Source organism: Ursus arctos, unplaced genomic scaffold (assembly GCF_023065955.2).
Source record: "Ursus arctos isolate Adak ecotype North America unplaced genomic scaffold, UrsArc2.0 scaffold_1, whole genome shotgun sequence".
Taxonomy (NCBI): Eukaryota; Metazoa; Chordata; class Mammalia; order Carnivora; family Ursidae; genus Ursus; species Ursus arctos.
The window spans coordinates 55,749,436-55,817,852 of NW_026622763.1; the positions used below are offsets into that span (position 1 = coordinate 55,749,436).

The 68,417-nt window shown below is 41.1% G+C and overlaps 1 long non-coding RNA gene across 1 annotated transcript; it reads right to left on the reverse strand.

Annotated features, from left to right (window-relative positions):
- Positions 1-28,551: 28,551 nt before the first annotated feature.
- LOC113248959 (uncharacterized) lies at positions 28,552-59,646 on the reverse strand. Its single transcript, XR_008961537.1, has 8 exons — positions 56,635-59,646; positions 52,679-52,901; positions 50,612-50,808; positions 48,679-48,917; positions 45,227-45,359; positions 36,781-36,842; positions 29,318-29,477; positions 28,552-29,156 (listed from the first exon to the last, which is right to left on the reverse strand). It is a non-coding gene; the product is annotated as an uncharacterized LOC113248959 (long non-coding RNA).
- Between the last annotated feature and the right edge of the window lie 8,771 nt (positions 59,647-68,417).

The window sequence follows — 68,417 nt, forward strand, 5'->3', positions numbered from 1 at the left end:
TTATATGTTGGTGCCTAAAAATGTAGGTCCATTTACCTTTGCGTTTTTAATCACTGTCTCCCTTACATCATAATCAGGCACTTGTAGAAGAATGAAAACAATGTATGTTTGAATCCAGTCCCAGGATCTTAACCAATCTAATCTAATTTTCTGCAGTCTGATGACATTAAAGGGAGTAAAAGAAGAAGGGAGATGGGTACACACACCCACACACACACATATCCGCACACATCCAGAGACAAATTTCGATTCAAAATATTGGAAGACCCACATCCCAAATAAACCCCAGAGGAGGAACAAGCTGGAGATGTCCCCTATTTCCCAGTTTCCTTGGAACAGAGTCCTCTGTGAGCGGCGTGGGGCAGCTCTAAGGGACCATCTCTCCTGTGTGTGGTGGGCAGTGCCTCACAAAGATCAGCGGTGTAAGATAAGCAAACTGGTCCCTTCAAACACACTTTCCCTTAGTAAAAGCGCTTCCTTCCCTGCCTCCTAACCCCTTACCAGCTCGTGCTCTCTCCCTCAGTCCACTGTAAGCTTCCTGATTCCTTAAGATGGGGTTAGGTTTCCTTTGTGTATGCCCCATAGCACATACCGCTCTGGACTATAATTGCCTAATCATTTGTCTATAATTTCCCTAAAATATAAGCTCCTATAACATAGGAACGCCAACTTCTTAGGTTTTGCACCCCCAGCACTCTGTTCATTGCCTGGCATATAACAGGAACAAATTACTGGTTGAATGAATGACTGAACAAATGAACACACTTAGACCAGTTATCCAGAGGAAGGAAAGGAAGGCAAGCAGAGGAAACGAAGACTATGGATCTAGACATTAATGTCTCCCAATTCTGGGTTACTGGTTCCCATCCAAACTCAGTAGGTGATTTATAAAAACTGGTATCAATAAATTCCTATTTGGTAGAGGGTATTCATACCACTTTTAGAGGCCAATATCTAAAGCCAGAGGAAATGAAAAATCACTGTTGTCCATTTTAATTATCAATATTGTCCAAGACATAAAGGGTTGGTTGGACAGTACAGGCTAATAATCATCTTTCCTCTAGAGGCAGCCACAGCAACTCTTGGCAATTACAATCCACAAAAACCCAAACAAAAAATGTCCCTGAGGATGTTCATTTTACATCACCTTTTGTCTTTCATTAAGAGGCCCAGGGAAGGGGCGCCTGGGTGGCTCAGTCAGTTGAGAGGCTGATTCTTGGTTTCGGCTCAAGTCATGATCTGAGGGGCCTGGAACTGAGCCACACGTTGGGCTCTGCACTCAGCGGGGAGTCTTCTTGGGATTCTCATTCTCCCTCCCCCTCCGCCCCTTCCCCTCCACACTCCTGCGGGTGTTCTCTCGAGTGCTCTCTCTCTAAAAATAAATAAATAAATCTTAAAAAAAAAAAAAAAAAAAAAGGCAGCCCAGATAAGGACAAAGATGAGGAAGATGACCTAGCAAGACCAATGATAACCACCTTCCTCCTTTGCCAGCAGACCCCATATCTAAAAATTAGAAATTTATAAAGGTAAGACTTTGCAACATAATCTTAGAGTTGTTTTAAGAAATAGAAGGAAAAAACAACAAAAACTGCCATATGGATCATGAGACATTACAAGCTACCAATAAGATCTTGGTCAAGGGAAGCTGAAGGAAGAGATCCAGTGGGGGTGGTAGATCCAGCCGCTCCACACCAATGAGATGAGCTAGCACATCTCAATGCACGAGCTGCCACAGCACATGGAGCCCCGCACCAACCTTCAGAGTATGGTAAGTATGGCTGATGCTTCACTTCTGCCTTCCAAGTCTCCCGCAGAACGTCTCTTATGACCTACACTAACCCAGAATCATACGAGGAAAAGATTTCTGGGAAACATGATACAGCTTAGGTAAGTGGGCACAGGTCCAAAGCCACTACACCTGACCCGTAAGACCTGGCATGATCTAGCCCCCACCTACTTCTCCATTCTTGTCTGAGTGAATTTCTCCCCTATTTTATTCTTTAAAGGTCACTCCCCCAGAAAGATTCCCTTGACCAAGATCTTCTTTAAAAACACTTAGTGCCCTTTTAATTGCTTGTTCGAACTCTAACTTTACCATTGACTACAAGCTCCAAGAGGACGGAGACCATGTGTACAGTGTACACCACTATATCCTAGCCCCGAGCAGATGCCTAGTACACAGAAGGCACTAAATAAAGACCTCATGAAGGAAAATTGCTTGGTGTATCAATGGACTGTGAAAGAGCTGGAAAAGTCACCTAACTGGGCCAGGAAGAAAAAAACATGTTTATTGGCTAGCATTAGCATTCTCTGCCCACAGATCTCCTTCTATCTGCCCTTGTCCTAACTACCCCCGTGCTAAGTCAGGCTTCATGCTGCAGATGGAATGGGAAAAAAAAACTGATCACATTACTCTCCAGCTGCAAACCTTTCAGTGGCCACCACTGCTCTTAGGATAAACACCCAAGTCCTTCTCATGGTGTATCAGTCAGTATATGATCAAACAAGAAGAACCACCATGATAAAGAAAGGGATTTATTAGAGGGTGCAGACTTCACACAGTTGCGGGAGCTGATGGAGCAGTCTATGTTAGCCACTGCCTCTGCTTCTAGTTCTGAGCCTGAAGTTATCGTAGATCAATGGACCTCTTCTAAGGTAGAATTCCAATTAGGTCACATACTATGGATACTTATCCACTTTATTTCCAAAGAATCTCTAAAGTAGGAAAAACAGCCACTTGAATGAGAATTCATTCCAAAGTCTGACATCCATTTTCATTGTACCTCAACCTAAATCTTTAATGCCTTTAAAACTACCCAATGAAGTTCCTATATAAGAGATGTAGGCCACTAAATTATTATATATTAGCATCAAAGAAGATAAGTAATTCTCTCTTTTGGAGATTTATTAGAAATAGTACACAGCTAACATTTCTACACTATATTAGAACCACCTGCCCAAAAGCAGGGAGATGCTTCTATGACCCTTTAGGGAAATCCCCGTTCAATGAGCCTATCAAAGTTATTTTACTAGCACAGCTGTGTAAGATTAATCATCTTTGTGAATTCTTAATTGCTGTGGTCAGACAACCCCCAGAGAGTAATCATACACCGTGGCAGAATTCACACTTTTTCATTCTTCCGTGATAAAGGAGAAAGAAGGAAGAAGCAGTAGTTCACTACCATTTGCTCATTAATTCATTCAAGGAATAATTATGGGTGTTTCCTGCAGGGTAAGTGCTAGGGATACAAAGATGGCTAAAGGAACTCAGAGTCTAGTGGGGAGAAAGGCAAGTAAACAGACAAGGTTGGTATTTCTTTAGATGTATTCACAGCTAGCAGCTTCTATTTTAAAAGAAATAAATGACCAAAATATCATAACAAGTACTCAGGAGATATAAGCTATATGTCAGGCACCGACATGAGCACGTTATACCAACTGACACATTGACTCCCAATAACAACTCTATAGGGTAGGTATTCTTATTATTCCCCATTTTCACAGATAAGAAACCTGAACCACAGAGACCAAAAAACTTGCCTAGGGCCACGCAGCAGGTCTCCAGAGCCCACTGATTTACCACAATACCACTCTGCCTCAACCTATCTTCCTACTCCCTTCCATAATCCCTCCATGACTATCAGACCTAATGATTACAAATCAAGTTATCAGAAGTTCAAGGATTAATTTTCAAAATATAATGAATTATTAGCATTTTAATAAAAATGGCATTTAAAATCTATAGAGGGGTCAAATTTGTAAACTCTTTCATTTGTGAATATAAACACCTACATAGTCTCAAAAGATGAATACAAATTATTCCCCAGAAGGAATTCCAGCCTTTGGCCATATCCAATCTTTGTCTATGTCAGTGCTTCTCCCTTTACCTAAGGCTGAGCGATGAAGGAATCTTCCATTACCCACCACTACAAGTCACCACACTTTGCAAGGGATGAGGAACAAAGGGCTATCCAACAACTACACACTAAAATAGTTTCCACTCTTCTTCAATCCTGGGATTTCCTCTAGCAGCATCTGCTGAGACACAGACTGACCTTAGCTCTGTCCTAAGTGGAAGTGGGAACAGAGCATATACAGAAAATGTGGTTCTTTTCATTCTATCAGGAGATGTAAAGAGGCATTTTAAAAAATCATTCCTTGGGCACCTGGGTGGCTCAGTTGGTTGAGTGTCTGCCTTCAGCTCAGGTCATGATCCCAGGGTCCTGGGATCGAGCCCCACATCAGGCTGTCTGCTCAGTGGGGAGCCTGCTTCTCCCTCTCCCTCTCCTCCCGCTCCCCCTACTTGTGCTCGCTCTCTGTCAGGTAAATAAATAAAACCTTTTAAAAAAATCATTTATTTGATTTCACACTGAAATGGATCAGGATCAGCATCTAGATTCCTCTTACAGTGGTTCCACTGCAGTATCTAGTATATTCCCTCATCTGTCCAGCTCCAGTTGGTCCACACTAGATCCTATGGAAGCCCACTGGGGCAGCTGGAAAGGCTTCTCAGAAAATGCTGAGCTTGAAGACCATGACATGGTAAATCCACTGGAGAATCCAAGCAGTTTCCTGACTGGAGGATAGAGTAGCGGGTAAAAGAAAGGGTGGGGGTGAGGTGGGGCAGTCCTAGAGATGAGCCTAAAGACATAACCAGGAGCTAGATCACTGACAGTGTAGAGACTTGACTTTAGAGGCTACGGAGAACTGACAGAGAGGACCAACCAGAGAAGACCTCTCTGGCAATGGCAGTATAGAAGACAGAAAAAAAAACCCTTTTCCTAGAACTTGTGTGGTGATCTAGCATTGGAGAAAGAGCCCTGTCTACTCAGTGGAGGTTCCACAGCGCCCCTAATAATAATAGATCAAAATAAAAGATAAGAAGGGTCTTTTTTTTTTTTTTTTGCCTTTTCTTTGGCAATGATCATAGAATATACAGAAGCCTAAGTCAGGTTCAAATGTTGACAGCAAAACTCAGTGGGATTCACAACTTCCAAAAGAGACTGTCTGGGGAAAGACTGATGAGAAGCTGAGATCTGGCCATGAGAACTGAAGAGTCTTTCTAAACTTTTTTATAAAGGGATAGATAATCGTCTTGAAAGGGAGCCCAACTGATGACAAGAAAGCAATCAGAAATGCTTAAACAACCTATACTGGGGACTGACTCTAAAATATGGGTAAGAGGACACAGAAACGTTCAGGAGCACAGTCTACCTCTCTCCATGGCGGCATGCTCAGAGGTACTGTGGGAGTAGAGTGCCCGGATCTAGAGCAGCTTATGACCCTTTGTCTCATAACATTTGATCAGAGAAGTTTTTATGATACTTTCCAGTACATAATAGTTAAATTGAACAAATATTATGACCACAATAAAACACATTCTTATCACTGGAACATAAATCAGTAATTGCTACATTGTGAGGGAGTTTCCCCCACAAGTGCAGGGATGCTTCTAGCTAGCATCAATTGGGGAGAGGGGAGAAGTTTAAAGGTAAAATCACAGCATCAAATATCATTTAAAATCAAAATACCACAAAGTTAAAACCTGTTCCCTCCAAGGCTTTAATGTAGCTTTCGAACCTTTTACAAAAAGCTTTTCCCTCTAGTGGATCACTAAAAAGCCACCTACGTAAAACCTACTAATAAGGACTCCAATGGAGAGACTCGCCATAAAATCAGGAATGCTTTGGAGCTCAGTGGAGATTCACTCCTGCCACACACAGTTTGGCAGCAGCAACTCCGCTCAATCCCAGCTACACGTGTTTTCAATTACAAACTGGAGATTTTGATCAGACTCAAAATTAATTGTTTTATACTGCTGGCGTGGGAGAAACTCTTTGAGGAGAGAAAATGTCCACAGCTCACGTCGTTGGACTTCTCAGGAAGATGCAGCCCCCCCCCCCCCACACACACACCACGTCCATTCAAGGAGGCGAAAGCGTTGAGACTCTGGTAAAGCGAAATCTGTTTTGCAACTTTGGTTTGAATTCCTTGAGTTACACCACACCTTCTTGAAATAGTGAAATCAAAGTTGCGTCTCATAATAATCTAACAAGTACTTCTTATTTATAGACTCTTTGGAACATGGCAACCTCTGGACATTTGAGACAACATCGAACATTCACATTCTGCTCTTTCTAGGGCTTAAGGTGGTCAAAATAAAGTAGCTCCAAAGGCAGTCTGGGGAACTTCTAAGGAAAATGGGCACAGGGAGTGTTGCTCTTTCTAGATTTGGAGCCATACAAGCTTATGAATTTACAAGGTTATTAGCTCCCTTTTTTAAAAGATCTCATTTTTGTGGAATGACCCAAGATTAGAGTAATTTTGGAGAAGAATTTTTTTTTAATTCAAAGGAACAAATTCCCCCCCCCAAACATGAAAAGTGGTAATTCGCTCTATACACTTTTTTTTTTTAAGCTAGAAAATACTGAACACATACCACGTGTTCACTCAATCCTTATAGCACCGAATAAGGCACATGTTCTTATTTTATAAGTGAAGTAATTAAGGCTCAGGCAGTTTGTAACGTTGTTCAATACAACACAGCTAACAAGGGATGGTGGTAAGATCTGAACTCAACAATGTCTGGGAGTTCAGTAGTGTGACATGGTGCCACCCTATCAGAAATAACAGTAGGAGACACACTGGTGTGGGGCCTCCATTTCCTCTCTACTGATGCATCAGGGGACGAAATTGCCTCGTTAAACAGAGCAATATTCATAACTATCATGCCTCTACTTTTTTACCAATCACTTCAATTATGTAAGGCATGTATTTCTAAGACAGAAGTAACTGTATTGCTTTTACAATAAATATGTACAAATAAACATGTGTGCAAATGAGATCGTTTTGCCTTTCACTGTACCTTCTAAAGCCTCACGCACAGATCACATCTGTGTAGTCAGACAACCAGTGCGTTTTCTGGTGCTCCACACAGCCACTGTATTAATTATGTACATCAGGAAGGGCACTGACTTCACTTTCATACTTAAGCTTTCATAAGTCTCTCTTTTCACAAAAGGAAACAAGGCATCCTTTGTAATACACACAGCAGAAACATTAATCCATTTTCAAGTTTGAAACTTGCTATATACAATAAGTAGCAATAAATTCAGCCTTATCCAGGTTAAGGGCCTATGCACCAGGAACCAAAGTTGAGGTGTTCTCCTGAGACCACTAACAATTCACCTTCAACACCACTGCAAAGAAAATCGCACTTCTTCAGCACCCATTTTCCGTCTCTACCCGATTGCAAGTTTCCCACCCAACACAGAGTTAACAATATATAATACATTTTCATTGCCCCACTTAATGCAGAAAAAAAGCTAGAAAATTGTTAGGGCAACCTGCAGGAGGAACTCAAATCAACCTTGTAAAGAGCGCCCGTCTCTGGTTCTATACTAATTGCCATGTAAATTAACAAAAAGCACAGCCCCACCAGCAAGGAAATGTTTTCTTCACAGACCATCAGCAAAGTGGCCCCAGAAGCCTGAATAACATCATGCCTGTTTCTTTAGACAATAAAATGCCAAAGTTTTTCTTTTGCTGTCAGCAAATGATGAATACATGTGGTACCGATTATTTAATACCACTAGACCACCAGGGAAGAAGATTTAGGTGAACTGCAGCAGAACTATGCCATTTATTTTTATTACCATGCATTAAAAATTACGTTTACAGATAATTGTTTTTCTCCTTCCAATAAAGCAAGAGAAAAAAAAATCCAGAAGAATATTTAATAATACTGGACCACCAGGGAGGAATTTTTAAAAGTTGATTTTTTATTGAAAAATTAGATTTGCTTTCTTAAAATTTCCAATTATTTTTAAGTGCAATTTGTGAAGAAATTATTTTAAACCAGGGCAGTATGAATTTTCTGCTGGGGGAGTGTCTCACAGATTAAGTTACTCTTTTAACAAGGGTAATTACCTAATCAAATCACCCCTCAGAACCATCAGTTTTAAAATACTTGTGTAACTGCCTGTTTTACAATTCTGTACCACCACACGTCATGTTCTCGTGGTTTCTATTTGAGTCAGTGTTTCCAAAATCCCCAGATAAAATAAACTCTTGATTTTTTTTTTCCAATAGCATTGTAGTAGATTGGGAAAAACTTCTATTTACTAGTTTCTTCTGAAAGGAGAATGAGAAGTAAAAGGAGATGCAGTAGCAGCAGCAAACTGGAGAAGAAAAAAACAAAATGGTGGTGGGGGGAGAGAAAATCAAAAGGAAATCAAATTCGTCTTCACACAATAGTTGCAATGATAATCTCTCTACACTTCAACTGGCATGTGCACAATTAGGACAGGTAGTAAAAGTAATTCTCTTTCTCCCTCCTCCTCCCCCTCCCTCCTCTTTCCCTTTCCCTCCATCACTCCCCCCTACTTCCTTTCTCCAGAGCGCAGAGCCCTACAATTAAAAGGGACTTTAAAAGTCTTCGAAGCTCATCCCCCATCAATATCAGAATGTCCTCCATGCATCCCTCACAGATATCAGCCTATCATGTCAAAGCATTAGCTGATTTGCCCAAAAGGCAGGTCACTTTGTTGCCAGGGGACACCCCCTAAGATGGGAGAAGTCCTGTCTCTCTGTAACTCTTTGGGTCCTAGGCTGCTCTTTGAAGCAATGAAAAGAAAGAGCAGTTCTCGAGATGAGTGCACGTCAATCGGCCAAAACCCGCCGCCCCTGCACACTGTGTATTGCTCTGGTTTTTTACGAATTGCATGTGACAAAAGCAGTCCCTGTGTGCTGGGCTAAAATCAGTCAGGGAGCAAAACGGACACAAGGACACACACACACACACACAACCCTCACGTCTGGTTTTCCAAAAGGAAAGCAGGTTCCCAACTGTTCTCAGGATAGAAGGGACCAGGGCCAGACTAGAGCAAAATTATAAAATCATTCAAGGATGTCTTTGGCTCCTTCCACTTCTTCTCCAATTTGCAGATTAAGGTGTTAATTCCTTCACAATACTGTTTGCTAACATATCCTAATTTTATTAAATAAGCTTGTCAAAGAGTAGATCAAATCACCCCATTTCTTGTGGAGTTCGTGCCCATACTTACACAGAGCCCATTCGCATGATAATTCTCAGGATGCGTCTCCTCACTGACTCCGGTTTGTTACAGAATTACCAACATGCCCTCATATGAACCAGCTAACAGTATTCAATGTTGAAAGCTGTGTCTGTCTTGAGAGGCCAAGAATGTTTACCTAAAATGTAGAACAGCTTCGGATCACACAGGGACTCTCCTGGTGACCATACCACTTTAGTCTAGTTTCCTTTGATTTTAGAGCCAACTTTCCTGCAGTGTAAGTTAGCTTGCTGTGCTCCCTTCCTTCCAGACCAGAAGAAGCACAGGCTGGCTAGAGACTGGTCTGGTCAGGGCTGATGGGAACTAAACTTGTTCTAACAGTGTACAGGCCCCAGTTGGTGGGAACAGCAAACGACCATGACAAGGTTCCAAGAGACTTCCGGGCATGGCCCGCCCCTCACACTGGGCCTTGACAGCAAGCTCTTCTGACTTCAGAGTACTTGGTCTTCTCTGCTGCCATAAAGTCAAAAATAATCTGCCTCTTCATTATTTTTCCCTTCTGAGCAAATCGCTTCCCTTCCACTCCACTAGGCTATTCTTCTGGAACATAAGACTTCAGACCTCACTTCTCTGGTTTCCATGTGCAGAGACCCAGGAGCTCTGGGGGTCTCCAAGCAAAGGTTCTAAGAAGGAGTAGAGGGGTCAAATGCAAACCTGATCTTGCCATTCTCCTGCTTAACACACTTTTGTGGCTCCCTACTGCCCACAGGGACAACTGCAAACTCCTGCCATTGGCTGACAAGGCCAGCCTGTTTGACCCTTTGCCCTCTTTTGCCTCAGTGCCTCACCAAATGAATCCCTCAAGTACTTGGATTTCCAAGGACTTAACGACCTCTGAACTTTTGCATGTACAGTTTCCTTGCCAGGCCTCTTCTAAGAATTTCTCCTCATCTTAATCAGCAGGAGTAATATAAAAACCCTGACAAAGGTAGAGCTCTAAGAAGGAAGTGGATAATTCTGGGAGGCAGCATTTTATGTCTGGAACAAACATTCCCAGATTTTTGTGTTTGCAGGATTTCATTACCAGAAGGAGGAGGTGGAGGAAGAGAAGGAAGAAGAGAAGAAAAAAGAAGATGAGGAGAAGGAGGAGGAAGAGAAGGAAAAGAGAAAGAGGAAGAAGGGGAGAAAGGTGAGGGGAAACGGATGGGGAGGGGGAGGAGGAAGACAACAAAACCAAACCAAGGCACGATGAGGGTTTCAGACTGTCAATGTCACACAAGCTTGGAGAACAGGGATGTCCCTGTGACAGCTCAGAGATAATATTTGCCTTCTTGGCCACCCTACCATGGCCATGAAGACTTGGGCAGATGAAGGTGGTTTGCAGAGAACAAATACCCTACAGACCAGAGGAGTATGCTGGTGGTCAGATACAGCTCATCCTTGCTTATCTTCTGGGGGGCTCTGAAGCTGCTGAGTGGCCTCCCCCCAGCAGGTTGGGGGGTAGCCAAAGAAGGTATCCCATCAATTGACAGAGATATTCTGGATCTACTGGATGCACTGCTGAATGTCTGGTTCTCAGATCACCCTATGAAGGTATGGGCCAAACACTTTCTCATTATCAGCTCGACACCTTTTTCATCTAGCTTGCAAAAACCTAACTACTAGAACACAGGCCACTAAACTGGAAATCAACTACAACCTAACTAACATAGTAATAAAGCTACTACGACAATAACAAAAACCAACGTGCTTCACATTCGAATGGTGCCTCCCAAGTTAAAAGACTTTCACAAACATCATCTTACTTGAAGATGTAACCTTGCCTCACAGCCCTACCGTGAAGCACGTGACTTTCTCCCCATATCACAGATGAGAAAACTGAGCTCTGGAAGCATAGGTGACTACCTCAGGGCCATATAACTCACAAGTGGAGTCAGTACTCCAAGTTCATGTCCTCACATCAGCTCCTGTACCCCTTCTGCTATAATTTGATGATTTTCACCAGGACTGAAATCAACAGCAAAGCAATCAAGTAGAGGTTTAATTCTCCGATTCGAACTCAACTCAAACACAGTTCAACGAATGTTTACTCATTCTCAGCTCTCTACCTGCGCATGGCATCACCACAAACATCTCTCAACAATCATGAAACCCTCGTGGCATTCAACTGTCTAGACTCCTGTTTTATTAAAACAAAATACATTATGCAAAACAGTTATAAAAACTGAGGGTATTTAAAGGTTTAGCATTAACAAACTAATGTGCTGAACACACATACACATAGTTACAATGATTAAATATAGATAACTCACTTGGAAATAGCGTCCAAGTCTAAATAACAGCCCTTAGTAGGTCACGGTGACCTTCCTGGCCCTTGGGACAGTTTCTACCTGTGCCAGGAAATGCCTAATGAATTAGAGAATCCAAACATTTTTAGAATCTAAAATGAATTTTAATCAAAAAGGTAGGACTTCAGAGAACTTTTATTAAATTCCCAAACTGCCTAATATTTGCAATTAATAAATGCCAGTGGGCATTTAAAGAGCACTGGACTAGGAGTCTAGAGACATAGGTTCTAGACCCAACTATCCTGCGGTAGCCAGGAAACCATCATGAAGCCCCTAACTTCCCAGGGCTCGATTCTCTCATCTGTCCATCCACTGCTGGACTGTGCTGTGGGAGACACAGCTTCATGTTCTGTGATTTGAGTGCCCATCCCTGGAGGAGCTCCTTCCTGGTCCATGAACTAAAACTAACGATCGCCTCAAGCAAGCAAGACTGTAAGACTGTGAGAAAAAGAGAATGTGCAATCACCAAAACAAACAAGCCCTGACTTCGGAGACCAAGCTACACCAAATAACAGCAAACAGTAGTAACTTGGAGGCTCACTGCACCCAAAAGGGCGTTCTGTTCTACATGATACTTGGGATATGTGAAAATTGTGAATTTTCATCAACACCCATGTGCAGAAATTTCCAAAGCAAACATTCTTTGGAAATAAAAGCTGCAGTCCTAGATGTCATCATCTTCCCTGGGCTGTGAGTCACTCAGGTGACCGCATTCTGTATGGGCCCCCACAGGGGGCTTAAGAAATCTTAATTTGCCCAAAGATGCTAATCAAGCCTAGAGGCTTAGAGTCCTGAGCTTGCTGATGTGCTGCTTTGTTTTAAATCAGACCGCCTACTTGGTGTGAGGCTGATCTGTTATTAAATCCCCTTTTGTTCTGCGTGTACACCCATCAATCTTATCTTACAAATCAAATAGAGAAGGGATAGCATGTTTATAATTAAACCTTGTAAGCTGTTTCCAAATATCTAGTCAGTTGCCCTATACAAGTGCACCCATAAATATCCTTTAGTTATAAAGTGAAGCTTATCTTAATGGTATTTATAATCTCTTTTGCAGTAAAACAATGGCCTGTAATGTCTTCTGGTTTTAATATAATTTAGACTATGGAATTTGCTTTGAGTTAGAGTATTATTCTGATTATCTTGATTGTATCCAAGACAGGATAGTTTTATCTAAGATGAAGGAAAGAATCACTTATCACCAATGCCAGCTAACTTCAAAAATTCTGAACTCATAAATACATTATGTTTGTGTTACTAGTCTGGAAGTCAGTCAGAGACTGTTAACTGTCCCCCAGTTATTCATCTGCTCCTTCTCCCTTTTAGAAACAGGATGCCCTCCAGGCACAGAGCCACCCAGGTAAAGACCAGCTCTCAGCCTCCCTTGCAGCTAGGTGTGGCCACGTGACTAAGTTCTTATAAACAGGTCAGGAGCAGAAGTGATATGTGCAACTTCCAGCTCTTGGCATTTTAATAAGTCTGAATATGCACTCTTCTCTCTCCCCTTCCCATTGCTAGAATGTGGACATGATGCCAGCTTCAAACAAGGACACGTGAGCAATACCTTGGGGAACAGGAGTCCGATGAAGCTGGACCCCTGCCTTGCTCTAGGCTATTGGAGGAAACAGAGATTGGCATCTATCCTGACTAAGAACTGCATTTTGTTACACCCCTTTAGTAAATATTCAAAGATAGAAATATTAATGTAACCTTTTACTGTACAGCCCCCTTTCCTACAGGAAATCATACTTTGCCATGCATTCTTCTTACTGTGTGGAAATTCAAAATTCAAAAAAATAAACATTATATGTACACAGTACAGCATAGTGTAGTATTTCAAAGTGAAGGTTCTGATGTCAGGCCCCAGGATTCAAATATTGGCCACTTTCTAAGTTTTATGTAACTTTGGGGAAATTACTCATTCTTTCTAAAGTCAGTTTCAACATCTACAAATGTGATGGTGATAATGCCTACCTCATAGAGTTTTAGTAAGAATTAAGATAATGCATATCAAGAATATGATAAGTACTCAGTAGGTGTTAGTTCTTATGACAATGATAATGTTATTGTTACATTTTAGTAGCAAATTTAAATAGCCATATGGGACAAAAAGTATTGTGGAGTATAGCTTCAATTCATCCAGACTCAGATAAACCAAACCAAAATGGATGATGCAAAATTGAAAAACCTTGTTTTTTTACTCACTGCCTTCGTCGTTTTTATCCCCAAAGAAGCACCTCCCCCCCATAGTTCTTGCTTGTTTCTAAACTGTGAGCCAAGCAAGAATGGATATGTTCTCATCAACACATAAGTTCACCTACGTATTTTTATTTAGAGCCTTTGTTTAGGGAACCCCAGGCACTACATTATAGGTAAGAAAGGTATTTGGTGGTGCCTCTTACTAAATTTATATTGCAACTCATTTTGTCACTGGTCCTTCATTCTGCCCTGTTATTCGTCACCATGCTTTGTCGTCAAACTCCCCAGTCCCTCCTGGACACTTGGCTTCAGGCACAGAAACACATACTAGCTGTTCAGGAACTCAGCATATGAGAAGTGGAAAGACTCAAAGAGGGCAGAGACGGAAGCCGTATAATGACCAAACACAGAACACTCCGGCCCTGGGGCCTGGGGAAGTTTGGAGGTGAGTGGGGCAAGAGGAAAGAGACAGTGTTGGCAATAATGGAAACCAGTTATTATAAGATCCAGGACATGTATATTTTAGATGTGTGGGTTGTTGATGACAGTGGTAAAAATGAGGGAAGATAAACACTACAGGGTATTAGAGCGAATATTAGTATAGAAACCAATTACAGATCCTAGAGTAATGAAACCAGAGGAGAAAACCCTGATTGCAGAGTTTTAGAAATCATAAAGTGTAAAAAAATGAGGCGTTAATGGGAATGCTGCTGCTGAGGCTGACACCTTTGACGATGAGCGCCCCGTCCAGCTCCTCCCTCCGTGAGCCGGCCCACCGGCCGCAGTGAGGCTCCCCTCCAGCCAGAGTCCATTAAACGAACAGAAACATCTAATCCAAGATAGGCCCATCAGAGGCTTCCTCTAGAATATATTAATCATTTACCCAACTGTTGTTTTCCACTTCTGGCTATAATATAGCAGACTTGTACCTAACCAACCCTCTTGCCAAGAACCACCAGATGAGTTAAATTACCAAACCAAAAAAATTAAATGAGCAACCAAGGTAGCAAGACCTGAGAGCTAAGATCCTAAAAAAAGGAAAGCACACACAGATTAGCCTGACATTTGGCAACACTTTTGTCCTTGAGGCATTTTAAAGAGTGACCGAGAGACTGGAAAGCTGAAAAGAGCTTTTTGCTTTCAGTTTTCTGCTACTAAGACCAAAAAAAAAAAAAAAAAAAGTCAGGTTCAGGGCTGACCAAGATAAGAGTCCTAGAGACACCCTGAAACTTTCCACTGTACTCGCTGGAGGGCTATACCCTAAGAATAAGGGCTTATTAGTACCGGGGGAGGTCACTGAGAAAGCGTGACTACCACTTGTCCCCTGAGCTAGACCTGGGCAATCAGAGGCTCCTTACCGCCCCCACCCCGGTCCTTGGAATGTGTGCTCTGCTGCCTTCCCCACTCCCAGAAGCTGCCCCAAGAATACAGCTTTGAGACAACAATGTAGTGTTGAGACCATCTGGATGGTATACATGACTGAACCCCGTTAAGGCCTCTACATAACCTTCTCAGAGTTGGCCGGCAGGTGTGGAGACGCACTCCTCTTGTGGCCACCCGAGACAAGCCTCATAAGTTCCCTTATTCATTAAACCCCCCACCTACCAATCTGGAGTGGTCTGTGTCTTTCTTCCACCTCTCCCTGCCCTCGGCATTAGGGGGCTGATTTCGGGTTATACCCGGGAAGCTTCCGAGGAGGTTGCGAATCAGCAACTAGAAATAAACAATCTTTGTAAAGGCTGAAACACAAATTTGAATTAGCTCAATCTCAGATTGGATTAAAGTAATTAGCCTCTATCCTAATAGCTTTGTCCAAGCATCAGCAGCAAAATTATATCCTCTCTGGGCGGTGATAATATCATCCAGAACTTCAAATGATCTCTACGTTTTTCATGTACCACATTCAGCACTCAATAGAAGCCCATTTAAGCAACCCAAGAGATGAAAATATAGGACACAACAGAAACAAAACTCAGGAGATCCACCTATTGGGGTTATCATTTCCTCACCAGTTCACTGCCTACCTACCGCACGTCATGAAGTTTGCTAGGCAATGAGAATATACCGAGGAGCAGACAGTTCCAACTCCTGCCTGCGTGGAGCTTTAATCTGTGGGGACAGATCAACAACAATCCCTCAGTTGAAGGGGAGGAATAAAAAGTCAGTGAGAGTCCATTAGATGGTGATAGGCAGGAAACTGACATCACAGCAGGTGGTGGCCAGACCCCTTGCCCGTGTAAATTTTAAAGGAGCAAAATGTAAGAATCTTGCAAAGAAAGCTTGTCTACCACGGAAAGAATGGAGTCTATTTACAGAAGAAAAGAACAGAAGCAAAAACATCTAGGCCCAAAGAGAGAACCAGAAAGGTCAAGGGTAGCTTCCTGATGGCTTTCCAATTCCCATAAAGCCCAGTCTACATTTTCCATAACAGGGTTCCATGAGATTAACACTACACCATCTTCATCAGCACTACTTTGACTTGAGCTTCCTAAAGTGAATTTCTGTTCCTTGCAACAAACAGGTTATCTGACAAAGATGAAGCCATTTATGTGACCTAGAGACAGATTATGACACTAACTGCCATGTTGCAAAAAAGGGAAGAGAAATCAATTCAACATGTTGGCTTAACTTGTTATGAATTTCAACCAGTTACACAAAAAAATCCAACTTATGCATGATCAAACTTACCCAGGGTAGTCGTATGCTGAGAACGTAAGACAACACGAAGGGAGGGCAGGTGCCCAGCAGTTGCGCTTCTGTCCCCAACATAAAGTTCCAAATAAGTCAAGTTACCTTCCAGACAAGTGAAAATCTAAATGCAGTATTCAAACAAGTTTTATGATGTTCCATTCACAAAACATACACCCAACATTTTTAGCCATGTAGCTGGTCTTTTTCTAAAAGTATTTTATTGTGTTTTATCTGTGCAAATCCCTGTCTTTGGCCTCTCCTCCTGCCAGTATGGCTCCAGTTAGAGCGCCCTTCTGTCCAAGTCATATATATTCAAAGTGGTCCAGAAAGAGAGTGCTACGCAGAGGCAGACAGAGCAAGGGCACATAAAGGAATGGAATGCACTGGGGAGATGTCCAGGAAGGTGGAATGGTACTTGGGGTTCAGCAAAACAAAACCAAAAACCAATTTTAAAGCAATATAACTAAAGGATACTGGGCATATTTGAATTCCAAGAGCCAGAACTTCAGTACTCTTTTGAGACCTTGACCAAATATCCTCTGGTGATGGTAATTATATTTTCTTTTCACTCATTTTGGCTTGTTTGCAAGTAGTTTAGATTATGTTCATTTACAGGTTCGTGTTATTTATGCCTATTTCCAGGTTCATCTGTACATCTACACATACACCCACAAACACCTATGGTTTATGAATTTCAATCACGCACTTTAAAAAAGAAATAAATGTTTTCTGCTGGTGAATTCAGCATAGCACAGCTTAGAATTTCACTCATAGAAATGTCAGGTCCTTCTTCCCTCATCCAAATACACAAAAATGAAACAAAAGAAACGTGCCTCACTAAGTAAAATGAGCTAAAATTAGCAAGCAGCAAAGATGATGCCAGTTGCCCGGGGCAACAAATGGTTGATGGATGGAATAATTAAGATCGACAGTAAACTAATCTCTGTTCCTTTATTGAAAACGAAGTCCCCTGAATCAATTAGCCTTGTCATGGATACCTTTTATAAAACAACTATGACATCCCAACCACTTCCCTTTGTTTATGGATTTGCCTATCCTTCAGTAAGTGCAAAAACTAATTTCAAAAGCACCAAGAGATAATAATGGAAGATTCCGATACATTAGGCACTGCACAAACAAATACAGCCACAGTCCTTGAAAAATAGAAATATCACAAAGTAGGCCCAGAAGACCTCATGCACTTACTCCAAGGCACAATATCCTCAAAATTATGCTGCTAAAAAGCCTAAAAGCCATTCTTTTGCAGGCCAAGCATGTACCTGTCAGACTAGAGATTTAGCTCTATTGTAAGGCCAACCCTCACAAGTGATGGAATTGGGAGAGCAAAAGGTGTCAAGAGGAAACTGCCGGCACCTACACAGTCACTTTGGGGGCAAGAAACAAGACAAGAAGCTGAAAGAAAGGACAGTGTTTGGGGATGGGCGCAGGGGCAGGGCGGTGGTTGTGCTCACATTCTATACCAAACAGATCAACGTGCAGCTACTGCAGGCACTACCCTGAAGTTAGGGAATAAACTGAAATTATCGGAGAAGGCCAAGAACGGCACTCCAATCTCTAGTGCTTCCGTGACCTGAATTTAAGCAATGGCTGCTACAGTCACTTGAGAAGCTGAGGGATTCTACCGTCAATCGAAGGTCTTGGGGCAGAGGATTATGACTTAAGCATAAAACCCTTCTTGAGTTATTTTTATAGAAAATTCTGCTCGTTTTATTTGTCTCCCCTCCTGCTTCTTTTTCAGTAGACCCAAAGAAAGTCGGTTAACGTTTCTTTGATGATGTGGGCTCCTGCAGTGCTTTGGAAGTAGTACTTATAAATACCCTGGTTGGATACATTTGGGAAATACGGGTTTAAACAGAGTTTAAGGGATTTCTTTATAACAGAACATTTCAGGACATTTAATGTGAGTATCTGAATGGAGAATAGAGTTGGAAAGTGACACAGTGTGCATAATGTTTCCAAAACTTTTTGGGCAGAGAATCGGTTTTTTCCCCACAAACATGTCGTGGAACTATTTATGCCACAAAATACACTCCTAGAATTTGTATTTGAGCACATAAACGTAAATATGAAAGGTTCACAATAGGCAGAATAGATATGACCTAAGGATATATCTTGTAAACCACCCATTAGAAATGTATATGCCACTGTTACTTTAATAAAGAGAGGAAAGAGTTTGGAGTTATCCAATAAAGGAATTTGCTTTTTTCCCATAGAACAAATATCAAAAATTAAAGCTTGGCAGAAAAATAAATGAAATGAAATGAAAGCTTGGCAACTTAGGGTATCTAATTACCTGATTACTTTTTAAAATAAGACTGTACGATAACCGTAATAACACTGGCCAAGTTTTTATGTGGAAATACGTGTGCTGTACGTGTGTATACCGCAATTTTTCATCATGGAATTTTATCACACTGCTCTACGATGAAAACGTGACAGCTTTAGCATCAAAGCGAAAACCAAGTGGTCCTGACTTGCCCCCAAAAGTTGGCATCTGTCACAAATGCGCTAACCCAGGGCAAATGTAAAACATCATTATTTTCGAAGCAAAAATATACACAGCAAATCACAAGAGTTGGATAAAGTAGTGTGGGGCCATTTCACTTCCCAACAGAGAATAATAAAAAGGAAGAATAGATTTTGCCTCATTGTAAAAAACAACCCTTAAAATCATCAGTAATGGAAGTAGATTGTTTCACTTTATTTTTTAAAGAAACACCTATTTTATGCAGATTTAAAAAGCGATATAAGCTCACTGTGGGAAGCTTGGAAATCACTGGACATTATTAATAGACACAAGACTAAAATAGACTCCTAAGCTTGCCACCAATCGTGGGCATTTTGGTGTATGTCCTTTAATACCCATTGTTTCACAGTTTAGGTCACACAGTGTATACTGACATCCTACTTGTTTCCTTCATTTACTGATGATCTGTGCATTTTCCCATGCCTTCAGAACTCTTTGAAAACATATTCGAAATGGCTGTCTATGATTTCCAAGCCTTTGGAAAGATACCGAAATAGGGGGCTCTGTTTCCCTCCTCTCCTAAGACCTCACCTTGGAGAAACCTTACTGGCTACATAGCCAGGATCCTGCTGTTGGTAACAGGCTTTGAAAGCCATACTACTGAATATCCACTGCACACAACAAGCATTTTCTTCTACAGAGTCAATTTCAAGGCCCAAAGCTGCATTCTCCTCTCAAATGCAAATGTAAAATACACCCTTAGGCCTAAAACACTATTTGCTTTTGCCAACTCACCAAATGCAGGAATCATCCGTACAGTGGCTCAAGATAGATATGGCTGAAGCTCCCTTCTGAGCACTGTGATATTACGGACCCTCGATGCCACAGGAAGCACAGCCCGAGAAATCTGTGAATCACAGGGTAGAGTTTTACTACCTGTAAGTGTGTGAGTCTCTGGCCGTTTAAAGTCCCTCTTTGTAAATAAACGTGTCCAGTGGTGAAAAGAAAACAAGTTTGCTTATATTTTTCCTGTGATTATGGGTCCCATCAGAAGTAATACAAAAATTCTGTTATCAGTATGGCGGGGGGAGGGAAACTTCCACCAACCACTCAAAATGCCATCCGTTAACTAGGAGGAGGCCATCTGTTGCAGAGAGAGGGCAGTTCAAGTTGAGCAGGCACTCCTCCTTCCTGGTGGGCTGCGGCTAGAGAACTCCAAACACCTTTTCCTGGGGTCAGGAAGAGCCATCAGTAGGAAATAACTTTGAATCACTACGCGTGTGGGCTGGATATGAACCAGCCCCCTTAGAACGGCCGATCTGGACAGAACAGCACTAAACTCCAGGCCCTGCCAGCCTCCCACAGCCAGGCTGCTGACACTTTTATTTGCTGGCATTTACAATGTTGCAGCAGCTCAGCCCTGCTCATGTGGCTGCTTCCAACACTGCACTTAGGCAAGGACTTTTGAGAGGAAAGCAAAAGGATGCTTCTCTAGGGTAAGAGGCCTCCACCAGTCCTGTTCACACAAAGGGGAACTGCATTGTCTCAAAAGCAAAAGCTTGGGATTGGTTAGTCTCCTAGTGTTTTCTACTTCACAATGTGATTACTTGTCTCTCTCTCTCTCTCTCTCTCACACACACACACACCTGTTAAGATATTTATCGTTATTTTTTCCTACTACTTATAATGAAGAAAAGCAATTTGCCATTTAAAACCACAGCTGCCTCCTAAGGAAAATGGCCATGTTAAAGGGAGGATAAGCATCTGCTAAAGCTGGAGACGGCCCAGTCATTGCACTGAGCTTTCTGCATATAAAAACAGGTGTAGATCCAGTCTGGAAGTCCAACTGAAGCAGTAGAGCTTAAGTGTGCTGCAAAAGAGACAGTGGGAAGAACTGGGCATTTCCGGCCGCCACTGTGCAGAGAAGTGTGGAAAAGCACAGGCACAGGAGAGAAGAGAGGCTGGCAAGACAGCCACAGGCCAGAGCACTCAGCTAGGGAGTGCACCGGGAAGAAATCCTCACGGTGGGTGGATTACAGGACTTGGCCCAACAGTAATGCCATCATTTATCCGCTGTGATATAACCTTGGGACCTGCAAACCTTAAGCGCAAATTATGCTAAATATAACAGCCTTGTTTACGTAAATGAGCAGGAGAGTTAAAACTTACCGAGATCTGGGACACCTGTGTAGTGCGGTGCGACTCCTGGCTTCTGAATCGGTCATGATCTCAGCCCCACGAGTTCGGCCGTGACTTCTCGCCTCGCGAGATACGGCCCCGAGAGCTCCAGCCCCTCACGCGATTGGCTCTGCTCTCAGCAGCAGTAGGCTTGAGATTCTCTCTCCCTCTCCGTCTGCCTGACCGGCTCATGGCTCTTGCGCACTTGAGCGCGCGCCCTCTCTCCCCCACCAAAATAAATAAATAAATCTTAAAAAAAAAAAAAAAAAAAAAAAAAAAAAGCTTACTGTGACCTACTATGTCTTAAACTCTGTAGGTTACAAGTACAAATTGAATCCTTACAAGGTATCATGAGGTAGGTGCTATTATTATCATAATCCTTCCCAGTCTACAAGTGAGGAAACAGACAAGTTAACACGCCAGTAAATGGCAAAGGTGGGATTTGTTGTTGCTGTTGTTTTATCAACCCCATAGTTTCATTTGTAAAGAACAAAACACGAAAAGACATATTTAAATGTACTCCAAAACCTTTAAAACCCCCATCGGTTTCTCTGATATGTATGTTAAAATGCTTGATATCACAATACTCTTTAAAGTTTACATTATGTTCAGACGAGGGGAAAAATCCAATTCTGATGCATTGTTAACAATACAAAGAAACACAATATAATTTAAATGCAGAATTGGGGGCACCTGGGTGGATCAGCCGTTAAGTGTCTGCCTTCAGCTCAGGTCATAATCCCAGGGTCCTGGGATCAAGCCCCCCATCAGGCTCCCTGCTCCGTGGGAAGCCTGCTTCTTCCTCTCACACTCCCCTTGCTTGTGTTCCCTTTCTCACTGTCTCTCTCTGTCAAATAACTAAAATCTTTAAAAATAAATAAAATTAAAATAAATGCAGAAATGTTCATTTTTTAAGAAACTACACAGGGTAATTTATACACAGTTCAGGTGTAACATGAGGATTTTTTTTTTTATGTTTAACACCCTCATTTGATTGACAACAGGAACCCCTGATTGTATCTCTCTACTGTCAATAAGATTTGGTTTGGAATAGACTGGAATAGACACACACAAATACATTTAGGAAATTGGATCAAGCATGATTCCCTCCCACATAACTCAAGAATGCCCTGGATGCCTTCAAATGAAAAGAAACTTTTTGATATATTTTCTTCACTCTGGTTCAATGTGATACATTTCTGGAGGTAATCTTTATTCTGTCCTTGAGAGGATGATCAGCTCAAGAAAGATCTGGGAGGAACTTAGATGATGGAGTTTCAGGGCCATATGTTTAACCACTGCACTATATGAAACTAGGGACAAAAGGAAATTGGGGCTGGAAGTGATAAGCCCCTAGAAATAGTCAAAATGCCTTAGATAAGGGCATTGGGCCAGTCTTCCCCAGATCTTACTGGGCAGGATGATCACAGCCGATGTCTGAGTTACACACTCTTCCTTTCATGTTGATTCATTGATTCAACACAAATATAACAAACCTCTTACAAGGTGCTAAGCAATGCATTTCACCTGAAGAAAACTATGAACAAGGCAGCCTGGCTCTTGTCCCCACAGAGTTGACAAGTTAAAGGAGAAAAAGAAAGATGGTCATTCCATGGCAATCAACATAATATAAGCTTGCTATAAGAGAAGTATAACATGCTTTGAATATACAGGAGGGGCTCCTAACCCAGACTTGGATGGCCGGACACGGCTTCTTGGAAAAAAAAATCTAAGTCCTAAAATCTTAATCGGAGTTATCCAAGAAGAGAGAGGACAAAGAGAAATCCAGCAAAAGAATCAGCATGTGCAAAAACCCACAAGCAAGATAGGCCATAGTCTGGTAGAGCTGGAACCATTCAGGAGAAAAATGAAAAGAAATGTACTTGGATATTTAAAATGGATCTGGATCGACATGCCAGATAAAGAAGTTACACTTTATGGGGCCCCTGGTTGGCTCAGTTGGTTAAACGTCCAACTCGATTTTTGCTCAGGTCATAATCTCAGGGTTGTGAGAACGAGCCCCACATTGGGCTCTGTGCTGGGTGTGGAGCCTGCTTAAGATTCTCTCTCTCCGGGGCGCCTGGGAGGCTCAGTCAATTAAGAGTCTGCCTTCAGCTCAGGTCATGATCCCAGCGTCCTGGGATCGAGTCCCACATCAGGGTTCCTTGCTTGGCAGGGAGCCTGCTTCTCCCTCTGCCTGTTACTCCCCCTGCTTGTGAGCTCTTTCTCTCTCTCTCTGACAAATCATAAATAAAATCTTTCAAAAAAAAAAAAAAAAGATTCTCTCTCCCTCTCCCTCTACCCATCCTCCCCCCAAAAGATAAAAAAATTAAACTAAATTAATTAATTTAAATTTTTTTAAAACCCTGAAACAAATAATACATTACATGTTAATTTAAAAAATAAAAAAAAATTTTAAAAAGAAAAAGAAAAGAAAAAAAAAAGAAGGAAGTTACACTTTATCACAAAGCCAATGAAAATGATTATTATGTTTTAGGTAAAAGAAGGATATGATTTATTCATTCAATAAATATTTATTGAACACCTAGTATGCGCCAGCCATTGCTCTGGATGCTCAAGGTAAATTGGTGAACAAATCAAAGATCCAGGGATGCCTGGGTGGCTCCGTCCGTTGAACGTCTGCCTTCAGCTCGGGTCATGATCCAGGGTCCTGGGATTGAGTCCCTCATCAGGCTCATTGCTCGGCAGGGAGCCTGCTTCTCCCTCTGCCTGCCACTCCCCCTGCTTGTACTCTCTCCCTCTCTCTTTCCCTCTCACTCTCTCTCTCGAAATAAATAAATAAAATCTGAAAAAAAATCAAAGATTCAGGCCTTATATGGGGGTAGAGGGTAGGCAGACAATTAATACTAAACATAAAAAGTAAATTATGCAGAATGTTAGAAGGGGATAGAACACTTCAAAACAAAACAAAACAAACAAACAAACAAAAAGCCATGCAGGGTACAACAGATTGGAGTGGGAGTGGGGGAAGGGAGCATGGCCAGATGCAATTTCAGAGTTGTCAAGGATAGGCCTATTACGGGCAATAGCCAGCAAAAACTTGCAGGATCTTATTGCCGGTCACTCTGCAACTCACAATCAACATATGTAAACAGATTATTAGACATTCAAAACAAAACTTAGGGCTTTTTCACGTTTGCTCAATGTCCACAGTCTTGCTTACCTAACTCAGAGTCATAGTCCCATTTTCATCCAGAAATATAAAATTACTTTATACTTTAGAATCTAGAAATTAACCAAAACCCAGAAATAAACTGAAATTTAGCCCAAACCTCAAGTATTTTCATAAGCTACTAATATCATATGTACCCCTTAGATATCTTTAACTACTTGAAACTTTCTATACCACTTATGCCTTATGTCCATCTCTTTTTAAAAGTGCAGCAGATTAAAAATATTTGATTTACATCTCTTTTTCCTACGGCCACCCCAAAGACTTGCTTCCCACTGGAAGACAAAAGCAACCATATTTGGTCATTTTGGTTTCTGTCCTCTCTTTTTTTCTTTTCTGAGTTTATAATTGTCAGGAACAGCTGTGTGCATTGCCAATGCCTTCCCCAAAACTAACAGGGCTCTAGCATACAAAACATCTATTCTGCTTCTAAATTTGTTTTTAATTATATTACAAGATGGAAAAAGAAATGCCTTAGCTGTTAACACTGGCTCGGTGGGGCCAACAGTAGACATAGAGCAGACACAAGGAAATACTTCAAAAAATTTTTTTAAGTTTGCCATGATTTAATAGCAGATATTCCTGGCTTTGAGTGAACTCTGCAATATCCCAGTGCGACAGGATAAATGATCGTCTACCACTATTAATTTTAGGTCATAATGTCTGAAATGCCGCTTCAAAAATAAATGCAGTATTTTCACTTTATTTGGTCAGGTAAATACTAAACTATTTTGTCATAATAACTTTACAACACTGTGTTTCACCTTGTCTTGCCTTGACTGCTGAAGGTAATAGGGACCGTTTTATTATGTCCATAAATTGAGTCAATTGACTTATCCTTATATCCTGTTTCCTGAACTTAACGAGAGATTCTGCATCATTAGGAAAACACACCATCCTGCAGCAGGATCAAAAGCAAAGGAAGCCTGATAATAAGTCATTTTGATTTCAGGGAATGTTCACCAGGCAAACTTTCAATATTCTGGCAGAAGTAAAACAAATAACTGGCTTTGCGAAGCATGGTGTGCTCAGAGCTGTACTTATACTGGAAACATCCCAGAAGGGTCCACATATAGGAAAAAAAAAATAGTGGATACGGAGTGGCACCTGTCATGAATCTGTAGATTTAGGTGGTTTAACATATCTATCAAACAGCACAAATCAAAATACTAAATATTTTTACAAGGAAACTTTTAAAAAGATTTTTACAGTCATCATTCTTAACATTCAGACTAACAATCACAATCATATTCTTGGATTAGATCGTACTGTGAGAAATAAATGGTGAAGCCGAGGTATTCCTTGTGGCTTGTGAATTCTGAAAGCTGTGAATTCAGAATTCTGAATTCTGAAATAACAAACAAATAACAATTTGTTATTGTTGTTGTTGCTTTACAGGGCCTGGGACATAGCTCAGTAAACAGTTGTGTTGTGGCGCTGCATTAACCAAGACAATGGCCAAGGTGATAATGTCCTCCACACTGCATTCAAAGGAGGATCAGGACCCAACCCCCAAATACTGATGGTAGAGACGATGAGCGATAATGATTTTAAATAATTTCTATCATAGACTGAACCTCTGCACTGTACTGAGCACTCCTCATAGATTACTTCCTTTGATCTTCACAACATTTCTATGAGTTAGGTACTATTATTACCATCATCATACAGGTGAGTAAATGTAATGTGCTGAAGTTCACACAGCTGTCAGGTGGCATCTGCTTCCAAAGCCTGAGCTTTTGGAATTCAGGGTCCAAATCTTAGAGGCTAACATGGAGGGGAGGCTCCCCTGCCAGCAGAAACAGCCACAGGAGCCTGGTAAGAGATAAGCAAAGACCCTACAAGTACCAAAGAAGGGCCCAAGACAATGGGCAAGGTTGAGCTGAGCAGGCAAATTTCTTGTGTAAGTGAACTTAGCTTGTTAGAGACCACACCCCCACCAGATATATTTTGGACCTACTACTGCTCTGGACCCCTTCCACCTGCTAAGACCACAAGAGAACTGTTCTGCAAGAACCTAAGGACTTCCTCCTCATTACCTTACAGAATGCCCAGATTCTCCCTGGGATCTCTAGATCAAAGAATTTGAAGATCTCCAGCTTCATAATAACAAACACCACCAGAGTAACTACTCCCTGAAATATTGCCCCAAATGCTTATGTGCTGAGGACCCAATTCAAGCCCACTGAGAGTGGGTAAACTGCAAGCAGTCCCACTAGACAGCAAGCCCAGGAGCAACAATATAGAAACCACTGCAGGCTACAGTTACATAAGCCAAGTAAGTTAGAGAACTGAGTGATTACTACTGAATTTCATTCATATTGTAGACCATTGAGATACACAAGTATTCCCATTCTCCACTATCAGGAAGTATAAGTAAGATTCATCTAGCATTCTGTTGGAATCATCCAAAGGAAAAAAAAAGAATTATAAACCTGGATATGCCTGTAAGGAGTCCAAATATAAATTATTGTTAGCTAATGTCCAAGGATGACAGTGGCATGTCCTAGCCTCTGCCAACTTTCCAGCTTCATCTTATTCCACTCCTCCTCCCTCACTGCTCTTCAGCCACATAACTACCTTCTAATCCCACTTCAGGGCTGCACATGCATTGTTTTTCTGTCTGGAATGGTACTCTTCACTCACACTCATTACCTGGATAACTCTTGGTATCTTTTGAGATGGAAGTAACAGAAACTCAAACTCAACTGGCTCACATAAATAAGAAACACATCAAAAAATCCAAAGCTAGGGGTGCTCCGCAGTTGATTTTTCAGCTTAAGAAAGCTAAGATGAACCAAGAATCTTTCTATCTTCTTGCTCTGCCTTTGGTGAGTGGGATTTGTCCTCAAGTGAGTTCCACTCAAGGTCACCAGACATGACAACTTTCAGAGGCGAAAGAGTCACCCCTTCCTTGTAAAGAGTAAGGAAACCATTCCCAAAAGTCTTCTAGCAGACTTCTCTTTGGTCTCAATAGCCAAAATTGTAACACATGTGCTAACTAATCACATGCTCTAACTTAACACATACCTAAGCCAATCAATGGCAAAGCCACTAAGACTATCACTATTAACTCAGATCAATCAAGATCTATATTCTGGGGCCAACTTCCCTAAGAACATGGCTAGATAGAGGAAGTTGGATACATAAAAATTAACATGGAGGATGGTAGTCATCAAAGGAAAAAAGAGGAAAGGGAAATTGGGTATTTGGGAAACAATCTATAGGGTGTGTTATAAACAACCCTTAGAGTTTGTTACAGATGTCGTTTTCTCAAGGAAAGACTTCTCTGAAACCTACCCCACACCCAGACTCTGACCTCCCCACTACAAGCTATCAAAGAACACTCTACTGGGGCACCTGGGTGGCATAGCCTTAGGTTAAACATCTGACTCTTGGTTCGGCTCAGGTTGTGATCTCAGTGTTGTGGCATCACACTCAGTGAGAAGTGGCTTGAGATTCTGTCTCCCTCTTCTTCTGTCCCTCCCACTCATGCCCACTCTCTCTCTTTCTTTATCTGTCTAAAATAAATAATCTTTTTTTTTTAAAAAGCACTCGACTTTTTCATCAGAGTTTATTACATTATAATTAAATAATCATGTGCATGAATATATACTTAATGTCTTTCTATCCCACTATACTCTCTTGTTTATTGCTCTAGCCACAGCAGCTAGCATGATACCTAGCAGAGTTCTTTGGCCAAAATGGGGTCTCCTTCCACCACTGGAACTGTACTGCTGTCAAGACCCCTCTTCATCCCTTTCCTTCAAGACATACAATTTTCACTAGGTCTGCTCCATGGACTCTAAGATGATGACAGCAGCCAGCGGCCTAGGAGTCTGTCTGCCTCCATGCCTCACTGCCAGCAGCACTGTTGGCCAGTGACATGCCCTGCTCCATCACCCTTATCCATAAAGGCAGCTTGTGTTAGCCCCTGCCAAGAGCGCAGATGGCCAGGCTGTGTCCAGCTTAATCTCCTAAGGAGGCATATTTCCTCTTGCAGCTCACAACCTCCAAGAACAAGTAGCCTATGAGACAGAAATTTGGCACTGGCTAGTCAAAATTTCTCCAAACCAGTCTCTCCGGTGGCATCAGAGTAAGATGCATAACTGTGTTTTATTCCTTCCCTTTGAGAGAACAACTGAGCTAGAAACACTGAGTTCTTTGGAGTTAAACACACTTTGGAAAATTATTTAATCTTTCTGCATCTCCTTTTGCTCATCTTTAAAATGGAGAAAATCATCATTCTCCCATGATGATGCTGTAAGGTACCATGCAATAATGACTATAATATGTAACAGATAATAGATTTCATCGGTCTTGTTGCATTGACATCTACCAGAGGGGAGGTGGGTGGGGGGTGAAATAGGTGATGGGGACTAAGGAGTGTGTTTGTTGTAATGAGCACTGGGTGATATAGGGAAGTGTTGAATCACTATATTCTACACCTAAAACTAAGGTAACACTGTATGTTAACTATACTAATTAAAATTTAAAAAATAAAAATAAATAAAAAATAAACTGTATGAGGCCACCATCCAATGGAAAGTGGTGAGGGGTGGTGTGATGGGCCTCAGAACTACACATTGTTCACTAGAGATAAGACAACAACTTTGATTCTGCCAGGACTTGTTGGCCAGGCCTGGACAGTACTTCCCTAAGGAGCTAATGAAGGTTTCTGTGTTTAGAATGATTTGAGAAACTTCATCATTAGAAATTAAGATAAGTAATTTTAGAAATTAAAATTAAGACTCAAGAGTCCAAAATTCCAGTTACAATACTCTAAAGGAACAGTGGGAATCATGACCATGAGAACTTCCAGCCACTTTTTTCTGGAATCTTACAGCTTCTTCTTGTTATCTCTTACCTCTCCCTTTAAGGAGACTGGATGTTAATCTTCAAAGTCAGCTGGGAGTCAGTTGGTCGAAAACACTGTATCTATCTTCTGGAGAAAAGAATAGCAGGGTGAAAGGTGGCTGGTGGCTGCTTTTTCAAGTAGAAGGAAGCAACCTGCATCCCAGGACCTGCACCAAGGAGGGGGGAAAAAAGACATCTCAAGACCACTGGGCCAGAGGACTGTCTATCCCCTCCAAGGGCTTTCAAGACCATTGCTCCCCAATGGCAACATGCCTTTCCAAGCAATGTCTTTTCTTGCCCTCAATAGATGTGGTGAGGCCATACTAACTCAGGTCAATCTTAAGCTGTGCTGGATGAAGAATGGACATTCCTTTTGCAAATGGACTGCTCCTTTCTGCCCATGGCTCCTTCACCCCCACGCCCTGCAGAGGGGCAGTCAACACTGTAAGAGATCACACTCCAATGAATGCAGTGGCAGTGATTCCGACCTGAAGAGTTCAAGAAAAGACATGGTTGGAAGATGTGTTGTTCTACATTTATGCCATAAATTTAAGAATGAAAAATTTAAAACTACAAGAAAATGATTGTTTGCATTTCCCCACATACTCTGAGTAAGACTTGCATTTGTGGTCATCAAGGAAATACGGTATAGTCTCAGTACAGTCTGAGAGGCATTGGAAGCCAGTATTCAAGCATGGCAAAGTGGATGATGCCATAACATGACTAATGATATATCCAGCATTAAAATAAATGGTATTAAGGTACCGCAGCAGCAAGAAGATGTACACTGTTTCAATGCAAAAAGTTCTGAAGAGTTATATCATTGTAATAATAGTATTGCTACTTCTTTATTGCACGGGAGAGAAGAAATCAGCCAGGAACAATGCGATTAATGAGAACATGAAGAGATGTCTGGACACGTGCACTGACTAGACAATACACAAATATGTAAATCCCTCTACTACACCCATTATGTAAATCTTCATCAACAAATCACTTCACTTCGCATAGACCCGTGGATTTTTTAACACATTTTTAATCGAATCACATAAATAGTTGGAGTCCCACAAAAACATATTTGCCCAAGTCTCTACACACTTTCAAGAAAGTCAGATGCCCTGTCTCTTGAGGTCAATTCTCCCCTCTACCATAGAAATAAAATTTTAGCTGAACACATGATCACATAATATTTTCCAGCCTCCTTTGTTATGAAGTATGGCCATTTGACACTTGGGGGTTATGCCTCTGAAAAAGAAATGGGCAGGCCCTTCTTTGACCCTTTTCCTTCCCCCTGCTGGCTGGGATCTGATGAGAACTGAAGCATTCATACCACCAGAAATAGAACCCTGGAATTAGGATGGTGGAGTCCCACAACCAGCACAATCCTCTACACGGTCCTGTGAGACAGAATGAAAATCCCGGTTTATTTAAGCCCCTGTATTTTGAGGTCTCCTTGCAATACCAATTTACTTTGGGGGAGCCAGGGCATGGAGCCTGCAGGAGAATAAATCCAGGATTCAGTTGTACACTTCAGTTCGAAATTCCTAGGAAATATCAAAATGGTGATATCACATGAAGAGTTGGATCCATGTCTTCATGAAAGACATAAATTCAAGCCTTGGCAGCATATAGATTTTAATCAACCTTATTGAGGTACAACTTACAATAAATTGCACCTATTTCATGTACTCAATTTCATGAGTTTTGACTGCTATATTCCCTTAAGAAACCGCTGCACAGTGAAGGTACAGAACATTTCCATCACCCTGAAAGGTTTCCCTGTGCTCTTTTGCAGTCCATCCCTCCCTCTGCCCTGGGCCTCCGGCAATACTGATTGGCTTTTTTTAATTTAAATTCGATTAATTAACATATAATGTATTATTTGTTTCAGGAGTACAGATCTGTGATTCATCAGTCTTATATAACACCCAGCGCTCCTTACAACACATAACCTCCCCAATGTCCATCACCCAGTTACCCAATCCCCCCAACCCCCCTCCCCTCCAACAACCTTCAGTTTGTTTCCTAAGATTAAGAGTCTCTTATGGTTTGTCTCCCTCTCTGATTTCATCTTGTTTCATTTTTTCCTCTCTACCCCTATGATGCTGATTGGCTTTTTGTCCTTATAGATTAGGTTGCATTTTCTAGAATTTTAAATAAAGGTAATCATCTAGTACATATGCTCTATGTCAGTCTTCTTTCACTTAGCATAATGCATTTGAGATTCATCCACAGTTATGTGTAGCAGTTTTTTTGTTCTTTTTTGTTGCTGAGTAGTATTCCATTGTATAGATAACACATTTTCTTTATCCATTTACCCACTGATGGACTTTTGAGTTGTTTCCAGTTTGGGGCTATTGTGAATGAAGCTGCTGTGAACATTGATGTACAAGTCTTTATGTGGACTTGTGCTTCCCATATAGATGGATTTTTAATCTTTAGAATCTTTTGAATGATTCTTCTCAAGAATTTGAGAAAGTAAGAGAGCCCAGGACCAAGCTCTGAGTTATTCTGTGTAGAGTCTGGACAGAAGAGGAGAAGCTCCCAAGACAGAGTTGGAAAGAAAGGAGAGAGAGAAGTAGAAGAAAACCAGTTAAATGTGGTGTTGTTGAAGCCAAGAGAAAAAGTATTTCAAAATAGCAGTGATTGACAGTTTTGACAAATGCTACTGTGAGGTAGGATGAGATGTGCACTAAAAAGTGTCAATTAAATTTGATAACATGAAAGTAATTGACAACCTTAGTAAGATGAATTTTGGTGGGGAGGTAAAGGTGAAAACCAAATTGGATGCAAAAAATGAGGAAGTGAAGTAATTATCTATGTACAAGTCTTCTTGGAATCTTCAGTATGAAAAGCAATTGATGAGAAGGTGAACCTAAGGGAGAACTATTTTCAGTAGTAGATACAAAAGCACATTTGAGGGGGTCCTGGGTGGGTCAGTCAGTTGACGGTCTGACTCTTGATTTTGGCTTGGGTCATGATCTTGGGGTTGTGGGACCAAGCCCCGCATTGGGCTCCGCACTGGGCAAGGAGCCTGCTTAGGATTCTCTCTCTCCCTCTGCCTCTCCCCCATGAGCTTGTAGCTTTCTTTCTCTCTCTCTCTCCCCCTCCCCAAAAACAAGAAGATGCATGTTTGAATAATGATGGGAAAGATTCCATTTGGGAATGGATGCAGGGAAGATAAATGAATGAATGACTGGGTTTGTCCAATACAAGAATTTCACTATGGAATGAGTTGGGCAAGGAGACTGAGGGTATTTTCAAGAAAGAGGTTGAAATGGCCATGTAATTTATGCAAGTTGGGAAGAAAGTAAAGATAGGAGAGATGGAGAGGTTGGTGGACAAGAAATCTCAGTGAAGTGCTGCTGTTGTAGAAGCAGGAAGGAGAGGAAGTAGGGGTTGAAGGGTAGCATGTTTGAATAAGTGACTTCAAAGCAGTGCTGTCTCTGGCAATGACAAGTCTACAGCCTGACTATAGAAGTGGGTGACTGCGTTCCAGCGGAAGAGAAAGTCGTTATTGATGCAGACGTCAGGGAACTGAGAGGCAGGGTGCTCACTGTGTGGGTTGTTCACATAGACAATGGATTTGCCAAAGGCGAAGGCAAGAGTTGGGCTACGGAAGAACGCCGGTGCCAGACAGGCTCTTCTCTGGCAAAAGGTCAGACTCCCTCATTGGGATGAACTGGGCTTGAGAGAGGAGAATTCCAGCAGGGGGGGAGGGGGAGCATAAACACATGAATACAGGCTGTAGGATGACTGCAGCAGGTTTTGGGCTTCCTCCTCAAATCCAAAAGATATGACCATCCATGAGTGTGAGGGCACAGGGCAGGAATATGGCTTTTGTGGAATTAGTCAGAAAACCATTCTTGTGGCATTTATGTCTTAATGAAAGAATACTAGAGAAAATCTATGTTTCTGCTATCTCCAGCAGAAGTTGTTCATGTAGCCAAAGTACCAGTCCTAAGAGATACAGTCACCATTATTTTATATTTATTACTGTACTTAATCTTTTAAGGAAACAGGATTAGCTTTCAGATTAAACACCATGTAAATGTTGCACTGTACTCTAATTAAAATGAATAAGCTAATTAAACCAGAAAAAAAGTTCACATAAACCCTTGGGAGTGTAGCATTAAAGAATATACCCTTTGTTAATGCTTTGTGATGTGAATAAAGATTATAACACATTAGAGATAAATATTAGTTGCATTTTGTTATATTTAAGGTTCCTGGATCATATATCATACTATTAATGGCTAGCTTATATTAATTATGTCTGCAGACCAAAGCAATATTTGACAATATATGATATATAGAATATTATAACATGACTCAATTCTGAATAGCATTGTTAGCATAGATTTCAACTCTCATTTTCAAGTCAGATTTCTGGGAATTCTTGCATTTAGTTAATGCCAGTAAAAATGAGCCTTTAAAGGAAAAAACAACAACAACTTTGTAGAAGTAAAGGCAGAAATGCATTCATTTCATCCTGCTTGTTACACTAGGATCCTAAGTATGTGTAAGGGTTCCACTGGAGCTATTACTACCAAGTAAGGGAAAGTGCCTGGTAGCTTTCAATGAGTGTTCAGTCCACAGCTCATTGCCACTGAAGTCAGGCCACGGTCTGCTGTGTAAATGGGCACTGTGGGGCTCTTTAATGCAGATTATGGGTACAATAGGCCATTGCTGCTCTTCTCTGCATAAACACATTCTTGGGGGAATTTAAATATGTATACTATTGCTCAAACTCAGTATAATTTCTGTTCTTATCAGTTAAGTCACATCGCTTTAATAAGAACTTTCTCAATTTGCAAATGAGTAACTTCTCCACTAAGTTATGGATATTACAGTCCATCAAGACTAAGTGTCCAAACCCTTTCACAGTTTGTCCTTAATGTGGATTAAGGCACTTAGTATCCCCTCATTTAGTGTGGATTCTTGACAATTCCTGCAACAGTCTCCTTGAATTCAATTTATTCTGAGATCATAGCTGGAAAGATGGATGGATGGATGGATGGATAGATAACTGATGAAAGATGGATAGATAATGGATAGACAGAGAGAGAAATAGACAGCTAGACAGATTTGGGTAGAGGTGGTCGTTGATATCAACAACTATGTCTCAGAGTCCTTTTTTCTCCATAGAACCATTCATTCACAGACAGCTGACAGTGTCCTGGAGAATTCTCCACCAAGGAGCCAGCTGTGTGAATCAGACAGAAGCCACACATGAAGAACTGGTAGGGTATCTATCCAAATGCCTCCTGGTCACCCCCAGTAGCTTCAATAACACATAACCTACATCGTTACCGTTGCCCACCTCAACAACAACCACTCTTCACATGAGGGTCCCAATAGTCTTGTGCAGAGTATTCATCCCAGCCAATGTATCATTCACAGTTAAACACACGTTTAATCTATTTACCTAATTAACCTGTGTCATTTCAAACTTGCATGGGAGAGAAACGTTTGAAAAACCCCTCCCCCCCCACTCCACAATTTTACTGAACTGCCTCACAACCCGAATTGCGCTCTGCATCCTACAAATCACTGAAAAACTTGTAGGCTTTCATTGGCCCCACCAAAAACAGAGCTGAGCTAAGTTTGTTTTTGCTGCTTGCAGATTTGACTACATATTATTTTTATTGTTAGCATTATTATATTGCAGTTTTATAGCCTCTTTTTTTCTGAGTAGAAAGAATTTCATCCTCCCCCTTCAGGATCACTTTTCATTTTCCAGAGAATGGAAGAGAAATAGAAGACAAGGAGAAGAAAAACAGCGACAGTAAAAAGAATCAAAAGGAAAATGGAGAGGACATAATATTTGGAACAAGTCCTCTCTACCAAGTATCGATGGATTCCCACACCATGAGAAATGCATTTAAATCCAATTCTTATTTAGGCACTAATACCTAATTATTTAACCTTAATTTAGTTCTTTTATTCAAAGCAGTTTTATATTATAACTATACATATGTATATATATATACATATATATGTTATAACATGTTATAACATAATGATGTTATATTTATATTATAACAGTGTTATATAAATTATAATTATAATAGCTAACATGTATTGAATGCTTACTGTGTGCAAGGCGTTGCTCTAAGTGTTTCATGTATGATCAATCTTTATAACAACCCTTTGGGGTAGATATCATTTTATTATCCTCATTTTGTAGCTGAGGACACTGAGTTACATACCCTTGGTCAAGTGCCACTAAGAGAGAGTGGAGCTGAGATTTCTCTTTTGTTATCACTGTAGCCCTAAGGTAGATAGGAGTATCCCCTCCTCCTTACAAGGGAGGCTCTGAGGCCAGGTGATGAGCCCAAGGCTACAAATAATAGCAGATCTGGGAATAGAAGAACCACAACTGGAACCGGGTCTCTTCACCCAAAATGCGGTGATTTTACTCCAAGAGAGTGCAGTATCTTAGAGCAGAATATACTTTGATGTGCTCGTGTCTAACCCTTTAAAAACGTGTTGTGCCTGTATCAATGGTGAGAACCCAGAGCAGTAGCACAGGGCTGGGCACATGGTAGGAACAGAACTGTCAGTTTCCCAGAATGTCCTCTTTACCATCATCTTGTTTTACAGAACAGAAGCTAGAAATGGCTTCTGTTTCTCTGAGGTGATTGAGGTATTGCGAAAGACCACCAAGGAACTTCAGGGCACCAGCCCCATGGGAACAGCCATGACAGAACTTCCCCACTGTCACTCCAGCTCTGCCAGAGAAGGCTGAATCTAGAGGGAACTGTAGGGATGGTGGAGCCAGGGGGAGGCTGATAATCTCACCACCCCAGCCAGGACCACCTGCCTTCACCAAGAAATCCCTGTTCTTCTGAAAGTCAGGCCAAGTAGGGGTCAAGAAGGACCCTCTGCACCCCTAAAGCTCTAATGAGCTATGAGACCACAAACATGTCATTTCATCTGAGGTCCAGAAACATCATTAGTAAAAATAAAATAACGTAAAATAAATATAAAAGCATATTTTCCAATAAATTCATCTGACCATTTCTCATTATCTTAGATTTGTGATTCCAAAAATGATACCCTGAATTACAAGTGGAAAAACTGAACTAAAGACTAAAAAATTTACTTAGGGTCACACAAAATCCCAGGACCAAATATGCTACATTTCCAGATATTTTCTAGACGCAATCATGAAAGTTTGTATTAATTAGCTACTTGCTACTTATCAGATATTTTTAAAAAGTAATTTGCATAATGAAATTTGTTCCAACTTAGCTATAAGTTGCTTTTCTAACAAATGTTGTGCACTGAAATACTATACCATCCTGGACTTTTTACCAACCATGCTAATGGTTCTTTAGGTAAGGTTAATGACATAATTAATATTATATCATAAATCCATCTGCATAAAGATTGTTTCCTTTTACTGTTCTAATTCCAAAACAATTAATGTCCTAACCTTCTTATAAAGTAGCTCAAATTTGGAATGATTTGAACTAATGCAGTTATTGTAATCAATGTAAGTATTGGGATGCCATAATAATAAGACAAAATGTTTCAAAAATGCCAGTAATTATTCAAAATTTGGAGTCATATTTATTCTCATCCTCTCTCTGTCTCTATCTCTAAGAGTGAGACAGAGATAGAGACAAAGAAAGGATGAGAATAAATATGTCAGAATTTTCATAAAGAGAGTGCCTTTGTAGTATGAGACATTTACAAAATCCATGCTGATTTATGAGTCAGACATTTTTGTTTCTGGCAGAAATGTGTTCAACATCCTGCATTTGGTCACATTGGATTGCTTACCATTAATAGACTTCGTCTGGTTCCTTTATTTCTGGGTCCTTCGTAAAGAAAGAAGGCTTTACCTGCATTAAGAAGGAAAGGGAATTAATTCCATAGATTGAAAATTCTGCATATATGGCACACAAAGCTTTTCATAAATAAGACTTCTCATTCTGAAAGATAAATACATATTTTTTCCTAATAGTTTATTATGTAGAAGCACCTTACAGGAGTTTAAAGAGGAGAAAGGAATAGTTTGCTGAAATGACAGCAATATGAAATGGACATTTGTTGGCATGTATATACACTTGATTTCTATTCAGCTATTCTGAAATAAAAGTCTAGAACCCTATTTACACAAAATGTTAATCCAACAATAAGACCCTATTAATGATGATACTCACACCTAATATTCTTATTCATTACACTCAATATTCCGTGAAGGTGAAAGGTTTGATTATACCTATGTTCCATACTAGTACTCAACACATTATGGCCCCCCAAATCTGGCATGATGCCTATTTTTACAAATAAAGTTTTATTGGAACACAGTCAAGTCCATTCAATTACATATTACCTCTGGCTGTTTTCATGGTACAGTGGCAGGGTTGATCAGTTTTAACATTGATAGTGTAACCCACAAAATTGAATATTTACTACCTGGTCCTTTCCAGAAAAAATATGCTGACCCCTTCTCTACACAACAAATATTTTCTATGTTTCTTCTGCCAATAACATTCAAGTAATAAATAAGCCAAATGTGTTTTTCCACTTCTGCTCTCCTCTGCACCCATTCATTCAACATTTACTGAAGGCCTACTATGAGCCACACATAGTGACCTCTTTATATGAGATCTCTAATGCACATGCACTAAAACTGAATGAGAGTTCTCTTAGCCATGATATTTAAAGAAGAAATGCTCTCATTTCAAAGTGAATTTTCAATGCTTTTTAGCCATTAATATTTGCTTCCTGATCGTCTCTTGCCTGAATTTAAAATTTGGAACTAAGTAACTAGACGAAGATCGCATCTCTTTTCTGGGTTTGGTAGCCCACGTCCCACAGAAGAGGCATGTGCCTCTGTCTGGACAGTGCACCCCAGCCTCCACTGGACCCTCTCCCACCCAACCCTGAGAAAACTCTCACTGAGCACAGATTGAAAAGTCCTGCTCTAGTCCATTCCTCTAAGTCTATGAATCAAATACTCTACAAAACAATAGGGATCTATCCTTACTTTTAAAGATCTTTAGAACCAAAAACTCCATAGTCTTCCAAAGTAGCTCATGTCAATGTCCACCAATTTCTCCAATGACAAAACCCCTTCCCTTGTCTTTTTCCTTTAAACTCGCTCACTTCTAGCTCCTTCAGGGAGCTGGCAAATAACTTCCAGTATTTTCAACTCAGAATAACTTACACTTCTGTGGTTAGCACATGTAGGGAAAACAAATCTTTTAGTTTCTTTGAGCTAATAAAAGAAACACTTCCATAATGGGCAAACATGTTATGAGAATTCTTCTCACACTGGGGAATTCTGCTCATTCCCACAAATTGTCCCACGTTAAAATTCCTTGGTAAAGTACATTAAATGTCATTTTAAAGATAGTAAAGTTGCAGTGGTCTAAAAACAAGTTGTTCCATAAAGATGGGTGACGGTTGGTTTCTTGTTGCTCCCCTCTCTTCCGTTTGCCAGTCCCGAGGAAACACAAATACTCCTAGAGATACAAGAAATCAAGGGAACAGAGCATGGCTCTTTGAAGCTGCTAGATGACACGTAAAAAAAATAAATAAATAGATCAATGTAAACTCATCATTGCTTCCAGGAAATAAACACAACTTCCACGTTGCTAGTCTTTATAGATAAAACAGAACATGTTTTGCTATTTCATTATTTCACTTCCACTTAAATTTCAGCAATAAGATGAGAGACTCCAATGTGTCACCCATGTTTAGAGAGCCAACTTGCTAATTAGAGAAACAAAAGGATAATTTATTATAACACAGTTAGACCCAGATACTATTCCTTCTGCTATAGTCATCAAAGAACTAAACTGGGCTAAGCTCTGGCCCAGACGTGAAATGATTTTGAGTGAACGACCATGGCTCTTTACAACCCACCAGAATCATGGAAATGTTCTGAATTCAATCTGAAGTTCTTGGAAAATAGAATACTCTTAAAATAGCACAACTGAACAAAGTAAGCCCAGGAGCAACAGAACTGGAACCTGCTCAGTAAATGCTGCTAGGCTCTGAAAGAATGGCACCAAGCCCCTGAGCCTCACAGAATGTTTTCTACTCCAAATGGCAAGCTCTTTTAAAGCTATACATCTCCTTCAATCCATTCATCCATCAGCAATAAAACTGCTTTGATGGGATTGATTTAATACTTGAGAGAGTCCTGAGTTTGATAAATGCATGACAGCTGCTTATTTTGGCCTCTTTTGCATAGCCGTAGCTAGCTCGAGATAGAAATTCTATTTCTTCCCTTTGTTTCGTTTATCGGAACATATTCAGGGTAACTGTTACAGGGAGCAGAAAGGAAACAGGTCCTGGAGTCCTTTTAGCACATTGGTTGGGTACCGTGCTGGAAATGGGCGGCGGGACGGCTTAGAGCATAATTGCTTTGTAGAATGATGAATTACATATGGAAGCCACCATCCACAGATAGACCCTCTGTTGGGTCTCTTCAACTCCCTTCAAGTCAGGAGAGGCTTGCTACCTTGTTTCTTCCAGCTACCATGCCTGCCACTCTGGGATGACCCTCCCTGGCTACAGCAACATTTGTGAGGTTCCTCAAGATGGCATAGGCCTCTCCACCACCCTTACTTGACTGCTCTTCCCCAACTGCTTCCTTAAAATTTCCTCCAATCACAAACACCCAGATTGTTATTTTCCTTGTGTTTCTTTGTAGCAAGTCCAGAACTATCCCTTAGTGGCTTTATGTCATCAATTAGGGATTAAAAGTATCTTTTAGATTAAGTGGCAGAAAGGCATTGCTGAATACACCCCACTCCAGGTAGGGAGGTAGAGGGCTCATTGCTGACCCCATATGCAGTGTGGTGTAGTGGAGAAGCTACAGTACAGTTTGCCCTGTTCGCTTTCCTTGTCTAAGAGTACACAGTCATGTTTGGATGATACTCTAACAGATGGCTATATATTCACCTTTATACATTTATATTTATTATACATTTTTATTTGGTTCTACACATTTTAGGAAAATATTTCAGAAACAAATAGTACTACACCAAATCAAGGTGATGTAAAACATGATATGCTTCTTCTCCCAGGCAAATGCTTCAGATTCTTGAGAAAGATAGTGTAACTCTTAAATTTTCATTCCAAACTCGAGGGCAGTTTCAGAGGTCACTTTTCCCGCATCAGAGCTCTTACTCTGCCTGAGTTATTCAGTTAGAAGCCCCTGAAAGACAGCTCTCCATCACAGCTCTGGCCGACCCAGGGGAGGGGGGTTCATCGCATTGATGACACAGGCTCATTAAGACAAGGGAGGGCTGGGCCAGGGGAAATGGCTGGATGGAAGCAGACAGACTGGGAACTAGACTAAGCTGGGAGGACCATGCAACAGAGGAGGGGGTGCAGCGGTCTCAGCCTTTATGAAGAGGGCGCTGGAGTGGGTATGAGAGTACCTGGTCAGATCTGCAGAGCAGGGAGCCTCTAGGGAAGCAGAAGGCAATCAAATGTTAGGGGTCCAAGGGCTGCTGTGGCAGCTGTAGGAGATCTCTCTGTACAGTCCGGCACAAGCAGCCAGCACCCCGGAGAGGGGGTATTGCACAGGGGTCAGGCAAGCCAACTTGGGTTTAGGGAACAGCAACTAGGTAGCCCAAGATGCTGGTCCCTGGACTGGCTGAGATAGCAGAGACAGATAACCCTGTGGCTAGGGGAGGGCCTGGGTAATGGATCAGATGCGGTTCTGGAAGGAAAGAGATGCACACAAAAAAGGGAAAGGGAGAATTTCATGAAGGGACTCTTTTCAACAGAGGGGGTGGGGTTAAAGAAAACCAGCAGGGGACCCACTGTGCTCCCAAGTGCAGGTGAGGGGAGGAGTTACCACCAGAGGCCTGCCTGGTGGGTTAAGGGGAGGGAGCCGGTGGGAACTGTCTCTTAGGGGTTTTGACCTACAGAGTTGTCGGCGTGGCAGCAGGAGAGGCCCACCAAACAGACATTGCACTGCCTTGAGGAGCATGGCCATTGCCAACACAGGTCAGGCAGGGAGGGAGCCCAGGCATGGACAGACACATTCTCTTGTCTTCTCTTCCCTGGTCAGATGCAACAGAGGGAATGGGAGGAGGGCGACCAATGCGGGAGACACAAGACAGCCCCTCCGAGTGCAGGGCAGGGGGCACAAGGGTGCAGAGTGAATTTGCTGGGGCAAACTAAGAATATAGAGCACAGCGAGGACACTGGGAAGGATACGCAAGCCCAGAAGTCACACTTAGCAGCCCTAAATGTGAGTCGGCGGAGGTAGACCTGCTTCTAAACCCACAGAGAGATGAAGACGTGGGAGGGGGTATCCTAATGATTTAGTTTCTACTCTTTTTTCCCCCAGCTTGACCCAGGTCTGAACCCACACCTGGGAGTCATCGCTGCACATAGAGTGGGAGCAGAGGAGATAGAGGCTGGGAAAGCAAGGTAGGGATGACCTGCCAATACAGCTCTCCGTACCCCACAAATCTCAAAAGCGTGTCCACTCTGATACTGGTACTTGATTCTCAAGGCTCCTTATTTAGTGGATCAGGTGAGCATCCATGGTCTAAGAGCCATTCAGAAACCTAAGGAAATTTAGACAGCCCAATAAGCTGCCCCCCCAGCTCCCCCACCTGCAAGCATATTGATCACATGAATCACGAAGAAGTTTGATTAGAGGAAAACCCACTACCATTAGAAGAAATTTCTGTTCAAAGGAGCCCAGGAATGGCTCCCTCATCAGCACAGACCACACCTCCACACCTCCTTCCCTCTGGACTGGAGCTGCTGGGGGAGTTGGGGAGGCGGACAAGGCATGGTGCCGCTGCCTGCACTATGTTTCCTCCTGCTGCCCTTCCCCACTCACTGCTGATGCTGGAGAAAATAACATGATATAAACAGCCACAGCCAGTGCTGGGCAAAGCCAAAGCCACTGCTACTTCCCTGGTCTCTCTCTTTTAAAGCTACTCACCCAGCTGGCTCCGTTACAGCTCCCCCAGTTGCAGTGGTTGTTTGCTTGCTTGTTTAATGAGGCTCATTAGCTTCTAGGCTGTAGCAGGTCAGACCACAGTAAAGCACTCAAGCCAGTGCTCCCCTAGCACAACCAGCAGGGTCCCAGCAGGAGCCCCAGCACCCCAGCTCTCCCCTGCCTTCCTCCTCCGCCAGGCACAGGCACATTCTGAGAGCTACAGAGTGCCTCTCTCTTCTCTCTTGTTTGATATCACAGACCTGGTGCTAACTATCCATCTCAGCCTTTCCCTCCCCTACTTTTATCCACTAGGTTTTCTTTAGGAAACATAAATTTTACGAATGCTTTGCAAAGGTGAGATGATGTTGAAAGAGAATAAAATGGTGACAGCAATCACATCTGTGTGTATGTTGCCCGTAGTCTCATTCATCTGGTGCTACACAGCTTGGAAGGCTCATAATTAGTTTGACCCAGAGACTCTGGGACCTTCCAGAATCAGTTTCTAGAAGAGCAACACAAATTGTCACCATTGTAATGAAAGCCAGCATTTATTGAGACTAACTAGGTCCCATACATTAAACTGTGTGGTTGTTTATTTATTTATTTATCTTTAATCTCCACAGCAACCTAATGAATTTTGGATTATTCACTTTAGAAATTAGCTTAGAGTGTTTAGATAATATCCCCCAAGATGAACAGCTTGTAAATTGCAAAGACAAGATTTGAAATCGGGTGTCCTGGACAGGTTAATCTTAGCACCTGCAAGACCTCCTGACCCATGCTGAGCCTCTGCTCTAAGGGAGCGCCAACACACCTTATAAGGCAGAGGAAGGGGAATATATTCATTTAAAACAGTAACAATGTCCTGAAACTAATGTTATATTTGTGTCAACTATAACAAACAGATAACAATGCCAAAGCATGGAATCCATAGCATCATGAATGTGAGAATAAAATGTCTCAGTAAACATGGTGTGTGGGTCTGAGCTTTCACCTCATTCATATCTACGTATTCTTAGACCCATTTCTTAGACACATTATGTTCTTGGAATACTACATAATTTACATATTTGCTTTTCAGAGCACGTCTGGAACTATTTAAAGTTCAGAAAAAATATTCTTCTCACAGCTCCCTTAATACATTAATACATTAATTATTATAAATATTATTAATTCACTATCTATGTTTAAGTTGGCAAACTTCTTTTCCTAAAGTGCCATTTCCAGTTTCTGAACTTAAGCGGGTCCAACAGAGCTCATGACTGCTGTCCATATGGGCCCTCCCTGATGTCATGACATTTTTTCCTCGCTTCCCAAAACCCCACTGTGATGCGTTCTCTTCATTTCTAAGATCCACAGACATCAGCAGCAGTCCTTGACCAACTCAACTGAAGGAGGACCTCTCTTCTGAAGACTCTTCCTAAATGTCTACAACTCTATCCCTTTAATGCTCACCTTTCCTACCCTAAAGAACACCTTTCCTACCTTTCCTCTCCAACCCATCCAACCCCCCCATTATATTCCATTACTGTTCACTGTTTACTCTGATGTTACATACCATTTGCTTATTCCTTTGTACCCATTAGCATTTTATTAGCTTTGCCCCAACTCCAAAGTTGGTTTCCACACTGTCCAGCCACACGACCTATGCCCATGCCCCACCTCATTTAAGGCTCAGCCTTCCAGAGAGTCCACCCAAGGTTCTATATTAAACAGCTATGCTTGGGAAAGGTAGCCTGGCCTGGCAGGTAGTGATGAGAGCAAGGAGGAACAGCCAGGGCCAATATCCATTGCACTGATGACTTTGACCAGAGGAGTCAATAGGAACATCAGCAGGGACCAGCAATTCCCTTGGGAAGCCAGGCAATGGGCAGTCTCCCTTCCCCAGGCCAAGACAAGCTGAGTCCAGAGCTTAGAAACTAAGGGCCATCCAGGCAGAGCCGGTGATATAAATGAGTGAGGGCACCGGAGTGCAACAATCAGGAGTGGACATGCAAACTTTAGCGTTCCTGCCCTGACAGAAGGAGCCAGCCGCTTCTCAGTTTACCCCACATATTACCACATGGGATTGTGGTCAGTGGTGCCAGCTCCTCTGATTTTGCCAGAGAACTCAGAACCCCAGATTTTTATGTGAAATCTCCCAGTTTTTAAACATTGTTGCCCAGGGCGCCTGGGTGACTCTGTCGGTTAAGCCTCCGACTCTTGATTTCAGCTCAGGTCATGATCGCAGTGTCGTGGGACCGAGCCCCAAGTCAGGATCTGTGCTCAGTGGGGAGTCTGCATGGGATTCTCTCTCTTCCTCTCCCTCTGCCCTTCCCCAACCCCCTTAAATAAATAAATAAATCTTTTTAAAAAATTACTGGCAATTTTAACATATTTTTAAACTATGTGTGCCCTTGACCATGGACATGCAGGTGTAACCTAAAGACTGCCAGTTTGCAACCCCTGCCTGATATCCAAAAGTTAAGGCCAGCTCCTTCTTTCTTTCTTTTCATTAGATGGTTTTTTAAAATTGTGATCTCACTGCAGCATCCAAACCCTTCCCCTTGGCTTTTCTTGTGCCTTCTCCTCCTCTGTGTTGGCTCACATCATCCTAATCCTTCAGTCCAAACCCTTGCTCCCTTCGCTCATGCCGTCCTTTTATCAAAATTCCATTTCACAATTATACAACAAGACCCAACCCCCCAAATCAAACACAGCAACTTATGAAAGCCAAAATGAGTAAAACTTCTAAACCTGGCATTAAAAACCATCTAGTAGACTCCTCCGTCTCCTGAGGGCACTTTAGATGTATTAATATTTCAAAGGCTCATACTTGAATTTAATTTATTTTTTATTCCTATTTGATATTGCCTCATACATACACTGTCTTTCCTCTTTAAATTCTTGAAGAGCCACATCAGCTTCTCCAGTTCAACTGCTTCCCAAAGGCCCCCAGCTCCTCCCCCACAAACGTAAATGTGCTAACATTTCAGACCTCTGTCTTTGGAGTTAGCTGACAGTGGTGCCGGAAGCCCCCTTGGGCCTCCTGGGGGCTGTGACCTGTTTGAGGACCCATGGCCATGACTGGGAGCTCTCTGAGGGAACTCTGCAAATATATTTCCAGCACCTCAGCAACCAGACACCCTGCCAACACAGAGGCACGTTCATCCCCCCTTTCCTGGATTCGTCCCAATTTCTGGTCATTTCACAGAGCTAAGATGTCAAAAACAGGGCCAATCTTGCATCTACAGAGAGTAGGCAATTACCTATATACTGAGATTTAGTCAAAAATACAATAAAAACGAAAAACTTCCCCACCTGTTCACGATGGCTGAAACCTCAGGCCAAGTTTTTCACACCACCACAGAAATGTGAGAGACTGTGCCCTGGAAAAAACTTCAGCAAACTCCAGTCCATCCCGAGGGGGAGCTACCAGGTGTCAGGCATTTTCCTGGAAAAGCAAAGGGAGGAGCTAGGGAAGATGTGGGGCCATGAAGTCCATGAGAGGCCCCCCCAGGAGAGGGCGAGGAACCTGAGATGAGAGGCCCGACAGTCACTGCACTATTTTGTCCGAATTGCTTTCCTACCTCGCTCCCACTTTGCTCCTCTGCCAACCCTGGAGCACAGTCTGGACCTTTCCCCACCCATAGGGGAGAACCTGGGGGAAATACTTTAATCCTTTCTCCAGGCATTAAGGCAAGATCATAGCCCTCACTCCCCAATCACCCCCAGAACTCCCACACCACCCCAGCATTGGGGCCATTGACACAGACAACGCAGGAGACAGATGAAATCTGCTGGAGTGTGAGGCTGCTAATTCCTGCTGCTGAAGACTGAGGCGAGCCCTTTCTCATGGAGGAATTTCACTTCTCCTGGTCCAACAGAGATACAGCCCAGAGGGCAAACTCCCATGTTGGGCATAATTCTTCGGGTGAAATGTTTAGAAGAGTCCTGCCAACACAAAGCAGCAATTTCCATGCAAATTCGTGCCTGTGGGGAAAAATGCAATTGGCCTAACAATGGTACTGCTGGGACACCCCCTTCCCACTCCAGTGAGGTGTGGAGGCAAGGCTTGAAGGAAGAGATCTATCTGTGCAGCTTTTCTCCCTCTGAGCGTGCCAAACACGAAACGACTCCTGTGTTCCAAAAGGGGTGTTTGCTCCACACTGCTGCTCAATGACAGGGACTGCATGGAAATGAGAAGTCATGTTCCCCTCCTTCTCAGCGGGCCCTCGAGAACAAAGGCAGTGTTTTTTCAGAAAGAAAGGAAAGAAAGAAAGAAAGAAAGAAAGAAAGAAAGAAAGAAAGAAAGAGGGAGGGAGGGAGGGAGGGAGGGAGGGAGGAAGGAAGGAAGGAAGGAAGGAAGGAAGGAAGGAAGGAAGGAAGGAAGGGGAAAGAAAGAAAGAAAGAAAGAAAGAAAGAAAGAAAGAAAGAGGAAGGAAGAAAGAAAGAAAGAGGAAGGAAGAAAGAAAGAAAGTCGGGATGTTTGTGTTTTGTGAAACCAAAAAGTCTGGTTGACCACATGGAGTTTACAAAGAAAAATAAGAATAACAATCCACTAAGCTTGGTTAATGCCAGGGGGTGACAGGGCTGCAAGCCCCTCGTCAAGATTCTGATAGCCACACTGGGGCAGCGGTGGATGTAGTGGTGGAAAGAGTTCAGGATCCGTAGATTGTTCTGGTCTCCACCAGTAGTATTAAGTTGAACTGGGGCAAATTGCAATAAATGTGATGTTACTGAACTAGCTTGGGGTACAGCTACATGTGCCCTGGTGTGTGAAGACTTCCCCAGGGCTTTCCAAGGGAAGGGATAGCTTTGGGGAATCAACTGCTAAATCTTCAGCTTCTGCATGTCCTTTTTCCTGAAATTAATTTGTCTAAGATTATGCCACAAGGACTCTTTCTATCTCCAGTAGTCCTTTTCTGACTTTGCAAGAAAAGCATACCCTTCACCCACCTCGATCCTACTCAGGTGCATTGTCCTGGGGTGTCAAACCTTTCACGGCTTCGGGGCGGGGGTGGGGAATGGGATAGGCCGGTGATGGGTAGTAAGGAGGGCACGTATTGCATGGTGCACTGGGTGTTATACACAAACAATGAATCATGGAACTTTACATCAAAAACTAGGGATGTACTGTATGGTGACTAACATAATATAATAAAAAATTATTATAAAAAAAAAAAGCAAACTTTCATGGCTTCTTCCTGAAGGACAGTCCTTTGAGAGAAGAGCAAGCGAGCTTCAGAAAGGAATATGGAAGGCAGGTGAAAAACTCATGGTGAGCCTCTTTTGTTCCTTCTTCCTTCCCCTCACTTCCTTCTTTTCTTCCTTCACTTTTTTTTTTTAACTTTATATGTTGTATAGTTTATTTAGGATGTAATGAATGTGAAATGCTCTTCCTTCACTTCTTGAGAGTCAGAATTCAGGAGCAAGATTTCAAAGGGTTGCATGCTAACACACTTCTTGAATTAAAAAATGAAGCGAGTTTTTTTTTTTCCTGACATGAAGCAAGTCCAATTTGGCAGAATGGTTTGACAATAAGGACTAGCTTTGCCAATTAATTTATATGATGGACACTCTCCATAAATTTAATGAGCTAAATCTGCAGTTCCAAAGTTTTGATGAAAATATATTTTAATCACGGATATGATACTCAGTACCTCATCTAACATATACTTTGCAACTACTTAAATTTATGATAAAAATTTTAGATGTCAACTCAAAAAGAATCTTTCAGAATTCTTCATGGAGTACATGAGCAACAAAAAGACTGAAGCCACTAGTCGAGTTGATTCTTTCCAGGTCAGAGTGGTCGTAAAATTTCTTGGTATCTTCTCTTTCTCCCTCTCTCTGCACCCGGCTCTATACCTCACTCTCCTGACCTTGCCCCACTGCCCTCTCAGTCATGGCATTTGAGAGGCCTTCGTTACCAGTGTTCAGTATCCCTTTCAGCTCCCACAAATTAAAACACATCTGAAAAACCCAGAAAAGTAGAGGGAGAAGATGTGGGAGCCAGGCATAAAGTCCCCAAAACACTTCCTAAATATTTTGACCATCTAACAGATGAGGGGACCAGGATGAACAGACTGAATATCTCAACTGTTTCAGAAAAAATCATAAACTCATTCTGCTCCCAGTTCCCCCACTGGACTAATTTAATATTTCTTTCCCACTCGTAAGAAATAGATATGATATTCAAGGCCAAACAAAGTGGCAACTTTTCCTTTTAGTCTTTTTTTTTTTTTACTTTAGTACCATTGACATTAATATTGGTTGTAGGTGTACAACATAGTGGTCCAACATTTATATACATTACAAAATGATCACCATAAGTCTAGCCACCATTTGTGGCCATGCAAAGTTCTTACAATATTATTGACAGCATTCCCTATGCTGTACTTGTCATCCTCATGACTTATTTATTTTATAACAGGAAGTTTATACCTCTCAATCCCCTTCACCTATTTTGTCTGTCCCCCCACCCCCTTCGCTCTGTCAACCACCAGTTTGTTCTCTGTATTTATGAGTCTGTTTTTGTTTGTTGTTATGTGTTTATTTATTTGTTTTTTTTTTTTTAGAGCCCACATGCAAGTGAGATGATGCAGTATCTGACTTATTTCACTTAGCTTAGTACCTTCCAGGTGCTTCCATGTTGTCCTAAATGGCAAGATTTCATTCTGTTTTATGGCTGAGTTCTATTTCATCAGGGAAATACACCCCATCTTTTTTGTTCATTCATCTATCAGTGGACACTTAGGTTGCTTTCATACCTTGGCTATTGTGAATAATGCTGCAATTAACACGGGGGTGCCTGTATCTTTTCAGATTGGTGCTTTCAGTTTCTTTGAGGAAATACCCAGAAGTGGAATTACTGGATCATATGGTGCTTCTATTTTGTCTTTTGAGGAAGCTCCACACCGTTTTCCTGAGTGCAAACTTTCTTTTTAACTTTCTCTTTGTAATGCCTCCCATTGACACAATTCTCTTCTTTTGTCCACAACAACCGCTCCTGGATGTGAAATTAGGAGGAAAAATTACTTAGCTATAGAGATACAGATAGAGATAGATGTAGAGGTGGAAGTAGAGATATCCCCCATTCCCTTTGCTTGGTGGATAGAAGGCCAGAGTGGTGAGAATCTCTGTCCTTACCAACAAACCTCGGAAAGGAGATAAACTTGATGACTCTGATTAGCCATACTAGCCAGCTGGTTCTCGCTCTAGACAAAAGTCGTAGAATTTTTCATGCCATGTCCCCTTTGGTCATCTGGTAAAGTCTATAGAATCCTTCTTTTTTTTTTTTTTTTCAGAGTGACTGTACATTTTTTTGTTTATTGTGGTAACACTTAACATGAGATATACCCTTTTAACAAATTTTTAAGAGTACCATACACCTAAAAAGAACATGTAACATAAGGTCTACCCTCTTGGTGAGCTTTGATGTACACTCTAACTATAGGCACTGTGCTGTACCATAGATCTCAAGGACTTGAGAATTGAGATTTTATCCATTCATCCATCGATAGACATTTTGGTTATTTCCATATCTTGGCTACTGCGGGAATAGTGCTTCAATGAACATGGGAGTGCAAATACCTCTTTAGGATCCTGATTTCAGTCCTTTGGGAAGTGGGATTATAAGGACCCCTTTTCAGAATACATAAAACAAATGAGTAAGATTGCAAAAGGAAGATAATTACCTTAAAATACTGTTATCAAAATATCTTTAAAAGTAATTTTGTGGCATAGTGATATATGTGCTTCTTTATTAACATGTTAAATAGCAAGGTCAGCATATCCTTCAGGAATACTATCTATCATAATTTTGAAGCAGTAATTAGTATAAATGATATTTTGAAATATCTGCAACCACTGTAGTATGTTATAAAAATATCTATAATTTTGTGACAAATTCACAGATACTGCCAATATTACTGGGGTCTGTTGGCTATGTACATAATACAAGAAAATGTTACATTTCAGTTAGAGCTTAGTGAAAGTACACACTTTCATTTTTTCCCATCTAAATTCATGGATGCCTTGCTCTAAACAAATCGTGACTCAGGCAATATTTTGAAGACCTGCCTACCTTCCTTTTATGCTCCCCCTTTACTATTCTGGTTGACTCTTCCTTCCCCAAGCACCTACCCTATGGTAGTTTCAATTAGCTGACGTAATGGTTCATGAATAACAACTACCATTCATGGACCGACCATCTACTATTTCGCATACATCATTTGTATGCCTTATAACAACTGTCTAAGACCTTTTATAAATGAAACATCTGAAGCTCAGAAAGGTTACACAACATGACAAGGCAAAAAAGTGGAAGACTGGTATTTAAACTCAGGTCTGTATGGCTTAAACTTGTTCCCATTTCCACTACATTAAACTGCCTCCTTTCAGCTTAGAGAAATGTTGCATTTAATAGGGATTCTAAAAACCAAATACCTCCAAGAAATAGATTTCTTGGAATTCCCGATATAATCAGAGGTAGAGCTACTTGGAGATGAGGAGTCTTTAGATACTCTCTAAATCTTGTGAAATCAGCAACGGTTCTCACTCACTGCCCCGTGTCTGCAGAGAGGGAAGGAACCAAGTCAAACACAGAAATCTATCCCTAATCCCTGAGAGGGCTGCACAAGTTACGGAACCCTACAATACTTTTGAAAGACAAAGAGAGATTATAAGAAGGGTATTTTTCACCTGGTTGCCATTGCAGGCAGTGTTCTAGCTGCATTCTGGGTGTTTTGGGTTTTTTTTAATTACTCCAAACACAGTAAAGAAACATTATAGAGGAAGAACTGAGTGCCAAAAATGAAGAAAAAAATGGCATGGAGGGCTCTCCTCATCTGTGCAACTTGACAATGGCTTTCTGTTGTTACCAGTAGATTTCCCACAGCCTAAAAGGAAGAAAGTGTTGGTCAGAGGAGGGAGAACATCTGAATCACTGTTTCACAGACGACTTCTGCAAACAACTTGAAGGCAGTGTCCTCCCATCAGACTGTAAACCTCCAAGGGAAGGGATCATGTCTTTGGCAGCTCTATGCTCTGGAGCAGCCAGAGCAGGGTCTGGCACAGAAGACATTCACAGTGATTGTTTAACTGAACTAAGGCAGCACTGGCCTGGGAACTTCCTCTGTACCTCTTCAGGACCTCCAGGCATTTCTCCATCAGTTGAGGACACTCTGTTTCTAGCAGGTTTGTTTCCTGGCCACAAACATCTTGATAATGCTGTCATTATTAATCATTGAAATGATGCACACCTCTATGTCTTCCTTTTCTCCTTCTCTCCTACCATGCTTCTTTCTACTTTAAGACAGAACTGGTAAGTATTATACCTACTGCAACCTCTGGTTGACAGATCTCATCTGGCTTTTTACTAATATTTGTCAAGCTCAAATATGTAGTGTTCTATTGAGTGCATTAGAAAATTAAGATGGATGGGAATGGCTTATCTTTCATGTCTTTCATACTACAAACATTGCAAAAAATTTTGCACTAGTGTCCAACTAAATTTTCTCCAGTCTTCCTTATCCATTGTTAACTCTAAGAAGCTTTTCAACAAATATTCAATAAGCACTTATTCTGAGCTTCGTACTATTCTAGGTGCAAGTAGTAGGGAATACAGTGTGGTAAGTGCTAAGCTGCAGTATCAGTGAAGATCTATGAATGAATGAAGAAGTTATACATTTGTAGTTCTTCCTAGTTTTTAAATTATTTCACGTATACCAGGTCATGTTTTTCTCGAGGCCACATTTCCTTCCCTAGGTGGTAGGTAGAGCAGGTATTACCAAGTATTAACAAGGTTGCAAGACTTGCCCAAGTTCTGACAATGTATCAGTAGAACTAAAGCAAGTATTGAAACCACAAAGACCTAGCCCAGTACTTGAGACACCACTTTCATAATCCATTCCTTTTCCAGGCCGACTGCTTTCCTATATAACCAGCATCTTTCAATAAAACCATGCCCATATTCCAGATCTCACAAGCCTACTCATGATGGAGACCCCCGTCATTCTCCATCTCATCCCCAAAGTTCCACATGCAATTATTCTACCAGGTCAGTGAGGAGAAATGGTTAATAAACTATCTATTCCATACTTAGGGATTCCACTTATCTTTTCTTGTGTAACAAATTATTCTGAAACCTAAGCGTTTAAAACAACAACCATTTCATTGTATCTCGTGATTGTTTCTATCAGGAATTTGGGCTGGGTGCCTCATCCATTCCACGTGATGTTGATGGTGATCACTCTGCTGTACCCAGCTGGCAGATGGCCTCAGTCACATGGTGTCAGACATGGAGAAGGCAAATGCCTCTAACACTGGGACTATCAGCCAGAGCCCCTGAACATGACCCTTCTAGTATGGTAGCCTCAGGGTAATCTGGACTCCTTACCTGGAGTCTCAGAGCTCAGGAGTGTAGAGGTGGAACCTGCATGTCTTTTGTGACCCGGCCTCAGAAGTGATATAGCTTCACTTTCATAATATTCTTTTGGCCGAAGCAGTCACAAGCCTGCCCAGATTCAACAGAGGAGACATAGTCTATACCGCTACTTCTCCATGAGAAGAACATCAAAGGATTCATGGCCATGTTTTAAAACAGCCACATATGGGTTTCTTATAATTCCTTTTCTTGGCCAAGAGTTGTTTCTGTTCCCATCCCACCCATTTCCTCTTCGCAAGTCACCCAGGTTTGCCAGTCCTCTTCTACTTGTTCTGCGCACTCTGCATGTTCCTGTCCCCTGCAGTGTAGCGTTGGATGCTCACCTCCTGTGTCAGGGCCCTCATTATGCACAGTTCTCAGCCATGGTCTATGGCTACATGTGGTATACACAAGGGACTGAGCCTTCATTACTTTTATTTAAAGGTGCTGCTGCTGGCTGTTTAGTGCCAGGAATGGCTTCTTTCTCCACCGGCACTGTGTTTGCTTTGCTCCGTCCCTGAGGCATCCTGCTCCTTCCTTGAAAGTCTGTCAGCTCTGCAGTGATCTCTGCCAATAGAAAGTGAACTCTCAGAGTCAGGTCTTTACTTGTTCTAATAGGACATTTTGTGCTCTCAACAGTACACTTGAGACTAAAGTGCAAAATGGATAAGAATACAAGCTTTGGGGTAAGAAAGATCTGGATCTCTAATCCCTGCTCCCTCGCATATGTGTGATCTTGTCCGAGCTACTTAATATTGCAAAGCCTTAGTTTTGTAGTCTGTGAAATGGAGACAAAGAGATATACTTCAGGGCACCTGGGTGGCTCAGTTGGTTAAGTGTCTGCCTTCGGCTCAGGTCATGATCTTGGGATCTTGGGATTGAGCCCCATGTCGGGCTCTCTGCTCAGCAGGGAGCCTACTTCTCCCTCTGCCTCTGTCTGCCACTACCCCTGCTTGTGCTCTCTCTCTGTCTCTCTTTCTTGCTCTCTCTCTGACAAATACATAAACAAAATCTTTTTAAAAAATAAAAAATAAAAGAGATACACTTTATAGGATTGTCAAAGGGATTAAAAGGTACTATGTAGACAGAGCAATTATCACATGGCCTGGCACTCAGTAAATACCCACTAAATGCTAATGAGTATAGTAGAAGCAGCACTACTAGTAGTAGCAGTGGTAGTTAACAATATCTAACTGGTAAAGGACCACAATGACATTAATTAAAGTACTCACGAATATGCAAATGAATTTTTAAAGCTCCATTCCTTTCTCTATAGGTACATAAACTGGACTCAAAGAAAATCTGTGTACAAATATGGGTATGGGGGCACCTGAGTGGGGCAGTCGTTAAGCGTCTGCCTTCGGCTCAGGGAGTAATCCCAGCATTCTGGGATCGAGCCCCACATCAGGCTTCTCTGCTGGGAGCCTGCTTCTTCCTCTCCCATTCCCCCTGCTTGTGTTCCCTCTCTCTCTGGCTGTCTCTCTCTGTCAAATAAATAAATAAAATCTTAAAAAAAAAAAAACAAATATGGGTATGGACATACATACATATATGTTAAGTCAAAATCTGTTTTTTTCTTTCCATCAGGTATATTTTATTTATATTTCTTAAATGTCCGCATGGATATTTTTTTGTCAGTCATTCACATCAGCTTTTTAAGTAATTTTTACTAAGAGAATCTCCCTGTCTCAGAAAAGCATTCAAATGCAGTGGTTGTGCTCAGTAGATCACAAGGAATATGGCATGATGAAAATGCCTCCAGAGCACAATAAAGTAACACCTCAATATTTAAGATGCCTGGATTTACTCCAACGACTGAGACAGTCTGCCTATCACCAGTTCAGCTTCAAAATATAGTTCTTGGCTCCAGTCCACAGTTCAGTGAATGTGATCAGTGCAAATACAAGGTGATAAATCTTAAAGATACTGAACAAAGTTATTTCCCAACACAAGAACACAAGGGACAAGACAATCTTGATTAGTCGATGCCCATGCTAGTATTTCATCTTGGACTAGCTGATGTGAAGGTTCATGTTATTGACTCCCTGTTTGAATCTTCCTTGGAAAAAAGCAATATTCTACTTTGAATTGGTTATTATCACAACACCCTCTCCATAGTTAAGATCTGTCAATATTCCTTTATCTGGGAGATGCTTAAGGTCCAAGGTTTTACTGGTCCTGACATGAAGTAATCTGCATCACAATTCATGTCACAGTTCAACCTTTCTGAACAAGTGAGAATCCTCCCAACAAGGACTCTACCAGCCATTCATCTACAGCTGTTCAGAGGAAAGTGGGTAGATGATAGAGTTAAGGGCTTTTTAGAGGGTCTGAAATTCTACTTCTCAATAGGCAGGAAAGGACTGAAGGAAACATTGAAAGTTCCAGGTTCAGTGTAAGTACCGTGTCTTAATTACCTAGGGCTGCCATCATGAGGTACCATAAACTGGGTGATTTATCATCTCATAGTTCTGGAGGCTAAAAGTCCAAAACCAAAGTGTCAGCAGGACTGGTCCCTTCTAAGAGCTATGAGGAAGAATGTGTTCCATGGCTCTCCTAGTTTCTGGTGGCTCCAGGCATTCCTTGGCTTATGGCTTTATAACTCCAATTTCTGCTTCCATCTCTACATGGCCATTTTTTTCCTGCTGTGGGTTTATATAATCTTCCCTCCACGCATACCTATCTCATTGTCCAAATTTCTTTTACATAGGGACATTTGTCATATTGGATTAGGGCCCATTCTAATGATCTCATTTTAACTCAATCACCTCTATAAAGACCCTATTGCCAAATAAAGTCCTATTTTTAGGTAACAGGGTTTAGGACTTCCACAAATATTTTTTGGGAGACAGTATGTAACCCATAATATACAGTAGGCAAAACTTTGAGCAAAACAGAGCAAGGAAATGGTGCAGTCATATTACAGCAATGTGGACCCAGGAAAAATGCCAAAGTAATACAAAAGATTCCCATTCTAGTGTTCTAAAACCACTTCTCCTTTGTTTAGTCTCCTCTTCTGCAAGCGACTATTCACGGCATTCCACTTTCAATCTCTATAATTCAATGCAAAGAGAACAACTTGATACCTTTCCCCCCAGATCTGTTCTGGGAAATCTAGCTCCCAAATAGGTTCCACTGTTAGGCAAAAGATTCCCCCGAGTTTTCTGTATTTGTTATTTCCTAAGCAAGAGAGTTTGGAATAACTCACAGCCAACTGCTTTGTATCTTATTTTGCTAAGAGTAATACATGTGCATGGTAATTATCAGTAGACCTGCATTAGTTGCAAATTGACAAAAATCCTCCCAAACGTTAGAACACTGACCTCTCTTTCTCGGAAGAATATTTTTCTTCTCTCCAACTCTGGCCTCCATCTTCTTAGAACCAACACATTCAGGAAAGGTTTAAATAAAGAACCTATAGTGTTTATGATGTTCTTAGGCCATAAACAATGCCTCTGCCAAAGACTAGGCTCCTGGAAATGGACTTTCAGTGTCTCTCAAGTACACTTCAAGGAAGAACACTGTGAATCTGGGAATATCTCCTTCCTTTACCAAAAGAACATATTTTAAGTTTTGAACCTCCTAAAGGACTAGCTACCTACAAATGTTGTATTAGAAATGAGGGACAAGGGGCGCCTGGGTGGCACAGCGGTTAAGCGTCTGCCTTCGGCTCAGGGCGTGATCCCGGCGTTATGGGATCGAGCCCCACATCAGGCTTTTCCGCTATGAGCCTGCTTCTTCCTCTCCCACTCCCCCTGCTTCTGTTCCCTCTCTGCTGGCTGTCTCTATCTCTGTCGAATAAATAAATAAAATGTTAAAAAAAAAAAAAAAGAAATGAGGGACAAGAGACCAATTCATAGAAATCATATCTGAATCCAACTTTGGATATATGTGAGACTTTGCTACTGTACCCACAGCAGAAGAAATAATGTAGAAAGGAAAGCCACTGTAAGAAATGCGTAGACTCATTTTTGCAACTGCATCTTCATCTTACATTGGGTGCTGAGTTTTGAATATTCCAAAGTCAAAAGAGCAGCCAAGGTTCAAGAAATACGTGGGGGTGCCTGGCTGGCTCAGTCAGTAGAGCATGCGACTCTTGATCTCGGGGTCATGAGTTCAAGCCCCATGTTGGGTAGAGAGCTTACTTTTTTAAGAAGAGAGAGAGATGTGAAGAAACATTAGAGAAAATTGCCTGTTCACTAGAACTTATAAGTTAGAGTTACAGAATTATTAATAATTGTAATAAATTTAAAAAAGAAAAACAGCATCAAAAGAGCATTTAATTGCAACATATTTTTACCTGAGAAATGGATATTACAGAAAATCAAGTTGTGGAAGGTGCATTTACAGCAATAGAGCCCAAGATTCATGTCCAACAGTAGATTTCTGGATCTTTCAAAAGGTGCCAACGTGTGCTCAATGAAAGAAAAAAAATATTAGAATTATCTTCCCCAAACTTGACCTATTAATTTCAGAGATAGAAGTCATTTAGCTTAATGGTTGTTTGGCTACTTGTGCTTGAGTACTGGTTTTGGATATTTTTCTTTGAAGTGAAGTTGTAGCTTTATCATACATACATATTTTATGACATCTCTTAATATCGATATGTTGTAATAACTAGAATAGTTGTGTTGCATGATCTCAAAACTAGGACAGCCCTTAGAGATTATCTAACCTTTCAAAGTGACTTTTACATACATATCACTGTATCTCATATAAGCTTCCAACAACCCTGAAAAGGAAGTAGAAAAGATGTAATTAACTCAAAAGAATACAGAGGTGCAGAATGGATGTGGGACTTGCCCAAACTGCCCCCTAAGACAAACTCAGGACCTCACACTTCATGCTCCCTACATCATCTTTTCCATTTCTATTTCATGCATGTGTCACCTCCAAACAATTTTCTCAGATACCCCCCCCCCAATCTTTGGCCATAATTCTCAATAACAGAATCACCCATGACGATGACCATGAAATTTCTCAACTGTTCTCGCTTTCAACTCCATCACACTTTAGCCCCAACTTGGGTTTTCCCACCACTAAGAACTGTTCACCTCTAAGATTTCTAGTCAGTTCTTATATTCTGACACAATCTCCTCACTTTCTGCTTCCATCCCCACTTACCTACTCAACCTGCCATTTGCCATTGTCTGTCAGTCAGAAAACACCTATTGAGAATCTACTGTAGCTGGGCCTGGGAAATCAGTAGAAGACTAGCTAACCACTGGCCCAGCCCATCCTGAATCTTCCCCCTCAGCCAAGCACACGCTTTGACCTCTTAGTCCTTTGGTAACTCCCCATATCCCAATCCACACCTTCTCTGATGGCCTCAAATATCTTCCCAACAATAGATGATCATTTCAACTTTACCCTCCCTGGCATCCTAAAATTCTTCAGTTCATTGATCTTCCAATTCCCAGATCTGAGTCCCTTCATCATTCACATTCTCTGCTCCCAGATTACCTTACTGCTGGTTAAGATCATAAAACTATGATGACAAGGTCCATCACAAATTCAAATTCTCCAACTTGACCTAAGACTTTTAAATTACTCTAAAAATTCCAGAAAGAACCAAAAAAAAAAAAAAAAAAAAACAAAACAGGTGGATGTTTTGAAGATGCAAATTTTGGTTTGAAATAAGATAACAACTTATAATCACATCAGCTAACCAGGAACAAAATAGTAATGAGTTTAGTGTTACTGTTGGTGCTTAGGTAGAGTTCAAGAATTCCCAAACATGGGGCACATGGGTGGCTCAGCTGTCAAGCATCTGCCTTCGGTTCAAGTCATGATCCCAGGGTCCTGGGATCGAGTCCTGCATCAGGCTCCCTGCTTGGCGGGAAGCCTGATTCTCCCTCTCCCACTCCCCTCCCTTGCTTGTGTTCCCTTTCTCGCTGTCTCTGTCAAATAAATAAATAAAATCTTAAAAAAAAAAAAAAAAGAATTCCCAAACATGACTGGCTAGAAGGAACACTTGAAGAGATTTTTTAAAATACAGACTCCCAAGTCCTACTTCAGACTAGTGAAGCAGAACTTCCAGAACATGTATTTCTAAAGCTCTCTAGGAGACTCTGATGCAGCCAATCCACAGACCAACATCAGGGTCCCACTGAGCTACCCTGTTGACTATGCTTTTTTCCAGGACACAACAAAAGGGATTTCTTCACCGAAGAGGAGTCTGGGTTGGATGATCAGCCTTTATATTTTATTTCCTCTTCTTTTTTTCTCCTCTGCCTAAACCTGAAATCTGTTAGTGTTATTCTCCACCACACATGTGGCTTTTAGAGCTCCACACACTGATGCAGCTTGGGAGCACAATCCCCACCCCCGCCCCGGATCAGCTGTGTCAGTCCAGGACTCCAGCCAGTCTAAAAATGGCAACGGATATGCGTGTGAATCCTGCTCTTTCCACATCCACCAACATGAAGCACCCACAACTTCTCTTAATTTTCCCACTGATAGGCACTGACGACTTGCTTTACACTCCACTGCTCTCTCGCCTCATTTGTAATGACTTTATGTTAGCCAAAATGAATGTTTCTTCGTGTCTGCCCTTACAGCAGAAATAAAGGCGAGATGAATATCATGTCTTTGCCGGACTAAACACATAAATACATTGCTGCTGCCGCGGCCTTGGTGGACTCTATCGAGTGCAGCTTATGTCACTGTTTTTGAAACATCTTTATGGTCAGTGAAAAGATCAAGCATTACCTCCAGTGATGGTAAGATCCAAATAGCCACTTCCAGTAACATCCCTGAAGATGAGTCATAGTCTGATCAGTTGATTTATAATAAACCTTCCCCACATGTATCTTGATAAAAGCAGACCTTTCAAGATTTTTTTAAAAAGTCCCCTACCAAGGCTTTCTTTTTCATACTTTTCATTTGCCAGATTATACAAAATTATAATTTTCCTCATTTACTATGGGTTTGATGGATTACACAGTCCTTAAAAAAAAAGTTACCTGCAAATACAGAAACTTGACCCCAATTTCATATACACACAAAAAAACAGGTAATTCTCTAAATGTTGTCTCTTCTTGTCTTTTTTTCATTAAATTGCAAAAGGTTTCATATAGGTCAGCAAAGCTGGTGCCTCCTTACTTTCATTTCTGTAACAATCTTCTTTATTATTAATAGCAGTTATGGCAATAAAAGTAATAATAATGTCTACATTTCTTCCCAAGAGCAAAAAGGTCTTGGCCCTGGGTACCAACATACACTAAAATATACAACAGGTGCTGTGAATCTTTTTTTTTTAACATCTTGAATGTCTTAAACAATTTTCCTTTAGTTACTATTCCCAGTTACTAAAGGCAAGAGAGTGGTTTAAAAAAAAAAAAAAAAAAACAATTAATTAAATGTCCTTCTTTCCTTTTATCCTTTTAACAGAGCAGCCTTACATTTTCAGTCTTTCACGTCTCATATACACATCACAAATTCATTGAAATTGAACAGACATTAGAGAAACACTTCTGTTTTCTTTTCAAGGAAGAAGGAAGGCCAGAATTGACATAGGGGTTTTTCCAACGGGGAAGGCAGCTAGAGAAGACGGCCATGACTTATCTAAAAGCACGCTGTGTCTCTGAGGAAAGATGGGCTTCGCACCCCCAGTCTGAACTATTCTCTTCTCACCCTGAATCATTCACCCCTCCTCTTCCCTTATTGAACCAGCTTTTTGTTTTTTTGTTTTGTTTTAATTTAAATTCAATTAGCCAACATATACTACATCATTAGTTTCAGATGTAGTGTTAAATAATTTGTCAGTTTCATATAACACCCAGTGCTTATCACATCACGTGCCCTCCTAATGTCCATCACCCAATTACCCCTCCCCACCTACCTCCCCTCCAGCAATCCTCAATTTGTTTCCTAGAGTTAAGAGTCCCTCATGGTTTTTCTCCCCCTGATGACTTCCTATTCAGTTTTCCCTCCCTTCCCCTACCATCCTCTGCCCTGTTTCTTATGTTCCACATATAAGTGAAACCATATGATAATTGTCTTTCTCTAATTGACTTCTTTTGCTCAGCCTAATACCCTCCAGTTCCATCCACATCAATGTAAATGGTAAGTATTCATCTTTTCCGATGGCTGAGTAATATTCCGTTGTATACATATACCACATCTTCTTTATCCATTCATCTGTCTATGGACATCTCTCGGCTTTTTACACATTTTGGCTATTGTGGACATTGCTGCTATGAACATTGGGGTGCAGGTGCCCCGTCAGACCACACCTACATTTGTAGGGTAAATACCTAGTAGTGCAATTGCTGGGTGTAGGGTAGCTCTATTTTTAACTTCTTTAGGAACCTCCATACTGTTTTCCAGAGTGGCTGCACCAGCTTGCATTCCCACCAACAGTGTCAGATGGTCCCCCTTTCTCTGCATACTCGCCAACATTAGTTGTTTCCTGTCTTGTTAATTTTAGCCATTCTGACGGGTGTGAGGTGATATCTCATGTGGTTTTGATTTGTATTTCCCTGATGCCAAGTGATGTGGAGCATTTTTTCATGTGTCTGTTGGCCATGTGTATGTCTTCTTTGGAGAAATGTCTGTTCATTTCTTCTGCCCATTTCTTGGCTGGATTATTTACTTTTGGAGTGTTGAGTTTCGTTAAGTTCTTTATACATCTTGCATCCTAGTCCTTTATCTGCTATGTCATTTGCAAATATCTTCTCCCATTCCATAGGCTGCCTTTTAGTTTTGTTGACTATTTCCTTTGCTGTGCAGAAAATTTTTATTTTGATGAAGTCCTAATAGTTCATTTTTGCTTTTGTTTCCCTTGCCTTTGGAGATGTGTCTAGCAAGAAGTTGCTGCGGCAGAGGTCAAAGAGTGAAGCAGCCTTTTAGAAATGTATCTTCTTTTCCATTCATCTAGTAGACCCCTTACTATCAGTGAAATAGAGTCCGATTTGTTGGTTGTTTTTTTTCCAGGCACCACCCCTACCAATCCAGAGACAGCCACAAGATAACTGGGGCAGGAGGTGCAGATCAAGTTCTTCTGATGCAGAGAAAGATAAAAATGATTGAACAAAAGCCCCTGTTTAGCCCAGTCTCTATTTTTTATTCATTCCAACATACTAAACATTTATAGAACTTTTACAGTTCTGGAACAAATTCCCTTAAAAATTGAGCCTGGGTTGAGGCTTACATTCTAAGCTTCATTAGGAGATGTAATCCCAGGGCAGTGTAAAGATGAGGAAGAGGCAGGTAAGACTGGGGAGAACATGCAAAACACTGTGTTAACAAAATTAGTCCCTTCACGAAGAGAAGTCTCTTGGGATAACCTATACAGAAAGCTGTCTCTCGGAACAGTCCATCAAGGGGTGGAAAGAAAGACAAATTATCTACCCGCCCCCTCGCATCTATCAGATCCTGGAGCCATACCAAGTCAGTTACCAGCCAGCACCTGCAGTGGAAGACATCCAGAGCTCTAGCAAGACAGGCAAAGACTAGAGAATCCGAGGTGGCACAGAAGAGATGTCTGATACACTTACCATAGGCAACGAAATGTCTTGTACACTACTTCATGGTCAAATATAACTATCAACAATACAATCAAATATATCCTACCTGTGTTTTCAAGTCACAACCAACAAAAAAAAATACCTCCCGATCACTGGTTTCCTTTGAAGAAGACATATGTAATAATAGTATACAATATTTTCAGGAATTATTTTCACCTATGAATTTCATTTATAGTATTTCCAAATAATAAGCATTCCTCAAAGAAAAAAACAGTTGATCTGGACAACTTTTGCTTGCTGATGCCCCTCTAGATTAGCAGAATTAAATAAATATCAAGTAAGGGCTTCTAAGGAAATACTAAGAGATCCTGTGAGCTGTCTAGGAAGCCACCTTGTCAGGAAGGTGGTTACAGATGACACTGACTTTCTCAACAGAGTACTGTGAGCATGATGTCCAGTGCTGCAGCAGAAGGAGGGAGAAGTTTATCGCTTCTCGGCCTTTTGGCTAAGATCAAGTGCAGAAGGAGGGAGAAATTTAGGAAGAATAAATTACTCCCTTTGTTAGTATGCAAATAAATTATACACAAATAACATGAGCAAACGAGTTACAATACAAAAAGTCTATCTTATAAAGAAATTTTTAAAATTTGCTTGAAAAAATAAGAAAAGTTTTTTTTAATTATCCTGCCAAATTTCCCACTAAATTATTTAGGCCAAAATAACTCTGCATCTGATGCAATCTGAATCAAGTATCATTGGATACATCTTTAATTGTGATTAAAACACTTCAGCTCTTTCCAATTTCTTTCTGCCCCAAGGGTGTCCAACTGTCCTTAAGGACAAATGACTCTACTATCTTCACCACCATCATTAAGTATTTGGATTGAGTTGAAAATTCATTTTGGATAATAATGTCTTATGTTAAAGAAGTCATTTATTTGAAAGGCACAGAAGACAACTTAATTCTACTATGTACCAAGTCTTACTTGTCATGAATTAGCAGTTTCAGGGGCTTACACCATTAACCCCAAATCCTTAGACTACCTTTATTTTCAGTTTGTCCAAAATTCTTGAAAAATAAACTGTTACTTACATTTGATTATTCTCTACCTACAAGGAAAATAAGGAGTCTGCTCAGGCCCTCCAAAATAGTACTGGGGACCTTATCTTATTATAGGGCTAGTCCACACAAAAGATGCCTTAGCCCCTGTACCAGTTTGCCAGGGTTGCCAGAATAAAGCACCACACAAATTCCGAGTGGCTTAAACAACAGAAATTAGTTTCATCATTTTCTGGAGACTAGAAGTCCAAAATCAAGGTGTTAGCAAGGTTGTTTCCTTCTAAAAGCTGTGTGGGAAGTATCTGTTCCGGTCATCTCTTCCTTGGGGGGTAGATGGCTGCTTTCTCCCTATGTCTCTGTAGAGACAGATCATCTTGCCTCTATGCGAGTCTCTGTATCCAAATTTCCTCTTTTAATAAGGACAACAGTCATACTGGATTAGAGTCCAGTCTCTGTAGAGACACATCATCTTGCCTCTATGCGAGTCTCTGTATCCAAATTTCCTCTTTTGATAAGGACAACAGTCATACTGGATTAGGGTCCACCCAATGATTTCATTGTAACTTGATTACCTCTAAAAGATGCTATTTCTAGGGGCGCCTGGGTGGCTCAGTCGGTTAAGTGTCTGTCTTCGGCTCAGATCATGATCCCATCATGATCCCAGAGTCCTGGGATCGAGCCCTGCGTTGGGCTCTCTGCTAGGCAGGGGGCCCACTTCTCCCTCTCCTCTGCCTGCTGTGCCTGCCACTCCCCCTGCTTGTGTACACACACTCTCTCTCTTCCTCTCAAACAAATAAATAAAATATTTTTAAAAATACTTCTAAAAGATGCTATTTCCAAATAAAGTCACATTTCTGAGGTAGTAGCCACACCACTTCAACATGTGGATTTTGAAGGGAACATGATTCAACCTGTAACTCCCTAACACTCTTGCATCTTGATTATATGGTCTGCAAAGATGGGTTCCATGGTGGTAATGGTAGAGGTTAGGATGCAGTCTCCAGTGTCCAGTCAGAGCCCTTAGCTGGCTGTGAGACCAAAATAAGTCACTCAACCTCCTTAAGCTCCTTTTCTTCACCTGTAAAATGGGAATGGTAATAGTAACCACCCCACAGGATTACCATGAGGATTAAACAGTCAATCCATGTGAAGTGCTTGGCCCAGTGTCTGGCACATAGTCAGTGCTCCTGACACATTAGTTATATTAGCATGAATTATTATTATCCTAAAATGATCAGTCTAAACTGAAAAGTGAAGCACATATACCCAATTACAGAGAAGACAATTTCTACTTTTCCTCTCCAAACAATTTACAATCCCCTTTACATAAGGCTGCCTTTCAAATTAAGACAGATTCCCAGAACAACGTTATCAGGAACAGTTGGCTTAGAATTACATTGACTGGTCTCCACCTCGTCCCACCCTTTAATGTCACAACACAATATTACAACATTAGTTTCAGGTGTGCAACATAGAGATTCAACAACTGTATATGTTATGCTGTGCTCACAAGTGTAGCTACCATCTGTCACCCTACAACACTATTACAACACCATTGACTATTGCCACAAGATTTCTTAAGAGGCAGAGTTGAGGTCAGCTCATTGACCAAATGTCTTACTTCACGTGTGTCCTCTGCAGGAGATATCATGCCACGCAGCTACCTTCTCACAGTATCTGCTTTTCCGTATCTCAGAAAGTCAGTCCCACTCTACATATCCAATTTTTTTTTAGGGAGGGGGAGGCAGAGGGAGAGGGAGAAACAGAATCTTAAGCAGGCTCCACACAGCTCAGAGCCCAATGCGGGGCTTGATCTTATAAACCTGAGATTATGACCTGAGCCAAAATCAAGAGTCAGACACTTAACCAACTGAGTCACCTAGGTGCTCCTCTATATATCCTATTTTTAAGCAGTTCATATGGTAATTGGATTACCAATCTGTGTATATGTGTGTGGTTGTTGTTGAGTTTTTTTCCCAAAACCTTACAAATTTATTAATATTCATGGAGTTTATATATTGAATTTACAAAAGTCTGGGGTAAGAGGGAAGTCTCTACTCTCAAGATTCTAACCTTACGTTAGGAGAATCTGAGACTTATTATAAATACCTGTTTTTACTGTTTCATTTTCATGTTTGGTTAATCTCCTACCTTCTTATGGAGCCGGGAATGAAAGCAGAAAGACCTGTGCAGTGGACTGGGTCTCTGAGCACACCAATGAGCCTCCTCTTCTGGGTGACAATGGCACAGACAAACACTACTCAGCCTGACGTGTTCAGAAGATGTGTTTCCTGGGAGGAAGTCTAACACTCCATTAGAGCATCCAGGACAATGCTATGACTTTTGTGGTCTCTTTCCTTCATTATATATAAATAAATAGATTGATAAATACATACATACATATCACATTTTTCAGCTGATTGGCATAAATATATATAGAGAGATTTATATATATTTATATTAATACATATACATTAATGTTATATATTAAAATATTTTCTTTGACCTAAAAGCTCATCTTATTCTTCTGATTTTAAAAGAAATTAAGAGAATGTCATAGGTCCCCAGGACTATTTGAGTCCTTGCCACTGTGTCTCCTGTGCCCAGAAGATGTCAGTCCTGAGGCAGTATAGTATTTGATACAAGGTTCCTAGCTTGTATCAAATGACTACCTTAACCAACTCACTTTACATCAAAAAGGCCTTTGACTTTTATAACCCTTCTTTACTAAAGTCCTATGAGAAAGAAAATAATATACAGATCTATTGTGACTCTGCATTCCAGCACACAGTTAGAGAAAGGATTATATAAACTCTTTGCACATATTCATATATTCATACTTACCACATCTCGGAATTTTTTTAAGGTTTTGTTTGTTTGTTTGGGGTTTTTTTGTTTTGTTTTTTTTGTTTTATTTTGTTCTGTTTAGTAATCTCTATACCCATCATGGGGCTTGAACTCACAACCCCGAGAGCAAGAGTTGCATGCTCTTCTCTGCTCAGGCGCTCTTCCACATCTCAATTTTAAAGCACATACTTTATTCTCTCTGAATTCCCTCTGTAGATATATAAATATATAAAATAGCACTTGCTGCTTTTGAGAGCATACTATATGTATCAAGAATCGTCTTGGGTGACAATAGCTAAATCGTGGAAGGAGCCGAGATGCCCTTCAACAGATGACTGGATTAAGAAGTTGTGGTCCATATATACAATGGAATATTACTCAGCAATCAGAAAGAACGAGTTCTCAACATTTGCTACAACATGGACGGCACTGGAGGAGATAATGCTAAGTGAAATAAGTCAAGCAGAGAAAGACAACTATCATATGATTTCTCTCATCTATGGAACATAAGAACTAGAATGATCAGTAGGGGAAGAAAGGGATAAAGAAAGGGGGGGTAATCAGAAGGGGGAATGAAACATGAGAGACTATGGACTATGAGAAACAAACTGAGGGCTACAGAGGGGAGGGGGGTGGGGGAATGGGATAGGCCGGTGATGGGTAGTAAGGAGGGCACATATTGCATGGTGCACTGGGTGTTATACACAACTAATGAATCATCGAGCCTTACATCGAAAACCGGGGATGTACTGTATGGTGACTAACATAATATAATAAAAAATCATTATAAAAAAAAAAAAAAAAGAATCGTCTTGGGTGTATCCACATTGCCAGTCCATGGAGACAAATATTATTATCCTCATTTTTATATATAAGGAAACTGAGACTAAAGAGGTCAAGTAACTTGTCTACAACAACAGAATTTAGTAATGGTGGAGGTAGAATTTAAATTCAAGTGCTTTGGATTTCAAAGTCAATGTTCTTTCCACTACATCAAATAAGATTGCTTACATTGAATTGTCCTATTTAATCTCTTTAGATAAAAAGATTTGAAGTGACTTTTTTTAAGAGAAAGTAACCATTTTCAGATTAAGCCAGTTATCAGGTAAAATCATAACATCTAACAGAATCACAAACTTTTTGAGCCAGAGATATATTAGAAGATCCCTAATCTTCAATCACTTCATATTCTGGATGAAGAAATCCCAAAAGGATTTGTGACATTTACGATATCACTATAGAAAGCAGTGTACCTGTAATCATTGCCCCTCACTAAACACAAAAAGCAAAAATAAACAACCTTTATATATGAAGCACACACACAAAAACCAGTAGAAGAGAGTAACATGAATAGAGAGTTATTCTGAACCACCCCTCATGGTTCAGATTGCTGCTAAATGTACCTTTCTTTATCCATCATCATATGCCCCCAAACTGAAGATCAAGTGAGTCAACTTCATATGACTTTAAGTTAGTACAAACAACTGTAATCAACTTAGTAATCAAGGCAGGCTCTATTGAGCTACAGAAACTGAACTGGGCTTTGAAAGATGGGTAGGAGTTGAACTCAGTGCAAGAGTGCTTTCTAGATTATCAGAACAAAGCCATGGATGGAACCACATTAGCATTTGCCCTGAGCTTTGAAATTTTAGAAAGCAATTTCATAAACTCTACCTCCATTATATCTTACAACCTTGCAAGGTTTTTTTTTAAGCAAATATATACAATTTTATTGTTTTTAAGTTAAAAATAAATGAATACTTGTATAACTTTTCAAAACAATACAGAAGTATATAGAATAAGGGCACCTAGGTGGCTCCATTGGTTAAGTGTCTGCTTTCATCTCAGGTCATGATCTCCATGTCCTGCGATCAAGCCCCACATCGGGCTCCTGGCTCAACCGGGAGTCTGCTTCTCCCTCTCCCTCTGCCTCTTCCCCTGCTCATGCTCTCTCTCTCTCTGTATCTCCCTGTCTCAAATGAATAAATAAAATCTCTAAAAAAAAAAAAAAGTATCTAAATATCTAGAATAAAAAGTGAGTGTCCCTTAATCCTTTCTACAAATTCTATCCAGAGCCTCTTCACACAGGTAAAGTTTGGCACATATCCTTTCAGACCTTTCACAATGCATTTACACACACACACACACAAGTCCTGAAATATTCAGAAAAGCTAGAGATGGAGATAGGAGATTTACCAGAAGAAAAGAAACTTTGGTGGAAAGAACTGAGATGTTTGAGGATGAACTAAAATATTTTATGACAGGCAATGTAACCTATACATCACTGGAATGTTGGAGTTGGAGTTTATGTTTGGTTTGGGACAGGGAGGGAGAGAAAGAGAGTTAAAAATAATTATTGGAAGTCCTCAAGTGTCGGTGTTGGGTGAGAGCAGAGCCATCCCAAAGAGCCTAGTTACTTAGGGTACATAGGTTATAGAAATTGGAAGGAACAAGATTGTCTAGTACTCCAATCTCCAAGCTAAAGAATCTACAGGTATTTCCTGGAGGCAGTAAAAAGTCATTGAGGGATGAGCATGGGATGGTTGATGTGATTGATGTCTCAGGAAAATGCATCTTGTAGCAATAGGCAAGACATAGACTCTGAAGTTATGGAGACCAATTAAGAACTTATTAGACCCTTAAAGCACATATTCTCAAGGAAATAGTCTTAAATAAGTTCAAAGGTTTATATACAAGTATTTTCAT